At 46.9% G+C, this 60,948-nt stretch overlaps 2 protein-coding genes, 1 long non-coding RNA gene and 1 other non-coding gene across 5 annotated transcripts; 1 reads left to right on the top strand and 3 right to left on the bottom strand.

Moving 5' to 3' along the window:
- Positions 1–1,071: 1,071 nt before the first annotated feature.
- Positions 1,072–27,611, bottom strand: PPP1R8 (protein phosphatase 1 regulatory subunit 8). Its single transcript, XM_064471170.1, has 7 exons — positions 27,359–27,611; positions 14,112–14,172; positions 7,567–7,720; positions 6,713–6,933; positions 5,887–6,031; positions 4,661–4,725; positions 1,072–3,732 (listed from the first exon to the last, which is right to left on the bottom strand). Exons 1-7 carry the CDS (start codon positions 27,418–27,420, stop codon positions 3,379–3,381), a joined length of 1,062 nt encoding a protein of 353 aa, XP_064327240.1. The 5' UTR covers positions 27,421–27,611; the 3' UTR covers positions 1,072–3,378.
- On the bottom strand, positions 11,109–11,274 carry LOC135316837 (small Cajal body-specific RNA 1). The gene has a single exon (XR_010376062.1). It is a non-coding gene; the product is annotated as a small Cajal body-specific RNA 1 (non-coding RNA).
- Positions 27,612–28,785: 1,174 nt separating the features above from the next.
- Positions 28,786–42,927, bottom strand: STX12 (syntaxin 12). Its single transcript, XM_064471165.1, has 9 exons — positions 42,722–42,927; positions 39,427–39,496; positions 37,381–37,480; positions 35,483–35,620; positions 34,545–34,588; positions 32,532–32,637; positions 31,983–32,055; positions 31,735–31,817; positions 28,786–30,267 (listed from the first exon to the last, which is right to left on the bottom strand). The coding sequence occupies exons 1-9, from the start codon at positions 42,906–42,908 to the stop codon at positions 30,175–30,177; spliced, it is 894 nt and encodes a 297-aa protein (XP_064327235.1). The 5' UTR covers positions 42,909–42,927; the 3' UTR covers positions 28,786–30,174.
- Positions 42,928–51,186: 8,259 nt separating this feature from the next.
- On the top strand, positions 51,187–54,128 carry LOC135316730 (uncharacterized). Of its 2 annotated transcripts, none has more exons than XR_010375992.1 (3): positions 51,187–51,419; positions 51,519–52,122; positions 53,432–54,128. It is a non-coding gene; the product is annotated as an uncharacterized LOC135316730 (long non-coding RNA). The 2 variants fall into 2 exon arrangements; XR_010375991.1 differs by having other exon boundaries at positions 52,195–54,128.
- Positions 54,129–60,948: the final 6,820 nt, after the last annotated feature.

The raw sequence follows: 60,948 nt of genomic DNA, 5'->3' as shown, positions 1-60,948 counted from the left end.
CACATTGGTGTCCTACGGCACAGCACACTGGGAATCGAACAACTTCTGGGAGCTCGTTACTAGCTGTTAGGATGCCTTCTGGGCGCTGCACTCTTGTGTTTCAAAACCAAAAGGGCAGAGGGGTTCCAATGACAAGCTGGTGAATGCTGCAAGGACAGATGTTCCTGGAAAACACTGCCATTATTCTTTAGCTCAATCACTTACTCAGCTGCAAACTCTCTCCACTTCTTCGTTCCCATCTCTGCATTTCACACTGCAGGGAGTGCTTTAGATTATCATGCAAGTTGACTCCTTTTTAATACGTCCTTTAATACAGGAAATTAACTGCTAACCACAGCAACATTTAAAATGTCAGAACAGAAGTCAAGTACTTAACCTGTACCAGCTACTACTGGATCAGCAGATTGTGCATGAATTGTGAAGATTCAGCCTTCTGCTGACACACAATAAGGAAAATGTAACTGCCCCAGCTGCTTAAAGGATATTGCTGGACTGAGAAGAAACACTAATCTATAGCCTAAATATTACTGAATTCAGCAAAGCTTGGGAATCCCTCTCAACCTCACACCGCAGGCACCAGGGTTATCTTTAACCGGGTCCCAGTTTACTGGTTTTTACTACAGCTCTCCCCAGTGAGCCTGGGGCAAGCCGCAGACAGAGTGTGACAAAGGACGGTGCACTCGGACCAGGCTATAGGTCAGAGGCAGCAAGCTGGGCAATGAAAGAGCAAAGTTGGGCTCTAAAGTACAACTTTTGCAGAGAGATGATCATGCCAGAACCAGATAAAACTTCACTCAGAAAACAAAGGTGACTGCTGTTTAAAATCCACTGTTAAGTGTTACACCTGTGTGCAAAAGTGCAACACGCTGCAGCACGAGGCAGCAAAGCAGGTCACAAGCAGAGAAGCTGGAGCAGCTTTAAGAGCTGCAGCTTGAGCCAGCCACTAAGAACCAGACCTGCAGCGACAGCTGCACTTTGCCACGGCAGAAATCCCTCAATAAGCCACAAAACCATGTACAGTCCCAACTGCAGAAGCGTAGACTGGGAACGAACACACTACACTCTCCAAACTGGCAAAATCTGCATTTAATTTACAACATAGTAAAGGTTACAGGTAAAAAGCTCAACAGAAAGTGTGAAAAGGCCTATTACATATTACACAAGTGTACATACTTCTGTACAAAGCCCCTAGATGTTACACTGTCCCCTCCCGTACTGGCCAGCTATGGCTCCTAAGCTCTAAAATAATGAGAGCTTGTTCAAACCCAGGGAGGAGAAGAGCTTTAAAAAACAATGAGCAGTAAAGCTTCCCTTTTCAAGAAAAAAATCTTGCAAAGAGCCACTTGCAAAAACTGAAACAAAAGATACCCTCCCTGCACGCCCTCCCCTCCCCCCCACAAAAAAAATCCCAACCCAAAAAGGAAGAAGAAAACCTGTTCAACTTTTACTTGCCCTAACTAGTCTTACTCTAAAGAGTTGCCTTCATAAAGCAGACTGGCTGGAAAATTCTACATACCAGGAAGAAGCAAAACTAAAAATAAAGGGAGAAAGATTTTAAGAGTCAGCATGGAGTGTTTGGAAGCAGAATGTCCGAGGACCGAATCATATTCGATAGCAACTAAACAAAGAGCGGCACAACTGTACCATGGAGAAGGTACTGTATTCATCCATATAATAGTTTGAGATAGATATGATGGTGCGGGGAGGGGAACAAACCAGTCTCTAAAGTCACCACTCTTGTGAATGGGGTAGCTACTAGCTCCTTTTTACCTCAGTTACATGATAGAAGCAATCACTCTGCAGATGCAGAAGTCACACTGATTTTGGAGCATCTGTCCAAAACAAGCCTAGTGCGTAACACAGCACTGCTCCAGCAACCCTCGGATTTGCACACCACTACTTAGCCAGGTAGCTACAGCACTGTCCACAACGAACAGCTGGGTATTCTGTCACCAGAGCGCATGCTTCCTGGAGAAATCCTCCAAACAACAAAGGAATGTGACTACCTAGCTGTAACCGTGTTACAGGTGTAAAAGTCCAGAGCAAACCTAAGAAAAACAGAGCTCTAGCCTTACCCTGTATAAAGACTCAGAGTCTGAATACACATGAAACAAATCTTGACATCTAAACCCAAGGATTTGAAGGGCTACAGCAACAATCCAAATCAAGCTTCTCATTTTATTCAATGGGAAAAAATGATGAAGTAGTCAAAAAATGTACTATTTTGAAACCAACTTATGCACGGCTTTCATCGCGGTGAGGCAGATTCTTTACTGAGAGTTCATACTCTAATTTTAAGCAACACTCAGCTCTCACCCACCGTTACTAGCAGGCAGAACAGTATGAGATTGTGGTTTTAGCCGTTAAACATGCAAGTCCTCTGATGCTGCTGATGCTGCTCAGTTTTATGTGTGTCTTGCTGCATCTCGCATATACTCTAAGATTTTTATTTGCAAATAAAAATCAAACTATTTAACTTAACCACCAAGTCTAAAAGCAACTGTTCTCTGTGTTAACTCCACACCTGAAGTTATCACAGGGGAGGGTGTCAACACTGCTTTGTTGTTTATTGTACAGCATGGATAGTGCCTATCCACGGGCCAGTCACCCCCAGGCTCGCCGTGCCGTACGCCGCCACGAGCACCTCCGATCCGCCCACGTACACACCCGTCACCCACCCACCCAGCACTCCACCGCGCGGTACCGAACCACAGCTACGGAAGCCCACCTATTTCTTGTCCATTTCAACTCCATGTTCTCATGAACTGTGCGACTCTGTAGTGTTTTAGGTGGAAATTAAAACAAGCTGTAGCCAAACAAAACAAAACAAAGATAATGCCCCACACTGGTGAGGTTTTGAAAACGTAAAACATAAAAGCTGATTTGTGTTTTGCAAGATTTAGAACTCAAACCAATGGGATTTCTGAAAGGCTTGGCCCCACAAACATTTACTTCCGATACAGCTCACCTGCTACGAGCAAGCCCAGCAGGAACAACATTACTCATAGTAAGCACAACATCTAAATATATGAATTTGCAGGGTTATGACATAAATGATGATTAAATTATATGACTCTGCCCCTTCAACTTGTGGATCAAAATTCAGAGTAAAGACCTCCGGGGACAGTAATGGCTACGAAAAGGCTTCCAGATATATTTTGGTTCCAAAGGAGGTGGGAACTGTAAGTTGGTTTGTTTTTTTTTTTTTGCTTTTAAACAGACATACAAAAACATTTGAAGACAGATCTTTAAAGGATGTTTCACCTCTCCAATCTTGGTATTACATCTGGTTAGGACACTGAAATTTTAAAAAGACGATGCTGCACATGAACAGTTTCTGGAGTTCAGAACTCCCACCCTCTCTCAACAAAACCCAACTCAGATCAGCAGGGAAGGGGTTGGCTTCTTGCCCGGCCACGCCTCCTTTGCGTATTTCTTCTTCTTGGGTTCATTCACAGCTTCAGAATTAAAGACGGCAGGGTTTGGAGCTGGGTTCATGTTAACTGTTGAGGGCACAACAGGAGTCAAGTCCACGTCTGGGGCGAGATTGGGGTAGGGCATTGGCAGACCACCAATGAGCGCCGTCCCATGGACGCCATGCGACTGGGAACCCGCCTCATTGTGAGTTGGAGGTAAACCACCATATAATCCTCCACTGTAGGGAAAGTTTTGCATACGTCGCGATGCAGAATCATCTGTGGTCAGTGAGCCTGGATTCTCCAACCGTTTTTTCTGTAGATGGAAGTATTTAAAGAATTATTAGAAATCCATGAAACAAGCAAGCTATTTAAACTGGACGCCAATGCCATTTTCCCCAAAAAGGCACCTAGACCAGCCACGTATACAGCAGTTACAGACCACGTCCCAGTCTTGGTCCCAGAAGATTTCTTCTGGGTTTCTTTGAAAATGCAGGAAGGGGTGAGAGATGTTGAAGCTCAGGTTTAACCTGAATCAGGTCTGAGCACCTCTTTATCTCCTGTACCTCCTCGCCAGCCTTGAGCTTGTCCGGAACACAAGACCAAGTAGGTCTTTAGCCAGTAACACAGACCCTCCTTCCCCCACAGTCAGAAACGGTAACTTCTAGATCTGGGTGATTTTGTCTAGCTCTTGGTCATTTGAATCTGCTCCTGCAGTCTGCGGGTTTGTGTAGAATTACCCTTTTCCACATACATTTAGTGTATACCAGCAACAAGGGAAATCACTGACACCGTTGCTTAGTTTTGCAAGTCCTCCCTACTCCTAGCATATTCAAATTAAATATAGCACTGGCAACAGACTCACCCTGGAGCAAAGTCTAAACCCTGGTCTTTAGCACTTACAGTATTTAAACAAACAACCTCTTATTTTTACATTTTCCACCCTTCCCACAATTTTAACTTTTGCCTAGAACTACCGTACTGAGTTTCTGGAAAGCATTTCTTTCTGGGAGGAAAAAAATATTGCCAATAATTCCATGTGTTATTAAGGCAAAGAGCTAAAGCTGGATTGGAAGGGAAATGGTCAAGCCTGCTTAAAAAAAAGACCATTGTGAAACATGAACACAACTTTTGTTTAACAACAGAATGCTTTCCACCGTAGAGCATTATGTTTTTAAGGTGTAATTCCTAAAGTGAGTTCACAATATAACATATCAATTAGAAAGCTGGGAGTTGCTCTGTACCTTGACAGGGACTACTGCCGTCTGTACCATGTTCCTGAAACGCCCAACAGAAGGGTCCACATCCTCTGTAAAGGCAAGAACAGCGAAGCTCTCAGTAAGAATGCAGGAAAAGAACACCTGTCAGGTAAAGGAACCTCTATGAAGACTTGGTACATGGACCTCCTCCAAGCCAGCGCTCCAGTGGCTCTCAGTAAGCACAGCATGGCACATGAAGAGAGGAGCTAAGGGGACACCTAGTGGCTTTGTCTCAGTGTGGGCTCATCAGATAGCCTGGTAGGAAAGGCTTCCACTCATATGAAGAGCGGGGAAAGAGGACAGGTGGATGGCCAGTTTGCACTCAGACAGACGGGAGTTCCAGGCTGAAAGCCGCTGCTGACAAGGCACTGCACGTGCTCAAAGGCTGGCCCCAGAAGTCCTGCGGGGACCTTGCAGGAGGAGTCAGAAGAATTTGACGCACAGTCTCTTAAAGTCTGAAAAAATTTACCTTTTTTGTAATGCGAATGTCTGCTGTTTACATTTGGATGTTCTGAGCACTAAAGTGCATAACCTTGGAAATAAAAATGGTTATTCTGAGTGGCATACGCTGCCTAATGAAACTAGCTCCAGACTGTATTTAAAAAATGCATACTCATTAATAAGCTAATCTTATTAATAGGAATATTATCCATATAAAATATGATAAATAGGAGTGTCATTAATATAAAACAGCTAAGGGAGAAAAATGAATAATTAGGAATTGGATTCATCTTCAGAAGCATCGTTTTGAATGGGAATGACTTGTTTCAGATATGAAGACAAGTAGCAAAAAACCTCTGAGCTTGAGATAAATATCCATTAGGCAACAGGTAAAGAAAGCGTTAAGGGACAGGTGAAAACCAAACAAGTTCAGTTCCCATTTAGATTTTAAAGCCGACAAAAAATTTAAAACACTTTCCTCCTTTTGAACCCATGATATCTTCCAAACATTTGACATAATTTTGAAGAATGAAGCTGAGCATGTTTTCGCTGTCCTGCACAAATCACACAGTTACTTTACAAGAAGTAGAAGAAACAGAGAGGTCCAAGAAGCAAATGAGACATGTGGCAGCCTCTCTGAAACAGCAGATCCCAAATATTGACCGCCAAGTTTCTATTCTCCTTATCCATAGGCAGCCATGAGGAATCCCTGTGAAAATACTGGAAAGAGCCTTAAAGGCTTCAACCTAAGATTAAAGCAAACTACTCACCTGGATTGATGATTTCATCATCATCACTGAATGTCACTCTGGAGTTCTTCCGTTTTCTCTTTGGTCTCTGAATATCCAAATTCCCCTCCTCTATGGTTAGTGTGGAAATCCGTTTGTTGTGGGCTGTATTAAACTCTGTCAAGTTCTAATGACAAATTTGGAGATTAAATAGTTTAAACAACTGATGTATGAAGTCTGATTTCATTGTGTCATCGGGCATATCACAAGACCACTGCACACTGTCTAGCTTCAACTTTAGACCCCTAGGAAGAAAGGGTGCTCCAGTGCTGCAACAGGTTCCCCAGAAAGGTTGTGGAGTCTCTGTCTGCAGAGATAGTCAGAGCTTAACCGAGCACAATCCTGGGCAAGCTGCTATAGCTGATCCTGCCTGAGCAGGGGGCTGGACTAGATGATCCTGAGAGGTCCCTTCCAACCTCAACAATCCTGTGAATGCCACACACGCCACTTTCTCCCTCTTCACTAGCTAACTGTAGGAGACAGGGCAGCATTTGCTGTTATCTGGCTACAGGGGACAGTGTGGGAAATCACCCCTGACCTGGGGTAATGCTAGTTGGAGAGCACATACTCCCTGGCAAGCCTTTGTGAGAAGACCACTGGAATAGTAGGATTATTAGATCACTGATTCTGGGGAGGAGCATGATCACAGGCTTATCCGACAGAATGAGATGGTTTGTGCATATCTGTCAGCAGAAATCACATCGGACTGTCTTCAAGGACAAGAAATTAAGAACCTGAACCTAAGCAAACGAGCAGGGAATGCTATCTGTTTAGCTGGAAATGCCACCTAATGTGCTGCTGTACTCACGTCAAGTTCTGTCTCCTCCTCTGGAAGGCCCAGCAAGCCCTTGAGCTCTTCATCTTCACCACCCATTTTCTCATCACCTTTAACTGCTGACGGCAGTGTCTGAGGCTTCTCGCGCAGAGTATATGCCCGTGTAGAGGCACCAAATGAAACCGTGGAGTCAATGGGGATCTGTTGGGGTTTGTGAGGTTCCAAACGGATATGACCCAAGAATGTGCCATGTGCTGAGAACATCAAAATGCAAAATAGTCTGTTAGTCATCAGCTCAGGCTCATGGTATTTGAGTTCAAATCTTGAGAAGTTCAGAAACTGTACATGGTTGATACAAGTCGCTGAGGTACTGCTGAAAACTTTAGCTATGTACATTTTATCTACCACCTCACAAGCTAAGGTAACACACATCAGAAGTCCTCAAAACGTCATGGAAATAAATTACAAACACCATTTACTTTGTGGATTCTTGTAGGTCCCAATGTACAATGTCTGGAATCATTCCCTCGGTGGAAAAAACAGTATGTCAGGTTTTAGATCTTGGGAAACCACCCTCAGAAGAGAAAGATCATTAAAATTGTGAAGTGGGGGCTAATTCACTTTCCTCTGCTCCCACAGCCTCTTAAGAGTCTAGAAATATTTTTTTCCTTAAACATCAAGTGAAGCAGATGTAAGCTGACTGGAAGGAATGCTCCTTTGCTCCTAACCCCTGCCAATCTTTCACTAGGACGCTAATTCATATTATAGTCATCTATTCACATAAGGCAAATAACCAAATAACAACAAAGGAAAAAGTGTCTCAGATTCAGAAATGTTTAAGCACTGAAATATCATACTTCTATCTCAATAAATGTCACGCTACTTACTGCTGTTTAGATCTATGAGGAAAACCCTCTTGAGGTGTTTGTGATAGACCAAGGCAGCATGGACCCGAGAGCAAGACTGGTGGTCAATGGTGAAATCGCACAGGTCAGGATTTCTCCCAAAAAGATAGTATTTCTTCTCATCAATGATGAGTTTCTGAGGTAGAATATCAAACAGAGATACATATTAGACTCCTATAATCCTTTGGATCTTCCTGAAAAAATTCAAGAACATGAATAAACAGAAAAAATTCAAAACAAAGCATCAACATGTAATCAGTATTTCAGTTTTGTCTGACACTGTTCAGTACAGCAACTCAAATCTTCTCTTTGTAAAATCAGAACAGCTGAATGTGGAAGAGTCTCAGTTATTCCCTTCTTTAACAGCCGATACAAGACAGCCTGGGAAGGACAGTAACTGTTCAAAGCATGAGACTGTCTCATGCAAGAGATTCTCTCTCACCTGTGCTCCCAATGACTTTTACACACTCCTAGAGGCAGATGACCTTGGGCCTTGTCTAAGCCAGGAATCTATGCTAAATGATCTCCAGTCCAATACAGAATATCAAAATTGTATCTCTGTACAGAAATGGACATACAGGAGATTTCAGACCTTTATTAGAAAGACAAAACTATATGAATATGTACTGTGATATGAATCCATATTAGTCTATTCAAGTAAGCCATTAGGCATTTCTTCTTAATTCATCCTAGTCCTAATTTCTTTTTCAAACAAGATCTTACTTACTGTAACATCAGTTACATAAACCATCTCTGAAAAGCAAAGGGACACGCTGACACAGTCCTACAGTGTACACTACATATTTCTATTAACAGACAATACTGTTAAAAGGAACTCCTTGTGCCTAAATGCTGAAGTACCTAAGCAATGCAGCCGCCTTCCTCACTGTATGCCAAGATCTTAATCTAACCTGTGTTTTCTTGCTTCCAGTTGCACAAGTCAAAGGCTGGCAGTGCATCACAGATTTGTTAACAGATGGCCTCTCCTGCTTTTTGAAACATTTACCAAAGCCCACACAACGCTTCAACAGCATGATCAAGGGAATGCAGATGATGCATTTTCCATCAGAAAACCGCATCTTAGTTCAGGAAAGCATTGATTTCATGAGACGGTCTGAGCTGAATTAACATTTCACCTGCTGCAGCACGAGGATTTCTCCCCTCTCCCTCCTTCCATTCCCACGTATACAACCCTCTCCTCACCCGCACTGCCACACATCTGAGCCAAGTTCTCAGCTTGCAAAGCACTTTTTTGCTCCCTTAGCCTACTACTGTTTTAGTGGCCTGAATCAGTTTGCCTTCAGTCAGGCACATATCCCAGCTGGCTCTAGCGAGGCAATGGAGGATACGCGCTAGGACTGCGTGATGAGGAAGGACCTCCCTCCCTGGCAGCAGCATTCACGTCGGTCAGACATTTGCTCCTCAGTTTTGCCAGCTGTACAAACCACGCGCTCAGCTAGAAAGAGCTAATATATCAGCCTAGTTACAGGTAGTTGTTTTGGGGTTTTTTTGAGCTTTCGGAAAGGCTGACACAACGGGCACTTAGACACTCATTCTGTGGCACTGACAAGTCACAGAAAATAAGGAGTCAGCTTGGAATAAGACATAGTATTTATATTCCTCTGCCTTGTCTGCAAGCACAGAAATCACATGGACCTAATTTTCTACTACAAATCACCTGGCAAAGTTACATCTCTTTACCTGACCACCAATTACGAACTGCAAGGCTTTTGGCACTGCTGCATCCAGGTGTCGCTTCCTCACTGATTTTTTTCAGATTTTTTCCTAGAAAAATCTGAATGTGTTCTACATTTTCTAGGATGGATTTCTCATTCTTCTGCTGAATATTTGTCAGCCCCCATGCTGCAAGTTCTCATAATCTAGCATTCAGTAGTATTTCGTTTATTTCTGTATGTTTATTCTCTCTTTCAGGTCCCTAGAAGCCTAACCGAACAGCTCAGCTCCACACCAGCATACATCATGACAACTTCACAATTAATTGGTCCCTTAGGTAATAATCTGCTAACATCTCATTGCCAGCTAACTCAAGGTATACGTTTTAAGCAAGATTTCACAAGTGTAAATGCTTTGTGAAATCTACTGAATTACATATTTTGGCCTGCTTTCTTAAAATAACAAGATTTAGGTGATCAGCTCCTGACACCCACTACTAACCCAGGTAACTTCTCACCCAACTGGCCAATTTCAATCAGCACTACAAGATATTAGGTTTCAAGAAGTTCTAGGAAAACAAACAGTTTGATAGGACGACAACTTCATCAGTACTCTCAGTGATACACAGGCTGGCAGAAAATCCACAAGAGCGCCCATACTTCGACTTTAACTATTAAAAAAGTCGTCTTTGTGAGTCCACATCTTGTCAAATAAGACAGGAATCACAGCTTAATTAGCAATTCACTTCAAGTACATTATCTGGTGACAAATGAGGTGCAAATGCAAAATGCAAGTGATTTTCCTCCAACTAGGACATTTAAAACATGCAGGTGTCTCCTCTGAATCTATTTGTGTCTGGTGGGGAGTGGCATACCTTGAAGCCTCAGTACAATTCAGATAAAACCCCCCAGAAGTAAATATAGTGAAAGAGTTGACTGGATTCTGCCCTCACCCACTATCACCTTCCATCTGTTTACAAATGTTGGTTTCCACAAGACCCTCCCTTCAGAATCCACCAGGAAGTGTAAGCCACCGATAAAGAGCTTAAGCTAGTACATGGTTCCCTCAGTCCTTTCTGGCTGAATATTATCTCACCTTTTGTTTTTTTTTAATTCCACCTGTAAATAGATCAACCAATCTCCTCCCTGTACATTCTTCATGCTAGCGTACTTTTGTTACGCTTTCTCTGGCAAGCCTTAATCAACACCTATCATTCCATTAGTCTCACTGATATTTTCCCTTAAGATGACAGTTGTTTCATCCAGCTATTGATCTGTGAATACCACAGTGTTTGCTACAATACATCTGAGAAATGCTGGTTAGGTTTTCTGGGGATTCAACTTCACAGCAATGGATTTATGTCCAATATTACGCAGTACGTTGCTCATTCACTTCAGCACTCTGGGTCTTCCCAAATCCAATACCTTTCTAATAATGAATTCTATGATTCCACTTTGTAAGAAAGACCAGCACTAACTTTTCCTTTAATTCTTGTGTATTGGAAGAAAAAAAAAACCAACAAACTGTAAACACAACACTGATACAAGTGAATCTTCGGAAACTGATTCATTACTCCATGTTTCAGTGCTCAGCTCTGCAAGCAGTTATCTCATGATTTCAACTACCATTAAAATCAGTCCAACAATTTCTCATTCTTGTCCACAACTGAAAGCAAAAGAAGGGTCCCATAAGTTTTCACTTGCACCCATTGCACACAGAACACCACCACTCTGTCTTGAGCATTTCAAGAGATTTTAAGAAGACACAAACAAATTCATAAATTGGAAATACTGCAACAAATCAGAGAAAAAATTTTATTGCCTTTATGTCAAGATAAAGGTTCCAAAATTTTCTGTGCCTCTGAGTTATAACCCAGTGTTATCCTTTATACACTGAGCTTAAACACTTCATGGCTTGTTTTAATGTTGCACTCTTCAGACCCAGCAATCACAAGGTGTACCTCAGACCTCTGCGCAAGGCCTGGGGTACGGATGGCTCGGTTAGTATCAAGTGCCCAGTGATCCACAAGATTTAATAACGTTGGGTTCTGGTTACTGCTGACTACCATAAGACAAAAAAATTTGCCATACGTACGAAAAAGGGGAACAGATGGATCCAGTTCAAGTGCTGTTAATTGTTGCACTCCTGTACATGAACAGAGCGCGCTGTCTCACGTAACTACCGCAGTCTAGAGGACGCTAGTCATCGCCTGTGTACAGCGTGCCAGGCCACAAAGCAACCATGCAGGCGTGCATGGAGCAGTCTGCTAGAACCTCCCCACCGTGCCAGCTCTTCCGTTTCTTACTTCAGCAGAAGTACAAGCCAGATCCTCTGTGCTTCACACGTAGGTGCCTGCGACTGGTCACAGCTCGCCACAGCATTCAGCACACGTATCACACACGGACTGGCAGGGAAGCTGTACCTCACCGATCTTGGTAACACCAATAGCCAGCATCACGTATTCAGGAGGTAAAACACAAACTCCACGGCCATTCTGTAGCCTCGGTGTGATCACACCCTCTGCAGAACCTCGAGTTACTTGGACTAGCAATGGCTGTTAACAGTGCTATGCATGACAGCAAAAAGAACCTCTTTCAGGTTATCAAGAGAGTTGATGGTAGGAAGAGGCAACAAGGATCCTTGTATTGCCCATGTTTCCAGCGCGGACAGAGACCCCAGGCTTACAAAGCCACCTTGGGCTGTAGGTCCAAAAGCTTTGGGAAGCACAGCCTCAGAGCTTGACACCGCCAGGACGATATTCCTGACTGCCAATTTGTCAACACCAAGTTTGCTCATCCATTACCAAAACCAATGGTACATCCTCAGCATCATATGGCATTTTGCTGACTTTTTGGTTGGCTTTTTTTTTTTTTAGCAAGTCCTGCCTAGACTCCCTAGACATTTCCTAACCTGAAGATTAATTCAGCAGACCACTGAATATAAACACGTTCATCCCAAAGCTCTCTCTCCACATTCAAAAATCCAAAAGAAACACGACAAGAAAAAAATTCATCTCATAGAATAAGTCTCCAAGGTGGGACGGCTGCATTATGTTTGGCCACCTGCCACATACAAAAAAACCCAAAGTCACTGCTATTTGGCTTTGTTTGTTGAATCTCATCACATGGCCTGAAAGAAATACTGCAAAACCCAGTGCCAAGTAGAATCCTTACCCCAGATGCTGCTGCTGGGATGGCAGTGAGAAGGCTGAGCTGAGAAGCAGTCCTACCACAGCCCTCTGATCTCTGAAAATTATTCTGAACATACAACAGTACCATGAGAAGCGGGTTACATGGCCCATGGTCTGAAGGCAAAGGCAAAGGGTTTGAAAGCTGTAATGCCTAAAAGAGCCAGTCATGGATAGCTCCAACATAGTCCAAGTAGCACATATGAACCAACTCAGCCATGCCTTGTATGAACTAATGAGCTGCTTTGAAGATGCAGTAAATGTGTGTTAGTATCTAATTAGTTTCAAATTAAGGCCGAGCAAAGATCTCTTTTAGGTCAAGACTGCTTTGCCAATTTTCTGTGTCTTTAAATCCAGTGTAAGAGCACTTTCTTCAAAGTTTAAAACCAACAGTTATGGACTGTAAGAAAAGCCTCATTTTACTTGTTTCTGCCCTGGGAAAACACAAGTTTGTTTGTGAGATACCTGTTTGTGACATCTCTATCTGCCTTCCTGTGCAAAGCATATTCTGGTAACTTAATCAAATTCTAAAGAGTAAAGCTCTCCCGCTGGACACCCCAAGGAACACTTACTACTGCCTGATGATCCTGTGGTAACATCTGTTAAAACACAGCCAAAATTTTACGCTAACTAAATCTTTCTTGATCTAACACTGAGTTCTTAATTTTCCACGTTTCTGTTCAGAAAAGCTGGCTCAACTTCGCAAACCTTTGCTGTCCAGAAACAGAAACTGTTTCAGTCAATTGCAAGTGAGAAGTCCCTCCACAGCTAAAGTACATTCACTGGCTTGGGTCCTCTCTGTCAACCACATTAAAGAGCGTTTTTTTGTTATTATTATTTACTACTTTTAGCATGATATAAGACAAAATAAGAAATAGAGCATAAGGGGGTGTATATATTAGACAAATTCCCTTGCTGTAATAAAAGGAACTCATTGTATCCGTGCTAATCACAACACTTCACAGATCCAGAACATGGGATGAAAAATCACACTGCATTTCACACTGTGGGCCAGGGCAACAATCCTGTAAAATACAGGACGCCTAGTTAATGTTACTGTAAAACAAAATAAAAAATAAACTGACCACATAAGTATCTCAAACAAGCAGTACAAGAGTTTTTCCTCTTACTCTTTTGTATTTGGGATTTCTTTCCCCCTGTTATTCGAGTTTCTGCTCCTGAAGTTCCGAAAACATGGTGCCTTCTGGCTGCACTCCGTTACCTCCTATATACGTGTCTCGTCAGGAGCAAAATGTCAGCTTCGGTCCAAAGTTAAGTTTGGAAGAAATATGGCTCTGCAAAGTATCAAGTTTCCCTTAGAAACATTTTATTTTTATTCTCTCCTCCTAGGAGAGGTTTGATGTTCAGGAATCAAGGTGTCATTCATTGTTCGCTAGTTGAGCACTGCGGTTTTGTATCCCTTCAAACAGTGCATCTAAGCGGAAGATAACTGATGGAAGCACTGCAGAGTGTAAGACAGCCTTAGAGTACAGGCAAGGGAAAATGCACTTCATTCTGAAGATTCATAGTAAAACAAGCTGATTTGAAAATAATGAATATGAGTGAGAAAGGAGATACTTATAAGTATGGAAAATGCTGGGAAATGTTCTATTGCTGGTGCCTACATGTACGACACACCAAATACATACAAAACCTGTTTTCATACCTCAATGAGTTTGTCTCCTTTGACTACATCCAGATGTAAGCCAGGTGGTGGTTTCCCTGCCCTGGAAAATAAAGAATGGAAAATATAGTGTCAAAATATTAAATAAAAAGTTTATTAGTGTTAGAGCTAATACTCTATTAGAGCTACAGACCAAACCTACACAAACACAAGCAGGATTGTTTTTGCAAAAATATGAAAATCCCGTAATTTGCTTTTCCTCTCTGCAGACTCCTTCTGACAACACATAAAACATAATTTTTTACAGTTAAGAATTAAGCTAACAGGAGATGAGGCATTTCAAGCTTTACTTGTCCAGGTGAAAACCAGCTAATTTACAAAATGAACAGAGCACCTTCTAAGAGAACATGATGAGAGGCCAGGAAGGGGCTAACAACTAGAGAAGGGGATAGGCTGGGACTGTTTCCTTAAGGGCCTGCTCAGGGCTCTGTTCTCTCATGTTACCTTCAAAACAGTAGCTCTCTACCCTTAGCTGCTGAGAGGAACAGAAACTTCTACCATCCTTCCCCTCTAGGACTTGTAATGGCAAAAAACCTGACAGGGGCTTCACACACACCTGTAATCTTATAAAAATGTTGGCCAGAGTTCCTCTGCACTCACCCTAAACTTTTCTACCAACACAGGTAACACAGAAGAGACTACAGTATTGGATGGCAGAGGGACCCCGACCTCTCCTCCTCCACCAAATTCTCAAACAAACAGCAGCTCAGCTCCCCCAGCCCTGCTCACCTCCTGGGAAGCAGATTCACCAGCCAGGCAGCGCTATTCCCGCTTGGGCAAAGGGAGCACAGAGGCACGTGGGATTTGGCAACGTGCAGCAAAACAAGGCTAACATGCGGGAGAACCCATGAGGATTAGCAGCATCAAAAACTTATTGGGTATTTACAGAGCTCAAAACCAGGACACCACTGTCCAATACACTGCCTTCCACGAAACAGGATCTTTGGCTGTTGACAGCAAATGATCATCTTCTGCTCAGATCTCTCAAAATCTGCACCTCTACTACTTCTTCAGTGATAACAGCACTGCTGCCTGTCTCTAGGGCCGGACCAACTTTCTGGGCGATAGCAGCGACCCAGTTCCCAGCTACACCGCTGCTCTTCTGAAGAGCAATGACAGAGATCACATTCCCATTTACTGCTTTCCCTGCTGCACGGAGCGGGCCAAGAGAACAGCGACAATGGGTAGGACATTCTCAGCATGGCTGGAGAAGAAAGAAAGGTCACTTGTAATTCAAGTTGTTTGAGGGGGGTAAATATAGATATTCATGTTTCTGGGACGTGCCTTACAGTTTGGAGGTTTCTTCTGTGTCTCCAGGTCATCTGGGTACTGTACACACGCTCTGCTAGGTAACATCATACAAGAACACAGTCCTCTTATTTCTGCTTCTTTTCTTTCTCAAAGTATTGCACATGCATTTTCCATTCTTGCTCCAAATCCATACTAGCCTGCTCAGATCTCTCTCTGGCCCTTCCTTTAAGATGCCAGTTTGGACTTTCACAAGTTTTCTTACCAAGCCCTTCTCTAAGATTGTGCATAGCACCATCCTAACAAAATAAGGTGGATATGGCTGATACTGATTCTTATTCTTTTGGATGAACAAACAGCAGCAGCAAAAACAAAGGGTGCAAAGGTCCATGGCAATTGCTAAAATGGTGACTGCTTCCTAGAAGAGGGATTAAGGTGGTGTGTGGGAAAGACCAGCATGTAAAAATGCTCCCAAAGGTGATACACAGTCTGTCTGATGAGTTCTGCAAGGACTGACTCTTCCAGTCACTCCAGTACAGCTAGGGGACTGCCTCCTCTTAAGTACTGCTCTTGGATCATACAGCCAGGCGACACCTGAGTATTGCCATCTCTTCCCGTGCTCCCCTCAGATCTCAGCTCTCAGAGAGCTGAAAGACAGGAAACTGAGACACAGAGTTCATTCATCGATTCCTGTCCACTTCTCAGTGTTTCCTCTTTCTGTCCCTGAGTACTGGCAAGCTTGTTTTTCTCTGTTCCACCAAGACTGCCAAGTTCTAGTTACTCTGTGACACAACTTTTTATAGTTTTCACAAAGCCTGCCTTACTTTGATCGAACAAAAGCTGCTTCCCCCACCTTTTTTCTCTTTTCCTTCCAAATAGGTAAACCTTTCAACAAATTATCTCTATAAGCAAGTCTACTTACTTACTCAATCTGGCCTCTGCTTTTCTTTTCAGTGATCTCTTCCTGGATACTCAACAGTCACTCTGTCCTAAAAACATATTAGCAACATCCTCGACATACCTAGTTCAGTCACAGGAAAGCTCCCAAGTGCTCTAGAACATCCACTTTCCTCTTCTGTAAACAGAATCCTGTCTGATGGTCATCTTTTGTCATACATAACCTCTAATTTTTCATTACCCCACTACTTTTTACCCTGCTTTACCTTCAACTTTATTTTGAACACAGAAAAAAAAGCCCAGCAGCAGCACATGATAGTGCCTTCAGCTATGAATTAAGGTGCTTGAAATTTTTATCTATTCTCTGGCATCTTTTGGACTGAGAATCCTTCGCAGACAGTATTTCCCCAATCTACTTATGCGTGCAAAACACTGAACACAGTAAGGCTTAAATACTGATCACAATACCATCAAAACAAACTCACAGAAATAATTTCTGATACAGAAAATAGTCTGTCCCTTTGGAACAAACTAAACCAATGTCACACCTTAGGCTGCTGAAGTCAGATACTTGAAAAGCCTTTTAATGAAAAAAAAGTAGAAAGATTTTCCAGTTCTATATTGAAAACTGATTAGTTCCAGAGTCACCAAAGATCAGAACAAATGGCTGTATTTGGAAGTGTCAGCAACCCCTCACATGCTCTGCCTTATCAGACCCCTCACCTCATGCATCAAGGAAGTAAAACATGGAAATGAAATCTCTTGCAAAAATCTACCAGAAGAAAGTTTTTAGGAAGTTGGTACTGTGCTCTTAGATGAGAGCAGTTTTTTTCCCCTCTTATTTCCAATATTAAAGAAGTAAGTCCTCTCCCACTAAATTTTAGCACTAAATGTGCTAAAATATCCACTAAACTAATTGTCCTACACTGTTCTGAAGGATGGAGAATTACTTGAGGTCAACAGACTCTCCTCTCTGTAGAACACATACGGACAGCCAGGCTTAGCACTGCTCCAAGACAACCCATCTCACATCAGAGCTTGGCTCCAGCACAAGCTCTTGCGTTTGAAAAAGAAAAACAAACAAGAAGCTGTTCTGCACCTTCCAGACTGTGCATCACAGTGCCCCCCACCTGAACGTCGTCCGTGCTCTACAGGTCAGCATTCTGCAAGTGACCTTAAAGTAAGGCCTGCAAACGGACCGATAGTTAATGATCACTAGTTCAGTAAGTTTAACTGTGACAAAGTACGCTTAAACTGCCTAAGGCTTACTTGGGAGAAAAGAAGCCTTCCAGAGAATTAATGAGGCTGGCCGCAAGGAGAACATGACCATAACAGTATCATTAAATGAGTTCACTGGATCAGAGGAGAGGTGAGAGGACACCCCACACTAGAGTTTTTCTTAACTAAGAATTAGTCAAAGGAATTCAAAGAAGAGGCAGAGTGAGAGTTTATGAGAATTGATATAAAGAAGTAACAAACTGGAAAACCCAGATGGTATTTAGCCAAGCATTCTAAGAGACAGCAAATACCAGTTTTCTACACTTAACAGTTGAGGAATCTATTGCTTAAACTACCCTCACTGTCAGAGAATTAAAGTTATCAACTGATTATGCTAATTTTAAAGCATATTTCAGAAGTGATGTGCAAACTCCATAAAGTCAAGCTCTGACAGGAAAACTGGTAGAATAGAATATTTCAGTTGGAAGGGGCCTACAACAGTCACCCAGTTTCACAGCCCGACCACTTCAGGGCTGACCAAAGGTTAAAGCATGTTATTAAGGGCGTTGTCCAAATGCCTCTTAAACACTGACAGTCTCGGGGCATCGACCACCTCTCCCAAAGCCTGTTCCAGTGTTTGACCACCCTCTCTGTAAAGAAATGCTTCCTAATGTCAAGTCTGAACCTCCCCTGGCGCAGCTTTGAACCACTCCCACGTGTCCTATCACTGGATCCCAGGGAGAAGAGCCCAGCACCTCCCTCTCCACACCCCCTCCTCAGGAAGCTGTAGAGAGCAAAGCTGGAGAAACTGTAATGCTGAGCGGAATGAGCAGACAGATGGGAACTGAATAACAGCCAGGCGAGGACAGTCATCTGATCTGCACATCAATACTCAGCAGTACTTACCCTTTGGAAATGTGACGGTATGTGGAGCATGACAGTTCTTCCAATGGCAGCAAAACATTTTTCTTGGACAAAGAAGGATAAACCTTGTTTGGGATTACACATAATCTGCTCCTTTTGGCCTTTGTAAGAATCCCAAGACAACAATGACTGTGCTGAAAGAACCTTGTGTTTGACAGAATGCAGCCAAGCACTGAAATAGTTTCTGTTCTACATAAGATGAGTTGAACATCCTGGGAAAGGCGTTAGTGTGGTGTCTGGATAAAACTGATGTTTATTAGCCAAATCACTTGACTTCTTGCGAGAGGAAGTAGGTATAGTCATGGATGATGAGAAATGAGTATGGAATTGAGCCTGCTGTTCACTACCTGTGCAATGGATGGGCAGTTACAAAGTGGACTGTTTAATCTCAAAATATTCCTAATGGGTGTTCTGTTTTGGGTTTTTTTGTGTGCGTGTTTTGGGTTTTTTTTATTGCAAAGTGAACTTTCCTTAAAATGATACTCTTCAATAGTTGCATACAAGATGTGTACTATTTACACAGGGGTCCAAAAACATTGTATTGATGTTCCTTTACGCCATTTCTCTTGTAAAATGAGAGCCCAATTTAATCAAGAGAGCAGTGCTGCTTCTGTATAACTTCAAGAACTCTACTTATCTTTCACATTCCTGTGGAGTTGTATCAAGCAGATCAAACCGACCAACTCAGAGTAAGGAACGTTCTGCAAATTAAAAACTACCTCCAGTAACCACTCCTGGGTGCCTTACACAGGAATGCTCTCACGGTTTCCATCAGTTACCAACACAAGGACTTCCAGAGCCACAGTTACTACCTGTTTAAATAACTATCTACAAAAATTGCTCTAAGACCCATGTAAACGTAATGTTCTCACTGAATCTTACACAAACAATTTCATAGATCGCCTACATATAGCTGAAGCACCCTCTCCACTATTTGGCCACAAATCTGCCTGCTGTTAATTTAATTTTGCAAACTCTAGTTATTCTCCTCAAAAGGACGGCAAGCACTTGTCTCCTACAGATGTTCCAGTCACTACTCAAGACACCCAACATATCTCTCAGGTGTTCCTTTTCCAGACTGAAGAGGAGCGTAGGCTAACCGACTGCAGCACAGCTTCCTACATCTTTGATTGAGATAATACTTAAAAATAATACTGGAGAGAAAGAATTCACATGGTTTTTGAGGAGGCAAGTAGTATCCCAAAATCTACCAGAATTCCTGGAGACAACCAAGATGATGTAAACATGGCTATCAGTACAGCAGACTGGCATTTTTAGAAAAGCTTTTGGCAAAATTATCAAATCGTCTTATGGAAATTAAGGTGTGACAGGGAGAAGAAACACTAATTCCTTAGGGAATGTAAATGAATAAGAGTTGGGAAGGAGTAGGGTTCTGCGAGGGCTCTGTGATGTTTATATGCAGTCTGGAGAAGAGGAAGAACAAAATGAGAAAAATCACTTATCACAACAGTTATGCAGGAAACTCAAATGGGACTACAATGCTGCAAACAAATCTCATGTTACTGAACTACTGCTTGAGAAAACATCCTGGGGGAAAAAAACCCATAAAAATCAGCACTCTCAAGTGCTGGTACATGCTAGAGAAAGACCACTTCAACCAGGCAAACACAACCAGGAGCTCCACGCTCCTTATTGCCACTCAGGAAAGACTTAGAGCTGCCATGACTAATTTCAGAAAGAATCAGAGGAACACTCATCAACGCTGACAAAGACATCATAAGGAAGAAACTATATAAGTACAATGTTTTCACATCTGAAAGCTGTATTAGTTCTGGTTCTCTTGTTGAGAAGGGCACAAGGATGAAAACCAGCACGGATGGCTTCATGCTATGTTGGTCTCTTCTCCCAAGGAACAGGCCACAGGATGAGAGGAAATGGCTTCAAGCTGTGCCAGGGGAGGCTTAGATTGGGTATTGGGGAAAATGTCTGTACTGGAAGAGTGGTCAGGCCTTGGCACAGGCTGCCCACAGAGGTGGGGGAGTTACCGTCCCTGGGGGTGTCCAAAAAATGTGTAGCTGTGGTACTTTGGGACAGGGTTTAGGAGGCCTGGGGGTGTTGGGTTGGACTTGATGATCCTAGAGGTCTTTTCCAACCTTAATGATTCCATAATTCTATGCAAGGGAGGGGAGGGAAAAAAAACAAAAGAGTACATCCCTTCAGAAGCTTGGAAGAAAACAGGCAAGTATCCATTCCTTTTGTCCTCTTAATGAATGCTACAAAAATGTATTCATTATGTCTTGAAACAAGCAGCAAGGAGCCCTGGATCTGAAAACAAGGAGAGCGCCTTTTCTACCATTTGAATAATTTGTAAAAAGAACTGTCACTCAGATTTGTGGAATTAAACTCTAAGTTATCAAAGAAAAATTAGAATATTTGTGGAGACTAGGTCTGGTGTTAGTTAATTTAGTAAGTTAAATATGACCACCCAGACAGAGTCTTCAGCTCACAAACCCCTGTTGCTTCTGATGGCCAGAAGCCCAGAGCGCATACAAGAGGAGTTACACATCAGGCTAATGTGTAAGTTATCGGTCACTACTACATATGATAGGAAACCACCCGGGCTGTTGTTTTCCATTAGTATGGCTGGTTTTATGCTGTTTTCTATAGAAAGAAATCAGAATAAAGAAAAAAATCCTCCTCTTATCAAGATGTTGGTTGAATACAAAGTTGTTGCTGATCTTGTGCATCAGTGATGGAAGTGAGTCATATGCCTTTCTCAGAGCACAGCATACACACCGCAGAAACTGAGGCCAAGCTAGCACGGGAATTCGTTTGGGTGACAATTTTGACAATACAAGGAGGTATTATGACAAGGTTAAGGCCAAAATCTTTTGGGTAATTATTTTCACTCATGCACAATGGTTTCTTCCCACGTGGAAGAAGAGGGCTAGATAAAGAGCTGACCAATAATTCTGATCCAACCTCGTTATGTCTGGAGGAAATATGATGGCTAGGGCATTTGAACTCTAAAAACCAAATGCAGGTTGATGGGAGGCATTTAGGATTTCCTTTACTCTTAGAGGCATTAAAATAATTCTTGCCAAACTTCCAGTTGTAAGAAATACAGTTTAAAAAGCTTGTGGTTCAAACTTGGTGATTACAGACGTTTCCTGAACTCAAAAAATTGCACTGTGGTTTAAGAATATTTTATGGAAGATTTCTGATGAGAAACGTAGCTGCTTCAACTGAACAAAACATTCCATTTGTATTAAAGCATTTGCCCAACTTCACCTTGGCACTATGTATGTTTTCTTGTTACAATGCAGTTCCACACAGAACTTGATTTTACTGGTTCACTCTGGTTCCCTTGGTTACTTACTCAGAAACAAAGTCTCCATGGAATACAGTGAAATTTGGAAATTGTATACAAAATTCAATTCCTGAGAACAGGGCCATAAATATTCTATTAGAGAGAACAACAGGTTTTATGACATCAAAAAAATTGAATTCAAACGGCACTGAAATAAATACGAAAATGAATATTAAGTAGTGAGCAAGGACGCAGTGACTATTTGATAAGATTATTCCTACATTTTCAGAGTGAGAATGGGTACGTTAGGGGTGTAATTCACCTGTAGAAATCAGAAGAAAAGACAGGACCTCCAGAATCAGCAACTCCAGCCACTGCTGCTGCAGATCATCCTGCTGTAACCTTTACACCCACCCGGAAGCTGTTCCAAAGCGTCGCTATTCTCACAGTTTGATTTCCATCCTAAATTTTTGGTCCGTTAATTCCCATTCTGAATTTTGGTGGTTTTTTCCCCTTCAGCTATAAAAAAAGTTCCCCAATACCATCTATCTCCAAAAATATTTTGCCATTGAAAACCACTGTTGTTTTTATTTTACTAGACAACTAAAGCTCTGTTCCATCTCAGAGTAAGATCACCGTTTCCCCATCAATGAATTTTCCCACTGCATCTGCTCCCGTTTGAATTGAGCTTTATTAAGTATAGGTAACATAGACTACACGTTTTCATCAGTGCCTTCTGCAACAGCATTGACACTTCCCTAGCTTACGAACAGATATTATTACATATCAGGCAGAGTATTAGTCTTTTTATTTATTTTTTTAACAGTTACGATACTAGCAATTGAAGGTCACTGCGATTAGCATACATACTTGTGTATATGTGCCTTTTATTTCTGAATATGAACTTGTGTCATTTTACTTCTGAATAGTGAGTTTCTGGCTTTAAGAAGAAGTTCTTGTTCTTAGTCCCTATTTTCCATCTTTCACTTCTGCATTTTATCTTGTTTTACCGTTCTGGTTTTCAAATTATACCAAAAAGACTGGCTAATACTCTGGCCTCTATGTTGACCATGCTTGTGTCACTAACAAGTATGATGGTTACTTTTGTCAAGGTAATTAAGAAAAGCCCCCCAACACTAAAGGAGTTAGCCCATGGACTCTATTCAGCTCCTCAAAGTCAGTTCCTTATACACTCACAGTTCTTGTATGAACCCCTTTATTCTCCCTAAAATGATCATTTCCTGTGTGTTCTGAAAGAAGAGAGTCTTGAAGAAAAAGCTGGTTCATCTGACAAAGTCAGCCTTTGGCAGACACAGTACATCTACGTCCCCGCCTTGAATAATTAATTCCTTCACAATATAGTCTAGCAGCTGGACACAGTGAAGTTCAGGTTTTCCCAGAGCAGCTACACGTATGGATTTGTTGGCTTTACAATATTTAAGATGAATGCCACTGAACAAAAACAAGTTGCAGCATAGGTTTTTAAAAGATTAAAACACCTACAAGCAAAAATTCTTCCTTCTGATTGGAACCAGAGAAATGTGTTTCTTCACCTTATGCTGTACAGGGCAGCCCACTGCGCTGCGCCTAACATCAGGATGATTCTGTGAGGAATCTGTACAGATTATTTTGGCCATTGATGGCAAACCCTCTACGGCAGAACTATGGGAAAAAGCGGGGACAGACAGTCAAGAGGAGGAAGAAAAGCCCAAGCTGAGTTGAACCCTGCAAGGAGCATATTCAGTAACAAAAATAAAGCGTCTCAGGAAAGAGGACCAAGCCATTAGTTCATGCTTTGGGATGTGATGCTAGCTAGGAGCACCAAATAACAGAACTGAAGTTTTACAAATTAGCTGACAGTATCTCTTCGACAAGGCTAAGATTCAACGTTGACATGCCAACTGGGCCACAACAGCTAAGTCCAGCTGAAACTCGGCAGCCTCACTGAAGTTAAGTCCTATCCAGACTAAAGAGAAATTTTGAGTTGTAGTTATTAAGGACATAGACAGGACAACTTTAATTCTATTGTGTTAGTTTAAAATTAGGTCAATTATTTAGGCTTCTAAATGTGGACTCAGAAGCCTAAATTTAGCCACTTCCTAAAAGTCTTGGCCTATGTGACTACTGTACACACCTTCATGCCCAACTTCAAGGACAAGGTGGAATTTCCAGAACTCAGGAGCACACCTTCTCCAGAAATGTGTGCACAATCATTGCCAGGAATAGCTTGTTCTTGGCTCAGAGAAACTGAAGAGGAACAACTGTTGCCTTTAAACCATACTATTTCAAATGTATGTATACTCCAGAACAAGCTTGAATCTCCATCTAACAGTGTGTCAAAAGAGCGAGTAAAGAAATATTCAGAATCCCAAATGCAGGTTAAACCAGGACAAGAGGAGCAGCAGGCAGTATCCTGGAGCATCTGATGGTCACCTCCAAACTACACCCCAGACCATTTGTACCTCATGGAGATTACTTCTACTCGCTAACACCACTTCAGAAGGCGTGCAAAAGTCTTAATAAAGCTAGGATAAGTAATTGTTACCTAAAGACATTTTCGAATCTCATGGTATGGCTAAATTTTAATCCATAGAAAGTATTGGCAACATCTTTATTCCAACTTTATTCCAATTTTAAATGCATCGTCCATGTCTTTGCTAACATGTACAGAGGAATTACAGAACACCCATAAACAAGTACTGGCATAAGCAAGCACTACTGAGACAGCATTCATTATTTTTCATCTGTCTTGAGCCAGTTTAACTGTTAGAAACACAAGAAAATAAATATTTTATGGACTACGAATAAGTAACCTATAACAGCATAAAAACTAAATCAAAGCTAGAACTTAAAACTAATTAAAACCTTGAATTTCAGTAGAGAAGTTTCTTCTGAAAACTGGATACTAAAGCACTGTCCACGTTAGGAAAGAACAGATACAGCGATGGAGGCAAATCTCAAAAGCATGGGCAACAATTTAAAGACAACAAAGAAAAAGCTATTTCGGTTGATTATATTTAAGACATATTTCTCATATAACTGGTGTCTGCAGTCCCCGAGGCAGCTGTACTTAGAGGCAGAAAAATAAATAAGTAAAGACTCTGATTTTTACTGTAATATAGGGTAATGAGACTGAAGATAATTCACTACAGAAGCAGCTCTTACTTACCATGAAAACTCCCTGCAACTCCATGTTTTTGGTCATCCAAAGCTCTCCCTATGAAGATCTACATTGCTACCTATACAGAAGGCTTTCAGTGCTTGAGGAAAACTTCAAGGATCCTGCAGGATACATTTACACCGAGACTTTCTGGAAGTCAGAACTTCAAAAAACAATACTGTTGATCCAAGCCTGCTATTGCAAACCATTTTCACTCTGGAGAATCCTACCTCTGAAAGGCTCATGACTTATTTAATATCTTAACTGTGTGTCCTTTGGTTTACGCTGGAAGAAATAAATACTTTAAAACTAGAATCTGTAATTCAGTAGATGCCAGCAGAAGTAATTTAGAAGTAAACTTTTATTGTGAAATATATTCTATTACTTTTTGCAGACTAGAAAAGTAAACCAGAAGTAAATAAATTCAACCTGGTAGAAGAGCTCCCCCCTGTTACTGGAGGAGGCAGTGGAGTACCACCAGCCATAACTACCTAATACTGCCCATTTTCGGTTGCCTATTCAGCAGCGTATAAACACTGTAACTGGAAGCTATCCATACTGCCTTCCTGCTACAGTTTATTTATTTTTCTCACACTTATGAAACGACAGCTTACCTGCTTCAAAAGAAGTCTTAGGGAAAAACGTTAAGTTTTCCCACACAGAAAAGAATCTTTCACCAATATTAATTGCTACCTCCACGCATGACAGATTGACTACAATCAAACAGTATCAGGTACGCCTTTCACTAGACCAGTATAAACAAACAGCCTGTCTGAACATGGTCTTTAAAATATTACAATGTGCATATTTACAACAGAGGTGCAAGGGGAAATAAAGAGCTTCCCTAGAATGCGTAAGGAGAGAGTCCATATACGAGCTCTGCTTTACCTGAGAAGGATTTTAGAACATTACAGTAAAAGGACATTCAGGTTGCAAAAAGTGAATTAAAATCACCTCAGAAATGTCAGAATAAGGCAGGCCCTGGTACCCGAACGTGACCCCCTTGCTCCTGAGTGTGAAAACCCTGGCTTGGATCATCTCCCTGACGCCCCTTCCAGCTTGTTTCTCTATCATTCAGCGCAACAGATTGTGCTTCAAAACCAAACCAGGTCAGCAGCAGCATGGCAAAGCAAGCTGCCTGTCTGCAAGACCCTGCCCTGTTCCTAGCGGGAGCCAGAAAGCATGTAGCTAAAGAGGCCCCCCCAGTTATAGCTGTTACAGTCCTCCGCTCCTGCTGATACGTATTTAGGAGTTCTTCTGCAGTAGCATGCAAGTCACTGCAACTCAGCATTTCACAAGTTACGCTTCTCCAGCTGTTCAATCCAGAGCTTTCAAAGGCAGGAGTCCTTCAAATTTACCACAAACACTGTTGTATAAAAACCTCTAAGAAAAAAATATTAAAGAGATCACACTTCAAATTTGAAGTTGAACATCTAGAATAATTTTTGGCTTTATCTTCTCTATTGTGTCATCTTATGGAGCACCATCTTGTCTCATAGAGCTGCTTGTTACTGTATATGTTCAGCACAAATAAAATACTGAAACACATCTTCCCCATGAGAGTGTTAAATGGTTTTACTAACTAAAGCAGATGCTTATAAAACAGGTCAAAAATAAAAAGCACATTCACTAAGCATCCATTCACTGAGCACTATCATCAAAGCACTGAAAGGTAGGGGACCTGTAGCAAAAAAACAGATGACTATGCAATTAAAGACTGCAATCATGCACGCACATGTACAGCTAGCTCATACAAACCCTTGACTTTTCAGTTGCAACACTCTCATTTTCTATGCGATATAACTGCACACGTCCCCTGAACAATAAATGTCCTGGCACCCAAAGACAGTACAGCAAAGATCTACGTAGTAATGCATCAAAAAATTCAAAGCGAGTGAAGCAGGGATCCAAGTAACCTCATCTTAGGGCCTGCTTTCACGAGAAGGTTGGACCAGATGATTTTCAGAGATCCTTTCCAACGTGGACCTTTCTACGACTCTAAACCCATCCAGGTTCACGGCCCCGATACTGCTTCTCCAACGCACCGCTCTCCTCCGACTGGACTCAGCGTAATACAGAAATCCAGGCTAGTTTCAAGCGGATAGATTTCTCGTGCTGAATACATCACTTGAGCAGAAAGATTCACGCGTGCTACATGCCATGTCGTGCTGAAGCCCTCGGGAGGAGGCGCCGCGCCCCGAGCTCCGGCCAGCGCTGCGCCGCGGCCGCCGGACGCACCCGCGGGCCCGCACGACCCGAGCGCGGAGCCTGGCAGGCCCGGCCCGCCGCGGCGCACAGCCGCCCGGCTGCAGGCTCGGGGAGCGCGGCCTCGGGCAGCGCAGGCCCGAGCGGGCGGCCGCGGCCCTCCGCGCCCCGAGCTCCCCACGCCCGCCCGGCCCGGCCCCGCCGCCACTCCCCCGGCCCGGCCGCCTCCCGCGGGAGGCCCGCGGCACACCCGGAGGCGAGCGGCCCGGAGGTGCGGCCCCGGCCCCGTCCCGTCCCGCCACTCACCAACTGGGGCACTCGAAGAGCGAGAGGCCGCCGCCGCCGGCAGAGTTCACGCTCGCCGCCATCTTGCCTCTGCCCCATTCAGGCGGGCCGAGGCAGGCTGGGAAGCTGGAGGACCGGCGCGGGAGGCCGTCCCGGCGTGCCCCGCGCGGTGCGGCGGGCGGGGCGGGCCCAGGCCCGGCGAGCGGCGGCGGGGACCCGCTGCCCGCCCCGAGGCGGCCCGGCGGGGCTCAGGGCCCGGGGCCCGGCCCTCGGAGAGCGGCGCCGGCCGTCCCCCTCCTTGCTGACGGGGGGGGTCGGTAAGAGGTTTAGCAGCAGCGCAGTAACCCCGGTCAAACCCTTCCGAAACAGGCTTTCAACCCCCCATTTTCGCAGGTGTTTCAGCATCTCGGCTTGTTCGAGAACATCAGACAGAAACCCAGTTAAGCAGCAGGTAGCACAGGTCATGTACTTCGTTACAAACACAGATAATCGACCTTATATGAGGGAAAAATCACGTTATCCCCACGAGCCGCAGCTCCCCTGAGCGCTGTTGCTCTGAGGGCCTTGCACCCAAGCGGCGCAGGAACGGCTGCCTCGACCAGCAGCACAAGCAGGCCTATGCCAGCGCTGGCTCTCGTGGCAAGCGCCAGACTTCCCCGAGTAAGCTTCCAGCATCTCCCAGAGTGGTGGAAAACACATCTGAGAGCCAGGAACACTTAGAGCCTGAATGCTGCAGCAACAGAGATGAGAGTTTCTGATGGTGATTTTCCACGCTCACAAACATTAGTAAGGACTGCTGCTAAAACCAGTTCTGTGGCAGTTCCACTGCTGAGTTCAATGATGTAAAGAAAGAGGAGGAAGGAGTCAAGCAGTTACAGCAATCTTGAGTCCAGCAAGCCAGGCTGGTGTTCTCAATTCCAGTTTCTAGGGGACAAAACCAGACCAGAGTGGGGATGGATCCCACAAATAATGCACCCAGGCCCCCCTTTAAGCATGGGGATGAGGAAAGCGCTTTCATTTTCACAGGGAGATGTGACATCCCTGCAGCAGGCAGTGCACAGAGCGGCAGCTCTACCGTTTAGGAGGAGTATTTTAAATAAGGAGCAGAGTGGCACACAGCTTCCTTCCCAGATTTTACCATACAGGCTCAGCAAAGACTTGAAGTTCTAGCAACAGGCAGCTAGTCAGAATTGACTCAGCACCGATCTGGGGCATCACATTCAGTTTTCTGCGATCAGCTATTGTACAGGGCTCTGCACAGCAGTTGTGTGTGTCCATGTGAAAGTCAGTGTTGTCAGGTAGTTTCGTTTTTCAGAAATGGGGACCACAGAACTGAAGCTGGAAGAAACACTGCTGTTGCTGACATCAAGTCTCCTACCCTGCTTACAGAGGGAACTGCAAACATACCCACACCGGTGCCTAAACTGCAAGAGAAAGAAGCTCTGACATAGGCTTTTAAAAGTGTTTATTGATGGTTATTAGATGGAATGATGGCGCAATAGTGCAAACCACTGTGCAATTGGGAGAACACACTCCCTTCCCAGCTTTCACATTTACTTTATTATACAGGAGACATGGAATAAGGATTAAATACAAAATGGGTCAGTATGCTGCATTTACCACACTCTGTTGGGCTTTGGACAGATTACTGTTCCCTCAGTGCATGTCAGTTCAGAGCTACATTGAAGCATGGAGTGGCTGCTACGTTCCGTCCAGCTCTGCTAGCAAGACAGTTGGAACAAGTGATCATTTTCATGCGCACACACATCCTCAGTCTGAAAAACCTAGCACTTCACTCAGCCAGTTCCTGCACTTTCTGTTTCGTAAATAATGGAAAATACCAGATGTTCACAAACCACACATAATATTTACTGGTACACTACAAGCGAGTTTTAGGAGTACTTCTTCAAAAGTAAGATTTCAGCTAATACTCATCTATCTTGCTAGCTTGTAAACTTAGGTGCCCACTTCCTCATCTTTGTCTGATCTTCTCCCTGGAAGCTTCTAAAAACAATTAGGAGCAAGCAGCTAAACTCTTGTGTTTCTACTGCTTGAGAGTCAGCATTAGAAGATATTTATTAGTCCAATAACAAACCACCAGCTAGTTTCTCTAAGGAGTTGTACTGTTGGATCACAAGTCAAAGAACATCCTGTCCTCAAAGGATGCATTTTGGAAAAAAGAAAAAAACAGAACACCCAACCCCAACCCCACTCAAAAAATTAAACAACACAGTTACAAGTCTCAGGGCTAAACTGACCAGCACACAGTGGTTCCAACTATCAACCATGCATACTTCTCCTTGCTTTTCAAATCGGTAACAACATCTTTCTCTTCAAGAGAATCTAGAATCACAGCCACTTGGAGACTAATAAAACCATGGGGCAGATACTGGAGACTTCAGAAACTGCTGGGTTAAGGTAATGCGGATCAGTGTTGTGCCCTCTTTGAATGTCATTCTTATTCCAGTCCAACAAAGTTACCTACACATATAAAATATTAGAGTTGTGCCACTTGTCAAAAACAAGACATCTCCAATTATTGATCACACTTCAGCATTCAGTTGGGACAGGGAATAATACATTACAGAAAGCAAAACCACAAGATTTTAGTTACATAAAACAATATAATTTGTATATAAACTGATAAATACTGTCTCCATGGTTCACTAATTCCAAATACTAGTTATCTGCACATTAGTTGCTAATATCTATTACTAGAAGTAGTTCCAGCTTGTGCTCTCTCAGGGTGGTCAATTGATTTCCGAGACTAGTCAGCCTGTTTGCTCTGAGGGAAAAAAAAAAATCTCAGCAATGAAACCAGGTTCCATGTGAAGATTTCATTTTGTTGTCTGCCAGATAATGAATCCTATGATTATAGAAGCCACTGCAAGGCCAAGAATCAGGATACAGATCTTCTTACGGGATTTCTTCTAATAAAAGAAGAAAAAAAGCCACTGACACCAGGAACAGATGATGAGAAAAAAAAGCAAATCTACCAGTTAATGTCACTAACTCTGGCGAACTAGAGCACTTGATACCCATACTTATTCAAGAGAAGTAACCAGTGTAGTCTGAACACTTTTACATGTTCCTTAAACTGCATGATCCTACCGATAACTTTTTAGTTTTAGCAGCACAGTGGTCTAACTAAAACATGCCAAGTTTTGCTTCTCTTAAGGAAAATGCAAGCCTGACTTCAACTTGACAACACCTACCATATGCTTTTCATCCTAAGAGATAGCACCATGGCTTCAAAGGAAAGCCAAACATGGTTTGGCTATTTAGCTATTTAGATTTTCCAGGTAAGACTACTAAAACTGCTAAGCAGTTCTCCGAGACCAAGTAGAGTTGGTGTAGAAATAGTATTGCATTTCTACAGTTTAAATGATTTAGTATACAGTTACTGTACTTTGATTTTACAGCTTTAATCACTTTATTCATCATAGGAAACTGCAGTCTGTCCATATACACCCAGTATTTTTAACTTAGTATCTAAGGATTTGAGGATAGTTATATATAAACTACGTCCTTCTCCATCTCAAAAAACCACATCTAATCCATGTCCAATAGCTCCCCAAATTAGCTTTATAACATACCTCAAACTTCATAAAGGAAGCCACGGAGAAGGACAACACTACTAAATGCTGCCAGATGGTAAAAGCTACTTTCCCTCCCTTGCAGCAGCACTGGGGTTTTGCTGCCTTCTAGTACCTCCCCCCACATAACAGCTTTAAAGAGTCCAATCTTTTTATCTTGGGTGGAAGCACAGCAGTGAAACTCTGTACAGGGCTGACTGCAGCAGAACCCTTGTTCCTTCACAGAACCTGAAACTACAGGGACAATAACAATGAAAGGAGTCTATGGAAACATTGACTATCGTACACAAAGGAGATCTAAGCAGCAGTGAGATTCACTGTGAGAGATTTGATTGGCACAGAGAGGACAGAGTACAGGGTAGAAACTCAGCAGTTAAAGGAGGATGCAGTAAATCCTGGTCAAGAGAAGCTTCCCAGTTCTGGGCAAGGACTTCTGCACATCAGTGTCCTGGCTGATATGTTTGCAAGACAGATAAAACATGAGAATTTGTTCGTGTTTAACTGTTCTGCTGACTCCTGAAAATGGCAAAGACAGCAAAACACTTAAACTTGCTGAGCACACCTGCATGAAGGAACAGACTGACTATGTAGCCTCTGAAGTAGAAGGGTAATTTCAATACCATGTTTTTGACTCAAGTGCTTTATCTACTCCTTGCAGCACAATTTTGAGTGAGTGCCAACTTGCACAAGCTGTTTTTAATAACTTGTTTGGTGTGCTGCAGTCCTCAGTATGTTTCCTTTATGCCTCTTCCATCATTGCTCAACTGTACATTGACAATAATGCAAGCGCACAGAATTTACCTGATAATAGGCAGCTCTCTGTAACTGCTCACTGGCTCTTTCCACATGGACTTCTGCACTTTCCACGTTTGCCTCTATGCTATCTATGGAAAAATAAGAAAACTCATTGTAAAATATTTCAGAGTTTAAAAAAAATTAATCAGAATACCTTTTCTTTTAAACACACAGAATACTGGAAAATTTCATCTATGTAGGCAAAATATGTAATTGAACTAAAAAGAAACTTCCTATTATCCAAACACACTTACCAATCATATCTCCTTGGTCATGAATCATCATGGCTAAATCCTTAAATATCTGATTGACATCCAAAATGTCTGCCTGAAGACAACAGTTCAACAAGTTATAACAAACATTGGTTACAGTTTTTCTAATCCTCATTCTTAGTACCTCTCCTGCCATTGCTCAAAGTGTCAGAATAGATACCAGCATTCACCGCCTGAGGCGACTTGATGCTACTGTCTATGGAACTTGGGATTAACACAACAGCCTACAATATTCCTGCTACTGAATATTTCTTTCATCACGCTAGCAATTAGTGCAGCGTGGAACTGAGAGGAACATTGTAACACGAGTTGCTCCTACCATCTCTGAAGGATCACCAGTCAACACCGAAGGAAAATTATACCTAGTCTCCTTCACCAGGAGCAGGGAGATTGATCTTGGCATCAATCCTCTCTACAAGGAACTCTGTTCCTCCACCTTCAGTTCTCCTCAGCCCATCCCATTAGTTAGCACTGCACGACTTCTTTGGTTTATCTCCCAATACTGTTAACTGTGCAGCATCTACTGGTCACCTCTAATTGCCTGATTGCTGTTTCTCTTTCTTTAATGAGTTCAAGGTCCTGTTCAGTTATTGCCACATCTTCTTCCTGAGACTGCATTTGATTCCAATCTTCACCACTGGAAAGAGATGGAAAGAAAGTGCGACTCTTTCTGAGTACAGGTGCTTCCACACTCCATTTATAGCAAAGCGCCAGCGAGTTAAAGTTGAAAAGTTTCCTACAGAACCCCCCTGGCCCTGCAACTATACACAGAGACAGGCCTGATTTGTGACAACAGTGACAAACTGAACAACTGAAAAAGGACCAGATCAGGAAAAGTGAGGGAACTGGAAAGCAGTTACATGCATAGAATACCCTGTTCTAGGATGTGACATGTATCTATAGCATTGTAGAAGAAACCTCCTTATTTCAGTGCTGCTTTTCTTTTTCTAAATACCTGCACCTTCCTTCCCTCTCACCATCCCCCAAAAGGGAGAAATCAGGGTGAAAGTTTATAGAGAGTAGCCTGCAAACACATAATCAGAACAAAAGAACACCTGACAAGCATCTGGATTCAAAGATTCTCACTTGCTATCTGGCATTTGGAGATAAGAATAAAGAGGTTTAGTATTTAAATTTATTAGTCTAGTAAGAACTTCAAATTAAACCACAGACCAAAACAGATGTTAAAACCCAAGTAACTCTGCACCCCAGTCTACCTCTCTCCTGAAGAGCTGTTACTTCATAACTGCTGCACAAGTTACACCAGTTATAGCGAAGGCAGTACCTATAATACAAAGCCGTCTATGTGTTCAGCATAGAAAGTTCTTCATGGGCAACATCTCCCTCTTCTCAACAAAGAGAAGTGTGCTGGAAAGCGCTGTAACATTCCACTGTTATGTATACATTAAACAGTAAGTTTTAAAGTCTCCAAGTGCCAAAAGAAATGAAGATAAGCTACAGGACTAGGTCAGAGGCAGCTGACTATTGCAGCGATTCAGCTCTGAGGTGACAGTAGGGTTTTCAGATATTTAAGGCAGAAGTTTCTGACATGTAGCACACAAGAACAACTTCAAACGTGGAGTAGCTGCAGTGGGCCACTATCTCTCACCGAGCTAAGAGCCTCCACATGAACAGGTACCTGCCTGGTTCCCCTTGCTTTAGTGAACAAGGCCTTCAAACTCATCACAGTATCTGTCTAACTGCACATCCTGGGGTTTTCACTCCTGACTCAGTATGTGAAAGCACAGGGCTACTGAAGGGGATGCAGGCCCAACAGCTGATCAGATGAAGTGCAGTTTGCAGAGGGAGGATGTATAGATGAGACACATAAGTTGGTCTCTTGATTCAGAAAGTTAAAGTATTTAAACAGATGGGGCCAACAGATTTCATCCCAGTTTTCTCAAACATACATACAGTAGAAACTGGCACAGTAATCACAGATACTTCGAGTGTCTCGAGTTCTCTCTACTCACGCTGCAGAGTTGATAGAACATTTTACACACCTACCTACTATGCAGGCACACTGTTACTGCAGAACTGACACAACTGTCTGACAGGTGACAGCAATGCTGTCCTGTGCACGTTCTAGGATTAGTTTGCCAGTGCACAACGTCCAGGACTTCTGAATTTAAGGCAGCATCAACCACTACTCTATAATACCTCCAACAGGGCTGCTAGATAACACCCAAACCCATGAAATAAATTTTCCACAAAGAGCCGAATGAGTCACAGCGAGGGAAATCCTGTCTGGTGATCTTGTGCTCACAGTCCAGAAAACCAGACCTCCAATGGCCACATACTAGGGACTCTACTATTCCCCTCAGGGCAGTAATCATGCAACCTACATTTAAGGAGAATAAAATACTGTCATACGCAGCTAATTTTACACTGTATATTAGAAGTACTGTAATAATTGCATTTCAAATCTTTTTGCTTTGCGTTCAGCTAGCAGACCCTGGCCTAAGTTACAATAATGTATCTTACCATGAAAACTTTAGTTATACATGGTTAAAACTATATATAAAGAGTAGAAGCAGCTGTTACCTATCAAATGAAACAAGCTGTTCTTCTCTGAACCGCTCATCAGCCTGGAAGAGATAAATGAGTTAAGTCTTGCAGACTACCAGGACCACTCACAAAATCAACACGAATACCTTTAAGACAAAGGCATATATTTTCCAGAGAGTTCTTTGAGAATGCTGCCGTCACTTCAACTTCCAGATTTAACTTATGTTAATTAAGATTACATTTAGATTAATCTTTAGATTTAATTTTTAGATTCAGATTGCCTCTGCAAATCAAAGGCAACTGAGAGATGAAAAGCAGCGAGTCCGTTTACTCAGATCATCTGTCATTGTTTGTCACTTCCTTTCTCAACATGCACCAAAAAATTTATAGCATAACCCAACCAATAAATGTGTTCCTGTGCAGAAATTAAGAATGCATACGTAACACAAAGGCCCAAGGCAAGGGGAGAAAAATGCTTTCACTGGCCTTTTTACTATGAATTCTTAGTTGGCACAGGGGTTTGTGAAAACATAATGGGGAGAAGGTTTGAATGTACATTGGAGATATTAGCAGGACAGAAGCTAAGAAAAGAGAGACATGGCGTGAGATTGAAGATGTAACTTAAGGTGTGGTAGTCTTCCAGCTGACCTCTTAAATTTTATAGTTTAGGTCTAATGTCAAGCAAAGAGCAGCCTGCAATGCTTTGCTATTAACTATACTTGACTCCCCATCTTATCCTCCATGACATTTGCAACTACCAGGATTCCTTCCCCCCTCTGCTAACACTGACAAGCAGCACGCTGAAATGAGTGCCTAGGACTTACAACCACCTGAATGATAGAACTAATGCACCAAGGCCTCATCTGCGCTCAGTAATGTGTCAGTGGACAGCTATGAATTTGGTAGGCAAGTACAAGATCTCTCAAAAGACTTGTAGTTCACTACATCAATACAGAATTCTTTTAAATACTTACAGAGATACGGGAGCCAGCTCTCGCCCTTGCTACTGTCTCTTTTTCCTTCTCTGACACTCGCCTCTGTATTGCCTGGAAGTTATTTAAGGCTGCGGAGAAGTCATTCATTAAACGTTCTTTCTGAAGCCTCTGTTGGCGCTAAAGAATTGAAACAAAACAAGGTTCTAGCGTTCTGGGGTGCTGGAGAGAACAAAAAGCCCACCATATTTTAATTTGTTATACCAAATGCTCTATGCCTTGCCTACTGCAGAACAGTTCTGTGCAATACGGCTCTCCAGTTTCAATCTAGTTTTAAGTTTGAAATAGAGAGGTCTTCTACACCATTACTTTTATTCAAATCACATTCCAGTAATCTACCACGTTTAATTACTTACCTTTTAGATATCTACAATGCCTTTACCCTCCATTCCTCTACTTAGCCAAGCTGGTGGTACTTAACTTTCTCTTGTCCAGATAAAATAACCCCCTTAACTTTCTTACAAATATAGGAAGCCCCACACCTCCAGAACTAACGACAACACCTATTACCCCAGTTTCATAAGCTGTCTCTCACAGCCATGCCACACTACATGCCTGCTGTTCTTTGATCAGAGAATCTCCTTAGTCCTGATAACCATTTCAGTTTATCTTTTCTCCAGATACATTAGTTGTAATATTCCTTTGCATCCTCACTTCACAGTATCAACTTATTTAGCCTCCACAGAACATCTCCTTCGAGTGTTGTGACATCCCAGTTATGGGAAATAAGAAGTTGTGAAAAAGTTTGTCCCAAGAACACTCACTACTCTGGTCAGTTCTTTGCTTTCCATTACAGAGACTCCCAAAAGCTGTCTCAAATTACAATAGTGGAAAGCCTGCAATCCTTCAATGGGTTTGTATCAATTCAACAGCCATTTTGAAGAAATAGATGCTTTCAATTAATTTTTTTTTCTATAATAAGCCACTATAGCAGTCTCATAATACACTGAAGCTTCCATCTGAACTGTCTGGAAGCAACAACCCTTCTGCCAGAGGAGATCCTCAGCATGTTGATGCCAGCTCCCGCAGATTTTGACTGGACTGCTCCACCAGGCTTCGAAAGGCACTGCTGCATTCAGCGAGGTGCACGGGACAGGACTTTGTTGACCAAAGGGAGATTAACTGAAAAATATTTGCTGAACAAACAGGCAAAACGTGGCCATGCTTACAACTGGGATACATATCTTTAAATGCAGAGTTAGACTAAGACAACATCTGCTGACCCACGTCCACAGATCACCCCACAGCAGTATCACAAAAGCAGATATATCAATACTGTGGTAGTGATTTAAAGTAGAGCAAGAAAACACCAACCACAGAGGACTGTCCCTTCCCATAGGGAGGGGGAACTTGATGGACTATTTGGCAAGAGAAAGTCATAATCATTGCCTCACTATATTTTGCTTTATTAAAATATGAGCAAGGTGAGTCAGCTTCCCACCCCCTGCTAATAAATCACATGCAAGGGAAAGCTTCTTGGCATGATCACATTTCATACTGACATGCAGTTTTCTATGAGTTCTTATTCTAAAAGACTGTCTCGCATCACCTGGCACTTTGTAAACAAGATTATTTTTCAGAAATTTACTCAGAAAAACAGAATCTCATACTTAGCTCTCCCCAAACATTTAGGGCTTCTCATTCTCCTGCGAGTAAGTTTTATACCTATTTGCCACTGGGAAACTTTGTTTTCCCAGTTCCATATACGCAGCCAGGACGTAGCCAGTTTAATCTACTGCCCTGCTTCAGCAGCATTCTTCATGGCAAAAGGCTGCTACCTCTTCAGCTGGGCCAGTTCAAGCTTTGCGGGGTTGCAGTCTAAGCTAGTTTTATGAAATGAGTGATTTAAAAATATGACCAGACAAATTCTGTGTGCCCACCTGTTCAGAAGCAGACAGAGGAAGTGGTAGAGACCCCAACTCCTTTAGATATTCATTGGTCTCTTTGGCAAGGCAGTTTGCAGAATGCTGTAGCTGTTGTCTGTAATAAAAGTTCAAAAGCAGTTAAACAAGCTTCTACCTAAAAAGCAGTCTGCAAGCATTTCAGTTTCCAAAATAACGACCAAAGGTAGGGGTTCTGAGATGGCACATCTTTATGGTGGGGATTTTTTCCTCACCCTAATGGAACACAGATGTACTTCTAGCATTTACCACCAGCTTGACTCTGGACTACGTTTTATAAAAAGATTCAAAGTTCTGTGCTTCCTGCTAACTACTAGAATTCAGTAGTCTTTTTAAAAAGATATTTTGCTCCAATGGCATAAGAGACAGGAATTCAAGGGAGAGGCAATTTATTCAGTGAACGTAATCTCTTTTTTAGGGTGAATTCCTTGAGGTACCAACCGAGAACTAAGTGTTCACTTGACAACCGCCACCTCCGTTGGTTAAATGTACGTTTGATAAAGGTACAGAGACTCAGAAATATTAGATTTGTACATTTTTGTGAAAATTAATGGTCAGAGAGAGGAATGATCCAGCTGCTACTTTGGGAAATGCAAGGCTTTCCCTTGAGCCTTTATGTTTTCCAACAACACTGCAATGCAAAGCTGTTGTTGCAAAGGATCTAGTGCAGCTGCACCTTCATTAGTGCCACAGTACAGGAAGACATTAGTTACACTGAACTTAATGTAAAGACACCATCTTGTACATCAAAGATGCAGTTCATTAGAAAGAATGCCAGTGCTTCACAGAGAACAGGACCGCCAAGTTTTATTTTGCGGTCATATGCACAAAAACTAACGCTGTAAACCAGGACACAGAATACTAAAACAAGAACCAATTTGTTTGGCATTAAGTGGATACAGGATGCTTAAGTGAAAGTCCATACAGCCCAACAGATACGCAAATCAAAGCATTCAGGCTGCATTATTGTATAAGTTGACCTGCAATATGTGACTGAATAAACCACCCGTGCATTTTTGTATTAAATTTCTATGGCAGCTGGCAGTTTGTGGAGTGCAGCCACCCTCACCTTAAAGAGGAGAGCCATTTCTACAGTGAAATTAAATGGAAAGACATTTGTTTGGTCACCAGTGATTAGTTCTTTAATCTACCGATTAAGTACAGATCGAGTCAACTGAGCAGCTCAGGCAAACAAATTCCTTTTTCTCCCAACTGGACTCTGATCTCATCCTTCCAATATATTGTATGCAGCTATCACCACAAGTTATGAACTTAGCCAAAAACTGGCTATTATAAGAAATGGGGAAGCTGCATGTTCAGAGATTCAAGGTACAGTCACATGAAGACATAATGGAAGAACTTACTTTCAAGCTTTCTTTTATGACTCCAGAAATTACTCTTCTCATAGCTTGCTATTTATGCTTTACAAGTTTCTAAAAGATGCACAGACACACAGATTCCCTGTCCAGTCTCTCTAGGAGTCAGTTTGGACTATGCCTGTTTAAACATCTTCTATATTGTCTCCCACTGGCATGCTGTTCTTCTGAAATTACACGTGGCATTTTGGCTGCCATATAGGATCGCTAACCTTTGAAGTGCCTAAATCCATCCATACTACAGGCTGCTTTTTCATCAGTTATGGGTCTTCCTTGCTGTTTTTCCTTATTGCTCCTACAGGAAGACCAAGTACCTAATATAGCATTCTTCTAAACAGCAAGTGAAGCTCCTATGGCTAGTCCTCCCAGCACAGCTAATGCACAGCTGATGTACTACTGCCCTTTCTAAATAACTATACCATTTCTAACTGTTCCTGTCTAGCAGTTTTGAATGGCTTCTCCAGAGTCCTGCAGAAACACTTTAATTCATTCAGTAAACTACTTAATGCAGCTAGCCATTTTTTGTTTGCACGAATGTATTAAATTTATCTAATAAAGCATCTCCCCAAAGCAAGTAACCCGGTTCCTCTAAGAATACAGACAGAAATGAGAGAGAATGTACACAAACATTAGCTCATTTGACACTTACAAGTTCTCCTGAAGCTTGCTGGAATCCTGCTTGGTTCCCAGCTGGCTCATCAAATTCTTTATTTGAGCAGCTGAAGATAAAGGGATCACAAGATGCGTTAATAAGACAAGTTCTAGTGTGTTTTCTTCCTTCTTGAATGTATTATTCTAGTCCTCCCCAAGAGATTTCTTTCAATGTTTGACTTAACTCAAGCTGGTAACACAACACTTATATTCCTTGCTTGAAATGCAAAAGTGTGTTTTAAACATCCCCATTTACACATGATCCAGCCTAACGGACTAACTTTCAGATAATAAAGTCACAGTGAGGCATGAAGACAAGTCTGGGGAGCTAAAAGTTTGTGCACTTCTCTTCCTCAACCGTTTCAGACCAACATACATAGCTGCTTGTTTCTACCAGCCTTGCTATTTCTGTATTTCAGGCTATCGCTGCTGCAGAACAACTTTACTCTGCTGTGTGGCCACTTTTACATACTCTAAAGCTCCTTAAATTATTAGTGCTGTTATTAAAAAAAATTAATAAAAAGCTAAGTGTTGCTATCAGTTAAAAAAAGAAAAAAAAATGTATTCTTCTACTCACAGTAGCCCAAACCCCTCACAACGTTGCCACAATCTTTCAAGAACAGCAGATAGCAATGCTTCACTTCTACCCTGCATCAATTTGAAATCATGTAGTAGCAAGAAGAGATATTCTAGCCTTCTATCTCCCAGGTTTTTCCACTACTTTCCTTGTGCAGGCACTAGTGATCATGCAACCACACAATGAATCACATCAAACCGTTAAGCTACCTGAAAAGCAAGTGCCGTCTCTCTCCCCACTCCCTCTACCTTAGAAGGTTATCTTTTTGACAGATCAGCACGCTGATCCACTTTATTCAGCAGCTGCACAATATTTAGCATTACTAGGACAGCAGTACAAAGCTTGGTTGGGTCAAACCAATCATGAAATCATATACTATCCTACCAAGCATCGAGAGAGGCAAGACCAAGGAGGATCAGCTTAATACAGTTCTACAGGCAGCAGAATTGAGTTGAAATACCCCAGGAGTTTAACAAGAGCTATCTCCAATTCAGTGACATTCTACTGGTGTAACTTCTGCTTTGAGCCTGGAGCAAGCTACTTCAGCTGATTAAGTGTGTTGCAGAAGAAACATCAGATTCCTACAACAGCCACTTCTTTTAAAGTGATGTCCAATGGTGCATAACAATGGCAGCTCAGCTAAGGCTGAAATATGATTTAATCAGTAATTAGGCAAGTATTCTAGCCTATTTGCATCCAAGGAAGTACTTTCACCGAGAATTCTTGCCTTCTGTTAGCTCATCCAGTAAGGAGCTGTTTAGCGACTTCTTGCACGCTCAGCTGAACGTGGCTTCTAGCAAGCAAGCTGCACGGCAGCTGCAGGAGGGTCTGAGAAGTACGGTCAGGCTGAACTGACAACTGGCACATGCACTATACTCTGTGCACGGGTATCGAGGACTTTGCAAGTGGCTTTTGAGCTATAACGTCTAGATAGCCCAAGATGTTTTTTTTTTCCTCCACTGGGGGAGATTTTTGCACGAGTCCCGTTTCCACACAATGTGCTTTTTGCCCTGGTCTGAGCCAGGTTCAGCAGTTCACTTTGCTTAGTTTATCTCAGCCACCAGCAATGCACAGAGTCTACACAAAATGAGAGCAAAGTGTCTGGGAGGCCAAAGGAATGGGCCAGAGCTCTTTGCAGTTATTCTTTGGATAATGGGTATACATACCAATGCAGAGAGCCCCCTCAGTCCACAGCTTTCAGGCTCCAAACCCTTTCAATTTTAGGCTGTAAAGCCTTCCACCTAGTGATTATTTTACACTCACTTACTTAAAACATTTCAATCTCTGCTCTAGATGCTTAGGTAACGTAACAGTCTTGAGGGCAACAGTTTTGCCAGCTCAGGTCATCAGTTTTCTGTACTTTTTGTGTGAAATGCTAGCTCTACAGAGTTCCCCAAAAGGAGTAGAAAATAATCCACTGTGTCTACTGTTCGCTTCCTGTTTTCCCTTTAGGGAGTGAAAGGAGAAATGAGGACAGGTTTAGGGCTTCAGTATCTCTTGCCCTCCTAGGTTTGAATGAAAAGCTTTTATCAAATGTATAATAAAGTTAATTACCATAACATTAAGCCAGATGTTCTGAGTGTTCCCACCCACCTTGATAAAAACCATAAGGCTATTTGTTTCACTCTAGATAGGCAGTGCACTGAGATAGGGTGGCTGCTGGTCAGGAGACAGGGGAAGCTTGTCCTATGAGAAAGAGAAGCTGAACTACTTCGAAGGGGAAGCTCACAGAAGTCCCATGGAAGTGGATGGTATGGGGGTGTAAAGACATGGGGAAAAAAAAAAAAAAAAAAGGAAAAAACCCAGACAACCCGTTATTTGGTGAACTTAGTAGCAATTCAACTAGCAGCCATGACTATAGCAAGAGGAAATGAACGTGACTGAGCAAAAGCAAAGCAGTTTCAGCAATATTATACAATCACATTGGAGAAGTCACCAACTTTCAGAGGAGCCGACATGTTCAGCAGACCTTACCCCTAAAAAAATCGCATGGGTACTTGGACAAGTAGTGCCTTTCCAGCAAAGGCAATATCCATAAGAGGGGGTTATATCAAAGCCCCTTTGGGAAGTGACTCATTTAGTACGCAGTACCTCAGTCATCAATACCAGGATTTCAATGATTAGCTTACAACACCAGTAACTTTCTCAAATGACAACCAAGAAACTGCAACACCATTTACTTAACGGCAATCTGCTCAGCAGCAGAACGCTTCCGCGCAGAGCTCCGCGGCCCGGTTAGGAGGAAACGGGCACGTTAACATCAGCGTCCAGAAACCTCTGCTTCTCCCAGACGCCCGCGCAGGGCAGGGTGACAGCCCTCGTCTCCCTGCTTCCCCCGGAGCACCCTGCTGAAAGCGCCTGAAGGCGAACGAGGAGCCATGGGGTGCCAGAGGTGTCGGTTCGGCTGGGGAAGGGCGCAGCGCGGTACGGGTGACATTATCACCGCGCCCAGAGCGCCATGGGCGCATATCCCGCCCAGGCCAGCGGAGCACGCAGGCTGTGGAGGGGGAAGCTCAGCTACCGGCTGCTGTGAGCCCACGGCCGCGGGCAGCACAGGCCCCACCGGGAGGCCGCCAGGCCGGCCCTGGGTCCGCCCGCCTCGGGCGCTCCCGCCCGGCACCGCCCCGGCGGAGGCTCCCGCGGGACCCCGAGGAGAGCTCCTCACGGCGGGGCGGGGCGGGGCCGGGCCGCCCCTTCCCACCCCGGGCGCACTCACTGTACTGCGCGATGCGCTGAACGTTGGCGCTGCATGTCTGGATGATGCCGCCGAAGTCCCGTGGCGGGGGCGGCGCCCCGGGGCGGTGGGGGTCCAGCGGGCCGTACGACATGGCTGGGGCGGGAGGGAAGGAGCGAGAGCGGCGCCGCCGGACCCAGCTGACAGAGCCCCACCGGCCTCTGCGCATGCGCGGTGGCCGCCAAGAGTCACTGACGGAGAGCGCGCATATGCGCGAGCCGCGGGCGCGGGCGCATGCGCGCTAGAGGGGTGCTGAGCCGGCGGCGCGCCGTGGTGATGGGGCACTGTGGTGATGGGGAGCCGTGGTGATGGGGAGCCGTGGTGATGGGGAGTCGTGGTGATGGGGCACCGTGGTGATGGGGAGCCGTGGTGATGGGGAGCCGTGGTGATGGGGAGTCGTGGTGATGGGGCACCGTGGTGATGGGGCGCCGTGGTGATGGGGCGCCGTGGTGATGGGGCGCCGTGGTGATGGGGCGCCGTGGTGATGGGGAGTCGTGGTGATGGGGAGTCGTGGTGATGGGGCACCGTGGTGATGGGGAGTCGTGGTGATGGGGAGTTGTGGTGATGGGGCACCGTGGTGATGGGGAGTCGTGGTGATGGGGCGCCGTGGTGATGGGGAGTCGTGGTGATGGGGAGTCGTGGTGATGGGGCACCGTGGTGATGGGGAGTCGTGGTGATGGGGCGCCGTGGTGATGGGGCGCCGTGGTGATGGGGAGTCGTGGTGATGGGGCGCCGTGGTGATGGGGAGTCGTGGTGATGGGGAGTCGTGGTGATGGGGCACCGTGGTGATGGGGAGTCGTGGTGATGGGGAGTTGTGGTGATGGGGCGCCGTGGTGATGGGGAGACGTGGTGATGGGGAGACGTGGTGATGGGGCGCCGTGGTGATGGGGAGACGTGGTGATGGGGAGTCGTGGTGATGGGGAGTCGTGGTGATGGGGCGCCGTGGTGATGGGGAGTCGTGGTGATGGGGCGCCGTGGTGATGGGGCGCCGTGGTGATGGGGAGACGTGGTGATGGGGAGTCGTGGTGATGGGGAGTCGTGGTGATGGGGAGTCGTGGTGATGGGGCGCCGTGGTGATGGGGAGTCATGGTGATGGGGAGTCATGGTGATGGGGCGCCGTGGTGATGGGGAGTCGTGGTGATGGGGAGTCGTGGTGATGGGGCGCCGTGGTGATGGGGCGCCGTGGTGATGGCGAGTCGTGGTGATGGGGCGCCGTGGTGATGGGGCGCCGTGGTGATGGGGCGCCGTGGTGATGGGGAGTCGTGGTGATGGGGCGCCGTGGTGATGGGGCGCCGTGGTGATGGGGAGCCGTGGTGATGGGGAGCCGTGGTGATGGGGCACCCTGGTGATGGGGAGTCGTGGTGATGGGGAGTCGTGGTGATGGGGAGTCATGGTGATGGGGAACCGTGGTGATGGGGAACCGTGGTGATGGGGAGTCGTGGTGATGGGGAGTCGTGGTGATGGGGAGACGTGGTGATGGGGAGCCGTGGTGATGGGGCGCCGTGGTGATGGGGCGTCGTGGTGATGGGGAGTCGTGGTGATGGGGAGCCGTGGTGATGGGGCGCCGTGGTGATGGGGAGTCGTGGTGATGGGGAGCCGTGGTGATGGGGCGCCGTGGTGATGGGGAGTCGTGGTGATGGGGAGTCGTGGTGATGGGGCGCCGTGGTGATGGGGAGTCGTGGTGATGGGGAGCCGTGGTGATGGGGCGCCGAGGTGATGGGGAGTCGTGGTGATGGGGAGTCGTGGTGATGGGGAGTCGTGGTGATGGGGCGCCGTGGTGATGGGGAGCCGTGGTGATGGGGAGCCGTGGTGATGGGGCGCCGTGGTGATGGGGCGCCGTGGTGATGGGGAGCCGTGGTGATGGGGAGTCGTGGTGATGGGGCGCCGTGGTGATGGGGAGCCGTGGTGATGGGGAGCCGTGGTGATGGGGCGCCGTGGTGATGGGGCGCCGTGGTGATGGGGAGTCGTGGTGATGGGGAGTCGTGGTGATGGGGCGCCGTGGTGATGGGGAGCCGTGGTGATGGGGAGTCGTGGTGATGGGGAGCCGTGGTGATGGGGCGCCGTGGTGATGGGGCGCCGTGGTGATGGGGAGCCGTGGTGATGGGGAGTCGTGGTGATGGGGAGTCGTGGTGATGGGGCGCCGTGGTGATGGGGAGTCGTGGTGATGGGGAGTCGTGGTGATGGGGCGCCGTGGTGATGGGGAGTCGTGGTGATGGGGAGTCGTGGTGATGGGGCGCCGTGGTGATGGGGAGTCGTGGTGATGGGGCACCGTGGTGATGGGGAGTCGTGGTGATGGGGCGCCGTGGTGATGGGGCGCCATGGTGATGGGGAGTCGTGGTGATGGGGCGCCGTGGTGATGGGGAGTCATGGTGATGGGGAGTCGTGGTGATGGGGAGTCGTGGTGATGGGGCACTGTGGTGATGGGGAGCCGTGGTGATGGGGCACCGTGGTGATGGGGAGTCGTGGTGATGGGGCACCGTGGTGATGGGGAGTCGTGGTGATGGGGAGCCGTGGTGATGGGGCGCCATGGTGATGGGGAGTCGTGGTGATGGGGCGCCGTGGTGATGGGGAGTCATGGTGATGGGGAGTCGTGGTGATGGGGAGTCGTGGTGATGGGGCACTGTGGTGATGGGGAGCCGTGGTGATGGGGAGCCGTGGTGATGGGGCGCCGTGGTGATGGGGAGTCGTGGTGATGGGGAGCCGTGGTGATGGGGAGCCGTGGTGATGGGGAGTCGTGGTGATGGGGCACTGTGGTGATGGGGAGTCGTGGTGATGGGGCGCCGTGGTGATGGGGCGCCGTGGTGATGGGGAGTCGTGGTGATGGGGCGCCGTGGTGATGGGGAGTCATGGTGATGGGGAGTCGTGGTGATGGGGAGTCGTGGTGATGGGGCACTGTGGTGATGGGGAGCCGTGGTGATGGGGCACCGTGGTGATGGGGAGTCGTGGTGATGGGGCACCGTGGTGATGGGGAGTCGTGGTGATGGGGCGCCGTGGTGATGGGGCGCCATGGTGATGGGGAGTCGTGGTGATGGGGCGCCGTGGTGATGGAGAGTCATGGTGATGGGGAGTCGTGGTGATGGGGAGTCGTGGTGATGGGGCACTGTGGTGATGGGGAGCCGTGGTGATGGGGAGTCGTGGTGATGGGGCGCCGTGGTGATGGGGAGTCGTGGTGATGGGGAGCCGTGGTGATGGGGAGCCGTGGTGATGGGGAGCCGTGGTGATGGGGAGTTGTGGTGATGGGGCACTGTGGTGATGGGGAGTCGTGGTGATGGGGAGTCGTGGTGATGGGGCGCCGTGGTGATGGGGAGTCATGGTGATGGGGAGTCGTGGTGATGGGGAGTCGTGGTGATGGGGCACTGTGGTGATGGGGAGCCGTGGTGATGGGGCACCGTGGTGATGGGGAGTCGTGGTGATGGGGCACCGTGGTGATGGGGAGTCGTGGTGATGGGGCGCCGTGGTGATGGGGCGCCATGGTGATGGGGAGTCGTGGTGATGGGGCGCCGTGGTGATGGGGAGTCATGGTGATGGGGAGTCGTGGTGATGGGGAGTCGTGGTGATGGGGCACTGTGGTGATGGGGAGCCGTGGTGATGGGGAGTCGTGGTGATGGGGCACCGTGGTGATGGGGAGTCGTGGTGATGGGGAGTCGTGGTGATGGGGCACCGTGGTGATGGGGAGCCGTGGTGATGGGGAGCCGTGGTGATGGGGAGTCGTGGTGATGGGGCACTGTGGTGATGGGGAGCCGTGGTGATGGGGAGTCGTGGTGATGGGGCACCGTGGTGATGGGGAGTCGTGGTGATGGGGAGTCGTGGTGATGGGGCACCGTGGTGATGGGGAGTCGTGGTGATGGGGAGTCGTGGTGATGGGGCACCGTGGTGATGGGGCACCGTGGTGATGGGGAGTCGTGGTGATGGGGCACCGTGGTGATGGGGCGCCGTGGTGATGGGGAGTCGTGGTGATGGGGCACAGTGGTGATGGGGCACCGTGGTGATGGGGAGTCGTGGTGATGGGGCGCCGTGGTGATGGGGCGCCGTGGTGATGGGGAGCCGTGGTGATGGGGAGTCGTGGTGATGGGGAGTCGTGGTGATGGGGAGTCGTGGTGATGGGGCACCGTGGTGATGGGGAGTCGTGGTGATGGGGCGCCGTGGTGATGGGGAGTCGTGGTGATGGGGAGTCGTGGTGATGGGGAGCCGTGGTGATGGGGAGTCGTGGTGATGGGGCACCGTGGTGATGGGGAGTCGTGGTGATGGGGCGCCGTGGTGATGGGGCGCCGTGGTGATGGGGAGCCGTGGTGATGGGGAGTCGTGGTGATGGGGAGCCGTGGTGATGGGGCGCCGTGGTGATGGGGAGTCGTGGTGATGGGGCACCGTGGTGATGGGGAGTCGTGGTGATGGGGCGCCGTGGTGATGGGGCGCCGTGGTGATGGGGAGCCGTGGTGATGGGGAGTCGTGGTGATGGGGAGCCGTGGTGATGGGGCGCCGTGGTGATGGGGCGCCGTGGTGATGGGGAGCCGTGGTGATGGGGAGTCGTGGTGATGGGGCACCGTGGTGATGGGGCGCCGTGGTGATGGGGAGTCGTGGTGATGGGGCACCGTGGTGATGGGGCACCGTGGTGATGGGGAGTCGTGGTGATGGGGCACCGTGGTGATGGGGAGTCGTGGTGATGGGGCGCCGTGGTGATGGGGCGCCGTGGTGATGGGGAGCCGTGGTGATGGGGAGTCGTGGTGATGGGGAGTCGTGGTGATGGGGAGTCGTGGTGATGGGGCACCGTGGTGATGGGGAGTCGTGGTGATGGGGCGCCGTGGTGATGGGGCGCCGTGGTGATGGGGAGTCGTGGTGATGGGGAGTCGTGGTGATGGGGAGCCGTGGTGATGGGGAGTCGTGGTGATGGGGCACCGTGGTGATGGGGAGTCGTGGTGATGGGGCGCCGTGGTGATGGGGCGCCGTGGTGATGGGGAGCCGTGGTGATGGGGAGTCGTGGTGATGGGGAGCCGTGGTGATGGGGCGCCGTGGTGATGGGGAGTCGTGGTGATGGGGAGTCGTGGTGATGGGGAGCCGTGGTGATGGGGCGCCGTGGTGATGGGGAGCCGTGGTGATGGGGAGCCGTGGTGATGGGGCGCCGTGGTGATGGGGAGTCGTGGTGATGGGGAGCCGTGGTGATGGGGCGCCGTGGTGATGGGGAGCCGTGGTGATGGGGCGCCGTGGTGATGGGGAGTCGTGGTGATGGGGAGTCGTGGTGATGGGGAGTCGTGGTGATGGGGCGCCGTGGTGATGGGGAACCGTGGTGATGGGGAGTCGTGGTGATGGGGAGCCGTGGTGATGGGGAGCCGTGGTGATGGGGCACCGTGGTGATGGGGAGTCGTGGTGATGGGGAGTCGTGGTGATGGGGAGTCGTGGTGATGGGGCACCGTGGTGATGGGGAGTCGTGGTGATGGGGCGCCGTGGTGATGGGGCGCCGTGGTGATGGGGAGCCGTGGTGATGGGGAGTCATGGTGATGGGGAGTCGTGGTGATGGGGAGTCGTGGTGATGGGGAGCCGTGGTGATGGGGAGTCGTGGTGATGGGGCGCCGTGGTGATGGGGAGCCGTGGTGATGGGGAGCCGTGGTGATGGGGAGTCGTGGTGATGGGGAGCCGTGGTGATGGGGAGTCGTGGTGATGGGGAGCCGTGGTGATGGGGAGCCGTGGTGATGGGGAGCCGTGGTGATGGGGAGTTGTGGTGATGGGGAGTCGTGGTGATGGGGAGCCGTGGTGATGGGGAGCCGTGGTGATGGGGAGCCGTGGTGATGGGGAGCCGTGGTGATGGGGCGCCGTGGTGATGGGGAGCCGTGGTGATGGGGCGCCGTGGTGATGGGGAGTCGTGGTGATGGGGAGCCGTGGTGATGGGGAGCCGTGGTGATGGGGCGCCGTGGTGATGGGGAGCCATGGTGATGGGGAGTCGTGGTGATGGGGAGCCGTGGTGATGGGGAGCCGTGGTGATGGGGCGCCGTGGTGATGGGGAGTCGTGGTGATGGGGAGCCGTGGTGATGGGGAGTCGTGGTGATGGGGAGTCGTGGTGATGGGGCGCCGTGGTGATGGGGAGTCATGGTGATGGGGAGCCGTGGTGATGGGGAGCCGTGGTGATGGGGAGTTGTGGTGATGGGGCACCGTGGTGATGGGGAGTCGTGGTGATGGGGAGTCGTGGTGATGGGGAGCCGTGGTGATGGGGAGCCGTGGTGATGGGGCACCGTGGTGATGGGGAGTCGTGGTGATGGGGAGTCGTGGTGATGGGGAGTCGTGGTGATGGGGCACCGTGGTGATGGGGAGTCGTGGTGATGGGGCGCCGTGGTGATGGGGCGCCGTGGTGATGGGGAGCCGTGGTGATGGGGAGTCGTGGTGATGGGGAGTCGTGGTGATGGGGAGCCGTGGTGATGGGGAGTCGTGGTGATGGGGCGCCGTGGTGATGGGGCACCGTGGTGATGGGGCGCCGTGGTGATGGGGAGTTGTGGTGATGGGGAGTCATGGTGATGGGGAGTCATGGTGATGGGGCGCCGTGGTGATGGGGAGCCGTGGTGATGGGGAGTCATGGTGATGGGGAGTCGTGGTGATGGGGCACCATGGTATGGGGAGTCGTGGTGATGGGGAGCCGTGGTGATGGGGAGTCGTGGTGATGGGGCGCCGTGGTGATGGGGAGTCGTGGTGATGGGGAGTCGTGGTGATGGGGAGCCGTGGTGATGGGTAGCCGTGGTGATGGGGAGTCGTGGTGATGGGGCACCGTGGTGATGGGGAGTTGTGGTGATGGGGAGTCGTGGTGAGGGGAGCCGTGGTGATGGGGAGTCGTGGTGATGGGGAGTCGTGGTGATGGGGCACCGTGGTGATGGGGAGTCGTGGTGATGGGGAGCCGTGGTGATGGGGAGTCGTGGTGATGGGGAGTCGTGGTGATGGGGCGCCGTGGTGATGGGGCGCCGTGGTGATGGGGCGCCGTGGTGATGGGGCGCCGTGGTGATGGGGAGTCGTGGTGATGGGGAGTCATGGTGATGGGGCGCCGTGGTGATGGGGCGCCGTGGTGATGGGGAGTCGTGGTGATGGGGAGTCGTGGTGATGGGGCGCCGTGGTGATGGGGCGCCGTGGTGATGGGGCACTGTGGTGATGGGGCGCCGTGGTGATGGGGAGCCGTGGTGATGGGGCGCCGTGGTGATGGGGCGCCGTGGTGATGGGGAGTCGTGGTGATGGGGAGCCGTGGTGATTGGGAGCCGTGGTGATGGGGAGCCGTGGTGATGGGGCACCGTGGTGATGGGGAGTCATGGTGATGGGGAGCCGTGGTGATGGGGAGCCGTGGTGATGGGGAGCCGTGGTGATGGGGAGTCATGGTGATGGGGAGTCGTGGTGATGGGGCGCCGTGGTGATGGGGAGCCGTGGTGATGGGGAGTCATGGTGATGGGGAGTCGTGGTGATGGGGCGCCGTGGTGATGGGGCGCCGTGGTGATGGGGCACCGTGGTGATGGGGAGTCGTGGTGATGGGGCGCCGTGGTGATGGGGCGCTGTGGTGATGGGGAGTCGTGGTGATGGGGCACCGTGGTGATGGGGAGTCGTGGTGATGGGGCGCCGTGGTGATGGTGCGCCGTGGTGATGGGGAGTCGTGGTGATGGGGCGCCGTGGTGATGGGGCGCCGTGGTGATGGGGAGTCGTGGTGATGGGGCGCCGTGGTGATGGGGCGCCGTGGTGATGGGGCACCGTGGTGATGGGGCACCGTGGTGATGGGGAGCCGTGGTGATGGGGCGCCGTGGTGATGGGGAGTCGTGGTGATGGGGAGTCGTGGTGATGGGGCACCGTGGTGATGGGGAGTTGTGGTGATGGGGCGCCGTGGTGATGGGGCGCCGCGGTGATGGGGAGTCGTGGTGATGGGGAGTCGTGGTGATGGGGCGCTGTGGTGATGGGGAGCCGTGGTGATGGGGCGCCGTGGTGATGGGGCGCCGTGGTGATGGGGAGCCGTGGTGATGGGGAGCCGTGGTGATGGGGCGCCGTGGTGATGGGGAGTCGTGGTGATGGGGAGTCGTGGTGATGGGGCACCGTGGTGATGGGGAGTCATGGTGATGGGGCACCGTGGTGATGGGGCACCGTGGTGATGGGGAGTCGTGGTGATGGGGAGTTGTGGTGATGGGGCGCCGTGGTGATGGGGAGTCATGGTGATGGGGAGTCGTGGTGATGGGGAGTCGTGGTTATGGGGAGTCGTGGTGATGGGGCACCGTGGTGATGGGGCACCGTGGTGATGGGGAGTCGTGGTGATGGGGAGTCGTGGTGATGGGGCGCCGTGGTGATGGGGCGCCGTGGTGATGGGGAGTCGTGGTGATGGGGCGCCGTGGTGATGGGGCACTGTGGTGATGGGGCACTGTGGTGATGGGGAGCCGTGGTGATGGGGCACCGTGGTGATGGGGAGTTGTGGTGATGGGGAGTCGTGGTGATGGGGAGTCTTGGTGATGGGGAGTCATGGTGATGGGGCGCCGTGGTGATGGGGCGCCGTGGTGATAGGGAGTCGTGGTGATGGGGCGCCGTGGTGATGGGGCACCGTGGTGATGGGGAGTCATGGTAAGAGGGAGCCCGCCCCTCCCACTGGAGGGCCTGGGGGGCAGTGTGAAGCCTGGATGTCCATGGCACCACGGCCCATGGCTGCCTGGCGGGACACCGAGGAGGATCCCAGCACCGTCAGGTAGTTGTGAGGAGAAGTTGTGCTCTCACTTGTGTCTCTGGCAGAGCCATTGTTAGTTCTTTGGATGAGCTAAATCATGGAACTGACCATTTTTGTTAGAACAGGCCGTTTCCTGATCTGCCTCATCCTGTGGCCAAACACCAGGGCCCACCCAAGGGAAGCCGGCCAACATGTCACTGCGGACTCAGGGAAAGCCGAGACTTTTGCTCATAAGCTGTGCTTGCGTGGATGCAATGCAGAATGAGATAGCTACCATTTTAGGCCTCGTTAGATGAGGTAAACCCTGCTGTATTGCCTCTGAAAGGCGATGAATGCTCTAAGCTTTCTAAAAGGCCTAGAATGCATAATTAGTCAATAAAACAGTGGGAGAATAATGAAGTGTTTATAAGTAGAGCCTACATAACAATTTGTGATTAAACTTTATCCCTTATTTTAATTTCAGCTTACTATATATAATGAACTAAATTACAGGTACTTTTTAAGGCCACCCCTAGAGGCAATCGTATCTGAACTTAAAAAAAATTATTGCAGTCAACAAACAAAAACATTTGCACCAACCCTGAAGATACTAAAGTGGCACTCACTCTACTGGCGTCAACAGCCCTGTTACCTGAGAACGCAGCCACTAAAGAAGAAAATTGCTTCACTGCTAACAGTGCCTTCCAATAAATTAACAAAGTTTCTGTGAACATTTATTACACAAGTAAGTCCATATTTAAGGCTTCGGTCAAAGGTGAAATCGCCTCAGTGACTGAAGTGCTCTCACTCATTTCAGGTAGCAGGTGCTGATGGGGAAGGTGGACATGTTACCTTGCTGAAGCAACCCTGTCTTGATTTGGTCCAGCTCAGTATTTGATTTTGCATTTCAGTGTTTATTTGCATTTGTTTTGCATTTTAGTGTTTATTTGTTAGTGAAGCCGTGGGTGTGTCCATTTCTGTAAGCTAAGCACAATAAAAAGGAGATGTTTTGATATAAAAAGCATGAATATTTCAATGTGTATTCACAGAGATTACAAAGTAATCACTTTAGCAATATCAGCATAAACTAGGAGGAAAACAATTAGAAATATAAAAAATAGAGAACCTTTAAAAATGTTTAAATCCATTTACATTCTAAAATTATTTTTAAAATCATAATATTTTTACACAGTTTCTCAACTTACCTCTTTTTGTTCAGCTAGTAATGCAATGCTAGCTTTCAAATCAAGCATAAAGAAATTTAACATCCATTTCTGCTACCTACTGCAGAAGCTGTAGCATTTTAAGGAAAGTACATCCAATCTTTGAATAAAAAATCTGAGGTCATGTAAAGAAGTCAGTGTACATATGATTAAAAGTAGGAGTGTAAATATTTCTTTGAGAAATGCCCAGAGACAGTAACAAATTTCTAATCATAGAAGTGTCCACAACAGGTCAAATCTATGGGAAATATAGAGCAGGGCTATGGCTGAAACCTGTATGTGCAATAGATATTGTTGGAGTCAGTTTGACCACTGGTCTGCTTGAAACAGCACGTAGGCAAATACTTGCAGGTCCTGAACTGTTAAAACACTTGTTCACGTTCAACAAATCTTTGGTGAGCAAAACGGGGCTTTTGACAAGGGCAGCAGGCGTTGGAGAGGGCAGCGAGGGCAGCTCCCAGGTTGACTCCATTTGTGACAGAAACTAATTTGAAATAGAATATAGCAAATTCCAAGAAACAGTAGTACAAACTGTAGTGAAGCACCACTTTTTACTCTGTTTAAGAGCATTAACAAACTGGAACTTGCTTTTCAGCTTCAGAAGTATTCTAGGAGAAATAACCCTCATCCCTCCAAAATTATATTCCTAAGAAATGCTCCATAAAATAAACAGAAATAAAGCAAACACAGTGTTGGACTGTGGGAGTGTGTAATTTGTACTGCAAGTGGTCTCTTACATACGCTAAATAAGCAAACCATTGTCAGGAGATGAAAATACAATTTAAAGAAAAAAAGCAGCACTTTAAAAGGGTTTTCTTTGTCTCTTGACAGAAGGTTACTGTGAAAATCCAGATCCCTGTCTCAGCTCTATGGGATTCGTGGTTCCTGAAGATCTGTAATGACGCTGGAATTGTCTGGCTGCAGCCGAGATGTACAGTATGTTCTCCTGGGTGAGCTGTTCTTCTGAAAGAGGGTCCATTTTAGCGTGGTGCATTTGCTGTGATAAAATCCCAGAGTCCCTCCCTTCCTTTGAAGAATAATGACACTCTCATCTGAGAGAATAAGATCTTTTTCTTTCTCTTTTGTTCTGTTTTGTTAGTGTCAGCTCTGAGGAGCTGACAGACAAACAGCCAGGCTCTTGAAGATGGACGGGCTTTATTGTGTAAATTTCTGGCCTGATAATTTACACACGATATTGTTTGGCTGAAAAGCACCAGTGTTTTCTCTAGGTGCTTTTGTGCCCAGGGACTTGGGGTTGGGTTTTTTTTGTTTTGTTTTGTTTTGTTTTAAACCAATAAAAATGTTAATTCCAAAAGAAGGGAATCTCTGGGTCATGAGATTTTGCTGCGTAGATTGACTGACGCATGGGGGAGGAAGGGAGCGCAGCTCAAGCTTCATGATGCCAGCTATTTCCCACTCTATGTACATTCCTCACCATCAGGCATAACTGTTTGCTTGCAAAATCAATCCGTGATGTGTACCTGGATCTCCCAGCTCCGATTCTGCCCATCCCTGTGGAAAAAGTAAAGCTTTGTTTATAAGAGAAAAGTTTACAGCTGTTTTAAGTTGGGGATTTTATTCATTGCTTGAAAAACCAATTCTTCAAATGCAGAAGAATTGCCAATATCTTCTTTTGCACACTTCTTCAGTGAAATAGGACCATCTGTAGAGAAATGAAGCCTGCAGACCAAATGAGCAATCGAAAGAAGAGGATTGAATGACTCAGACCACAGAGGTAATCTCTCAGGTCTAAGGAAGTTTGTGGCATACACAATGCAGGGTGATGCACGTGTCCTCCACCAGCGCTCGCTCCTGCCCTTCGGGGATTGCACCTGCGCTGTGTGGCTGCCTACAGACTCAGCAGTGTGAATTCATCCTCGTTTCCAGATGTATCTAAAAAAACCTCCAGCCCTCCAAAGAAGTTTAGTCCTTTCTCAGTGGTACGTTTCTCCTGGGACTGAAGGAACAATCCTCCCCCAAGAAACTGCTGTGGGGAGCAATAGTAGGTGGCAGAGAGAGCATACATATGCAAGGAAGGATAGGCTGGATTCACACACAACTACCTACATTGCATTACCATAACAAAAGTCACCAGCTTGCATGCTGCTAGCATGAATTTAGGTTCTTTCTTCTTTGTAGACTAAATCAAATCATGGAAGAAAACAGCTAGTGCATCCAGAGTGCCTGTAATGCCTGTTCCTGACAGTCTTCAAAGATCTTTCAAAGAACTTCACAAAGATAAATCTAATTTGGAGAGATCCCTGGAGAGGGATGCAGGATGTGGAAAACATTGTGTCGTCTTGGCTGGTTGCATTACAGACCTGTCAGTCAAAAGGAAGCTTTAGAAGCACAGAGAGGATACAGAGAAGGAAATCTACAGAGAGCAGCACCGTGGGTCGTCACAAATGAGGTGATGCCTGGAAGCCCAGCAAGCTGCGGTTCTGCCTGCTGGTTTTGGTTCTGCGACCACAGATGTGCGTAGGTGCAAAGTGGCATTCCTAGTGAACACAGAAATGTTTTGGCAGGTGAGGAGGTGATGACAGAGTTGCCTCTCAGGATCAGTTCTGCTCTGGAGGTACTTTTCACATAATTGCTACTTACTGCTTTCGGTCAGCCGTGGGAAGCAGCTTGTTGCCAGGTGGAAGTGCTCTCCGGCTGGCAATGAGCAGGTCATGGAGGCCCAACATTTGGAGAGCCTGAAATCTGAGCAGTAAGGAAAAGTGGGGTGGGAAGCCTTGGAAATCTCTTTAGGCATCATGCGCTCATTCCTGCTTCAGTATGTTATCTGAGCATGACCTGTGTTTTCAAATGACGTGCCGTACCTGTACCGCTCTGAGTTGGAGGGTCCTCCTGACTGTGCAGGAGGAAAAGAGCAGCACTGGAGCTCTGCAGGAGAGTCGCTCCCCAGGATCCCACGCTTTGAAGACTGTCAGTGATGGGATGCAGAGGACAGACACTGGTGGTAACATGTCTGACCATTTGGTGCATGTTGGCATAGAGGAGTGTCTATGTGAAGCCATGGCAGAGTCCTGACAGACTGCCTTCATTTTCTATAGTGCCTCAAAATCCTTGGAAAGTGTCTAGAAAGAGAGCCTGGGAAGGAATGACCTGTAGGCCGTGAGGGCAAAACAGGGGATTGGAGTTGTCAGCATGTTACTGAAAAATGCGGTAAAATCAGAAACAACTCTTTAACACCAATTTAGTACGAAAGAGCAGGCGTTCTTTATTCACGGCGCCGGATGCACGGGGGATCGCTCCTCCTAACGCGCGTACCTTACACACCTTTCCCGTACAATTTATAGATCAAAAATTTACATATTCATACATATTCATTATTGTCCTGTCTACTGATTGGTACAAACTTGCTCATTCCGTATGTAAATCACTGCGCAGGCTCGGTTATCCTCTTCCGTTGTTCTCTTCTGAGTAGGTGGTGTTACTTGGGTCGGTGGTGGTCTGTGAGTCGGTGGTCGCGGTCTCCCCCTCCCAGAATTACCTTTTACTTACTTGGCTCTTAATCTTGGTCCTGGCCAGTTTTCTGTCCGCTACATGAAACTGCATTTTGTCATCCTTTTCTGACAGGAGCACATTGTCTATTGTTTCGTTCACATTAATGATTACCTAGGGACTAAAATACAGATCAAAGAATACCCTGATTGGTATACTCCTTGTCTCCAGACTTAACGTCCAGTTGGATAGGGCTGTACAAGGAGTATAGCAACATCCATGGTTGGTTAATTCCATCGCTCTGGTTACAAGCAGAGCTCTCTTGCTGCCTGTGTACCACACAGTGTCCCGTGCACTCAGCCAGGCCTTGCTTCCCCTCCAGCGAACTCACGGTATGGCTTGGCGAGACGTCTGTGTTCCCGCAGTGCTTACAGCGATAACCAGCCTCCACAGCAGGCAGAAATGAAGTTGTTGGCTCTGACTTATTTCAGGAGAGGCTGCAGCAGTGTTGATCGGGATGTCAAAGACTCTGACGAGCTGAGCATCCGAAAGGGTTTTAAAATTAGGCTGTAGATGGTATCTGGCAATGGTAAACCAGAGACAAGCCCCAGCTGTCCATAGCCGGCAAACCAAGAGAATCTGTACAACAATGACGTGATAGAGGTGTGCCAGCACAAGAAAAAACCTTTTCTTACAAATCACAATTCACTGTTAAAGTCAGTAAAGTTCCCAATACTGGAAAACCTTGCACAAGCTGGACATGGAGGTAGGGGATACTTGAAGGCCCAGGGAAACATGTGGCCCTGGAGTGGCCCAGCTGTACCTGATACCACCAGTCCTGGGCTGGGGAGCAGCTGGGACAGTGGGCTGGAAACATTTGGTCAACCACAAGTTTTTCAACAGCATCTACATTCTGTTTCATACCATGAACAAGGTGATACTTGATAGAAACTCAAAACAATTCACATAACTGGCCCATGGAACTCATGGCCATAGGACATCACTGGGAGATGCTTAGCAAAAAGGCTAGGATGACAATGAGAGCAAAAGATAATCCAGAGAGGCTTTCAGCAGTTTTCAAAGGGCCCCTGTGCTGCACACATCAAAGCACCACCTCTCTAAGGATGTGTCTCATGGCAAATCACTTCTCTTTCTGGCTGGAGCAGCTGGTTGTGGCTGCTCATGGAGGCAGCACAATGGGCTCGGTGGACCTCAGACGTACCGCAGTCGGTTTCTGTGTGTTGGTATTGCCAGGTGATGCAGGATTTTGGCAGCCTGTAGAGCTTAGTGCTACAGCCCTGTTCTAGTGCATGGCCACAGAAGAGATTTTTGGAGGACACTCCTGGGTACAGCAGTATGGGTTAGCATGCACTTCATACCTGTGTTACTTGAGCACAGGGACAAAGATCACAAAGCTTTTATGAAACATGGACTCAGTGCTGCTGAGCAGAGAGGAAACTGGAACGGAGGGGAGATTAAAAGATTTGTCCAAGACTTCACAGTAAGTCTGTGGAAGACCTAGGAAGGAGACTTGGGCCACATAAATTCTGATTTAGGCTTAATGAGAGACAGTCATTCTCTGACAATAGTTGCTTTAATCCAGTCCTGTGCTGCTGTAGTGGCCGGGCCGTGCTGCCACTCCCTGACACATCCAGCTTCTGCGGATCCAAGACACAGAAAGCACCTGAAGGCACTTGCAGCTTCCTGGCCTGCTAAGCAGTTTTGAGGGGGAGCCCCCAGTGCATGAAGCACTGGTGCAGGAGCAGAGCTGACGGGCAGACAGCTCCAACTGGTTCTGCTCAATTGGTTCTGCTCCAACTGGGGCAGGGGCAGAGGGTGAGGCATGGGGCAGAAAAGTTTTGCAGGAGGAGTTAAGGCAAGGGAAATAGCTTTGGGGGAGATCCCCCTAACGCTGGTGTGCTTACTCTGCTTCAATGAGGAGGAGGATTTCCAGGGCCCTGGCTCCTCGCTCTGACTTCTGAGGGTGCAAAACGTGAAGGTGTCGCTGCGTTACAGACAGCCCATGCATCCCTCTGACTTTGGAGCAAAGAGGACGAGGCCAGCACCACCTTCTGAAAAATGGCACCAGTGGTGTGACACCCAGGACGCCCACCCAGCAACCAGCACCCGCAGCGCTGGGGCTAGACCGGGCTGTGGCTCTCGCCCAGCGCCACCGGGAGGCAGCAGCGCCCCGTGGGAGTTCCCGGGTGGCCGTGGGTGCCAGGGACCCTTCCCGCCTGCGCTGGCTCTGCCCCAGCACCACGGCTGCTGAGCGGTGCCCTGCCGGGGCGATGCTGGCACCGCTGATGGCCCCTGAGCGACCACAGCCCCCAGCACCCCAGCGCCCCTCCTCGTCCGGGGGCAGCCATGCTGGGATGGGGAGGAAGACCTCCTTCCAGCGTGTCCCAATTCTTTGCTTTACATTGGCTGCTGCAAAGAACTGAGTTTAAGGCCTGGTGTGGAAGTGGACACAGCTATCGGTGGGGCTTTTCCTCCCCTCTGCCCTATTGATGGCAAAAGCCTCCCGTCCCACTTCCCATTGGGCACCAAAATAGTCCTGGGCTCCCAGGCGTGAAGATAAAAGGCAAAGTGAGGGTGTGCTCTTCAGAAAGTGTCAGGATTCCAGAAACTGTGTCTTCACAAGAGAGGTCTGAGAGCTACTTAGACTTAAACTGGGCCCTTAAAGTAGTTCCCGACTGGAGCGGCTGGACTGAGCTGCCTGTGCTCAGAGCAGAAGCCGCAGGGTCCCTCCCTTTGCTCCTAGCTCTGTTGCTGCCACTCTCACACCACAAGAGAGAATTCACTTGTCTGTTTTTCACCCGGCATACTACGTATTTTAGCCTGTGGCCAAACTTGAGTGATTTGTGAAAGAGCGGTTAGGTGCTTGAATGAGAAGCCGTGCCCTTGCACCCTGGGCACTACTCCAGAATGCTCAAGCCTCTTGTCTTTCTTCTGAGATCCCATATAAACTTAGCAGTGTAGAAATGAGGGAACTGATTGAACATCCAGCTTTACTGAGTCTGCCTTTTGCCTGGTGGCTGTGTAAAAACTGCAGCAAACGCTTCTGTGCAGGACGTGAACCAGGGTCCCCTGCCTGCCTCCCTGCCAGGCCGCGGGGACGCCTGCCGCTGCCGTGCCCTGAATGCCTCAGCTTGCTGAGCACAGGGAGGCAGATGCAGACTTTTGCATACTGAGAAGATAAGGAGGGCTTTTTTCAGCTCTGAAAGCTGTTTATTCTTTACAGCGTACTGACACCAGAACGGAAAGTGCCTTTTCCTGAGACTGGCTATTTATAAACAGCCTGCTGTGTGAGCCTTCTCTTGCAAGGGGGCAGGGACTCTTGCAGCTTTTCTTTTGCTGCCTTGAATTCACCCGGAGATCCTTCAGACAGCAGTGAATAGAGTAGATCTTGCTGACCATCTGCTGGGGGTATGCTACAGCACCAACAGCTTTTAATAACTCTTTGGAGTTACTAAACTGCAGCAAGTATCTAATTCAGCCCTAAACGCTTCAGCTGTGCAGTCAGTGCTGTTCACAGCCCTGGATTATTGCAAAGGCATTGCAGAAGAAATTAATCATTTGTGGCAGTCATGCCTTTAATGCATGAAACATTTGTGCTTGCCCACAGGGCATGATCCTTGCAGTGCATGGACAGAAATTGGCCACAGTTTTAGCCGTATCCTTGCAAGCTGCTGAACAGTGCAGTGTTCGCACACACTTGGGATTTGTCTGCTCCGAGATGTCTAAAATATAGCCTCCAAGCCTTGGCTGGCTTTTCTTCACTGTCAAAGGAGAGAAATAGGCTCCATGAGGTGCCTTTCTCAGGACTTTACCTAGTTTAACTGTGTAGGGATGATGGGCAACACTCTTCCTACCTCCCGCTGTCTTGCTCCAGGAGGCCACTGGCCCTGTGGGGCAGTGCTGTGCTTCTCTTCCTCCGGGGACACTAGGATCCTCTTTTGAACCCCACTAGAAACTCTGAGGAAGCTAGGACTATGTTTAATTATTAAAACTACTGCTTCTTCCCTAACCTAGCTGTGCCCCCTTTGCAAACAAGGTTTGCTCTTGGCACTGCTCACAGTACAGCTCCTCAGTATTACCCAGCTCTTCCCACCCGAGGTGATGAGGTGGCTTTTGGTTGTGGCTCTTAGTAGCCTGGCACAGAAGACCAGTGTGCCTAGCAAAACAGTATACAGGCCTGCAGTCGAGAATGAAAGAATAAAATGAAACCCTCTGTCCCCTTCTGATGTTTGTCTCGGTGCTGTCGGAGAAAGGAAAAGGTGTGCAGAGGGATTGGGAGAGCGTGGGGCAGACTACACAGCTCTCCAGCCATGCAGGGAGGGCCAGATTTCAGCGTGGCTCTGCACACCAAACACAGCTGGAGTCCTGAGGATGGACATGTGGCTCAGAGCCAACGGAGTGGGAGAAGATCAGCAAACTGTTGAATCAAGGTCTCTTCACCCCCTTGGTATTTCAGCGGTCAGGAGTGGGTCATGGACTTTTATATCAGGCTGGACTTGCAGAATTCCCTGGAAATGTGAACTCAGGGATATTTCTGGCAAATCTGGAAAGGAAATAATCTTCCATCCGGAGGCTTCAGGATGCAGCACAGCCCCCTGCACGCTGAAAGGTCCCAGTGCTTCTGAGCTGCGCATATACAATGGTCAGCAGGACTTGGCTGACTTGTCAAAACTTTTCTTAACTCACTATAATGCCCTGCAACCAACTGCCTTTTGTATTTACAGTTGAAACAGGAAAAGCAGGACTTGGTCCATACCTTGGTGTAGCAATTATGAAGCAACCTAACGGCAGACTGTAACCAGCATCTGAAAATCATGAGTGTTGTAATGTGCCATAAACAACTACGTGCCCCAGAAGAGACCCTTAGCCTTCAAATGTTT

Source organism: Phalacrocorax carbo, chromosome 22, assembly GCF_963921805.1.
Source record: "Phalacrocorax carbo chromosome 22, bPhaCar2.1, whole genome shotgun sequence".
In the NCBI taxonomy this organism is placed as follows: domain Eukaryota; kingdom Metazoa; phylum Chordata; class Aves; order Suliformes; family Phalacrocoracidae; genus Phalacrocorax; species Phalacrocorax carbo.
Note: the sequence above shows the minus strand (reverse complement) of the source record. Positions and strands in the feature narration are given on the sequence as shown.

Coding starts and splice junctions, on each gene's coding strand:
- PPP1R8 (XM_064471170.1), bottom strand. CDS start 27,420: ATGGCGGCGAGCGTGAACTCTGCCGGCGGCGGCGGCCTCTCGCTCTTC. Junction 7,721..14,111: donor AAGGAGACAAACTCATTGAG/GTATGAAAACAG, acceptor ATTCTACCTCAG/AAACTCATCATTGATGAGAA. Junction 6,934..7,566: donor CCTCATAGATCTAAACAGCA/GTAAGTAGCGTG, acceptor TGATGTTCTCAG/CACATGGCACATTCTTGGGT.
- STX12 (XM_064471165.1), bottom strand. CDS start 42,908: ATGCGCAGAGGCCGGTGGGGCTCTGTCAGCTGGGTCCGGCGGCGCCGC. Junction 35,621..37,380: donor CTCTGTCTGCTTCTGAACAG/GTGGGCACACAG, acceptor TCAATTCTTTAG/CGCCAACAGAGGCTTCAGAA. Junction 34,589..35,482: donor GAGCTGGCTCCCGTATCTCT/GTAAGTATTTAA, acceptor TATCTCTTCCAG/GCTGATGAGCGGTTCAGAGA.